The sequence below is a fragment of the Taudactylus pleione genome, unplaced genomic scaffold (genome assembly GCF_031769625.1).
Source record: "Taudactylus pleione unplaced genomic scaffold, aTauple2 ptg000303l, whole genome shotgun sequence".
Taxonomy (NCBI): domain Eukaryota; kingdom Metazoa; phylum Chordata; class Amphibia; order Anura; family Myobatrachidae; genus Taudactylus; species Taudactylus pleione.
In genome coordinates, this window is record NW_028284704.1 from 113,894 (window position 1) to 185,982 (window position 72,089).

Here is a 72,089-nt window from a genome sequence, read left to right on the forward strand (position 1 = left end):
CACCTTCGTCCTGACTGGCCCCTGCCCCCACCTTCCTCACTCTGTTCCTACTCTTGCTGCCGCTAAGGTGACTTGGCATATGCCCGCTGCCCCAGCCAGTGCTCCTCCGCAGGGGAAAGCAATGGGCCTAGCATGAGCAAACAGCAGCCAGAGACAGAGCTGCCGCTGCCATAGGACTATAAGTGCAGAAGGCTGGACCCTCACCGGCGCATGCACAGTAGCTGGATCCTAGGTCTCAGATGTGGTATTTTGCGAACCCCACTGATCTGTTGCTTTGCTGAGGAAGCTGAACATTGTGGGACACCATAAGATAGGTACTAGTGAATCACTCGGCAACTTCAAGATATATATTGCATCGATATGATGCGATCTGTCTTGAAAGTTACCATGGTCCATGACTCACTTCACAATCTTCGTAAATAGACCCAAAGGTCATTCATATAAATGTGTCCTTAACTCCTTATACACCTAGCATCTATACGCCATACAGCATGAGACAACCGGCACAACTGAGTTGCACCAGGAGGAGTAGCTTATCTAACTAGTCTTTATATTTTGCATCTTATACACATATTGCAGAACAGAACATTATCAGAACAGTAATTGGTATTACACACGTACAAAGTCACAGATTGAGCACAACGGAACTTGGCGTGTGGAAAAGCCAAGGCCGCTCACAGCAGAGCTCTTTTTATATAGATTCAGACTCGGGACCCCATTTAGCAACGATGCATAACCCCATTAGCTCTCACTACAGGGGTTATGTCACCCTTTCTGTATTTAACAAACAGCGGTAATCTAAGATTACAGCTGTTTGTCGCTCCATTGCTGTCACCATTTTTTTATGGCAAGAGTGATACAGACTTACAGTTCCCATTGCCGGCAATGGGGACTCGGCACCAGCCTTTCCAGCTTCAGCTAAGCCTTCCAGGCACTGCCGGATCCCCACCGGCTGAAACAGTCATACACAGACTGACCGTTGTGCATGCACATGACAGAGTAGCCCGTCACTGACAGCCATAAGCTCCTCTGATAAGAGCTGTCCCTTGTAAAGTTCTGACTTCTGGGTTTATGACCTGGGAGTCCTATTGCCCATAGTTTGTGTATAAAGAAGCCCATAGACTCTCGTGCAGAAGCTTCGGGAAGTTTTGCTTTCTGGAGCCTGCTGCATACTTGCAAATCACAGCCCCTTACAATTCTGTGCCAGCGGTCCACAGCGAATATCTCCAATATCTGCTGCAGACCATTTCAATACAAATGGGGAACCATATGTATTGCGGTAAACTTCCAAAAACAGCAGTTTTCAGAGGTTTTACGACATTTGTTTGATTGATACATCCTGCCCTCCTCTACAGCTCTTTAGTGCTCTCTGTAAATAGTTCTTCTTACTGGTAAATTAACTCGGCATATGCATGGTCACCTCGGTCCGCCCCTTTCCATCTCTCACTCCATCCTGCCCTCACTTCTTACCCCTTCCCTGCATAGAGTGGTCCTCCATCCTGGTCTGTCCTGCCGCTCGCTGCAGTTGGAGCCATTGGAGTGGGTGGGGCACTTTCGGCAAGCGCCTCAGCTCTGACTGTGTATGCTGGAGATGGGGCAGATATAGTGGATTATTATATAAATGATAATGATGAATAAGTTTTCTGGCTGACAATATTATGTTTAGAGACAACAATGGTTTTGTTTGTCCTGATTCTTCTGGTGTATGCTAGACATTAGAGGACTGAGGTAAAATAGGGGATCCCCAAACCCTCTGGATCACAGCTGTAAATGTTAAGATATTATATCCTCCTCTCTATTTGAAGTATCATATATCACTTGGTACTTCCCATCTGCCGATTACCTAAAGTTTCTGAGCTACAGCAATAGATTGATAAAAGCCTGCTATAGCTATTCCCACCCAAACCACGATATAAAGCAGAATTAATTGGCTGTGATCACTTGAGCTCTAAGCATACACTCAGGGCCGCCCAGTGCCGTAGAGAGCCTGGCCGGGCCCAGGTAAAGGAGGGGGCGTGGCTTAATTGTGGGAGGCGTGGCCAGGCCCCCTTTTACAAAAATAAATAAATAACTTTTTCAGTGCCGCGTAGCGGCGCTTCAAGCTGGGGAGGGGGCCGCTGTAGGAGCCATAGGAGACTGCTCCGGCTGCTGCAGCAGCCACGAGAGTCTCGTACTGAAGCCCAGCACAAGCTGTGTGCTGAGCTGCTGTGATTGAGGGGGGGGGCGACGCCAGACCCGGGCCCCTTTAGCAAGCCCGGGTAAACTGTACCCGCTCCCCCCCTCTCAGCGCCCATGGGCCCACCATCATAAATTGTGGGGCCTGGTACTGACAAAATAGTTAGGGCCCCACTCCGCTATGCTGCAGAGGTGGGCTAAGCTGTTGAAAATGTGGATTGAGCTATTTTGGGGGTGGGGCATCAATTGGTGCATAAACCAGTTTAAAAATTCTCAGTTTGGGCTGTGGAGGTAGTTGTTAGGGAAGGCTGGTTGGTCTAGAGGGGGCAAAGAGCAGGGAAGGCCGGCTGGACTGGGCGAGGGGCAGGGCAGGCAAGCTGGCTGGACTAGTGTGGCGCAGGGAAGGCTGGCTGAACTGGGGCAGGGCAGGGAAGCCAGGCTGGCTGGACTAGAGGTAGGGTGCAGGGAAAGCTGGCTGGCTAGACTGGGGGGGGGCGCAGGGAAGAGTGTCTGTACTGGGGGAGGGGCAGGGAAGGCTGGCTTGCTGTACTAGAAGGCTGGCTGGACTGGGGGGTTTTGGCAGGAGAAGGCTGGATGGCTGAGCTGGGGATGGGGTACAGAAAAGGCTGGATGGACTAGAGGGCGGGCACAGGACAGGGTCAGCATAACTGTTTTTTATTAAAAACAAACACAGGCTCTGAGGTGGCAGCGCCGAGAAATACACAGGCGGCAGAGACTGGGAGGGAGGAGCATCGGCGCAGCGCGGCAGTGTCATTTGAAATATGGTTCTAGCCGTGAGCTGATTGGCTGGCTCCAAATTTTGCGGCCGGCTCCATATTTCATATGCCGCTGCGCCCAGTGCGCTAATGCTCCTACTCCCTGGCAGTGCCTGCTGCCTGAGTATTCCTCAGAGGGGGGGGGGAAAGGAGGTATTTGCGGGGGGGATAGAAGGGGCGGGCGGCAGCCGGGAGGATTGCCTGCCTTCCTGGGAGGTCGGGAGCAGCACCCGATTTTCGGCAGGCTCCCCGACCAAATTGGGAGGGTAGGCAAGTATGCCCATCTCATGCATTGATTTTACGCCAACTGCTGCAATCATCGTCATAATATCTGCACTTGCATCAGCCCAGTACTAGGTGCAAGAGATCTGTCAGAAACAGTCTTCACTTCCCCATATGCATGACTCAGAATAGCACAGAGCTGTAGATACACGCCCATGACATGCCCACAAGTCAGGACAGTTACGTGCAGTCGCATTGCCACCGACCAGTTCCCACCCTGAAACTTCCTATTTCACAGAAAGACAGATCCATCCGGGTTCCGTCCAACTGCAAAAAAGTGTAAACATGCACCTGCGCATGGACTGTAGGCCAAAGCTCGCCACTTGCGCCCTTGAACAGAGGTGTGACCGAATCAGAATAAGTCCCAATATAAGTGACAAGCCTCTGTGTGTGACATTTGCGTTAAATAAACAGCATAAATGAATGATCTTTTGTCTTAGTTATGCTTTTTTAATTATCCGGATAATGTGTTTCCAGTCAACAGATTACAGTACGTAACTGTATGTTTGTTTCATTTTCTTTCCAGATATTGTTTTGCATTACATTTGAACACGCATTTTACTGCTCCAGGAGGAATGTTCCCTCATAGATTTCTTTGATACTTGTTTTACTTTTTAAGCAATTCACATTTGGGGGTAGATTTACTAAAGCTTCTAAAATAGATAAGTGGTGATGTTGCCCATAGCAACCAATCAGATTCTGGCTACCATTTTCTAGTATTCAATAGCGAAATGTTGGCTCAAATCTCTTTGGTTGCTATGGACAACACCACCACTTGTCTGTTTTAGAACTTTAGTAAATCTACCTCCAGGTGCACAATAAAACGTGAAAGAGTAGGTGAAGTTAACATATGTGACATACTTTATTTAATAAGAAAATATGATTTTTTTATTTCATCAATAGCCAAGAACATCTCTTGTACCATCATAAACATGAACATTGGCTTATACTTTGGAGGAAAAAATTTAAACATCAGATGACTTTCCTCTTAAACTATTCACATATGGGGACTTCTTTTCCAACAATATGGATGTATAAAAAAGAGAATAATTCAAATTTTGGACATCACTTTACAGCAATCATTAAAATAATTACAGTATGCAGAAGTATTTTTTTTGCCAGTGCTTCTCTGAGATACAGTTCTTGAAACAGAACATCATGATTTTGCACAAAATAAAAATAAGCACTAAATCAGCTCCTGCCGCTGTATACACTTAAATTTACAAAAAGATGTAGCTCATTTTACAAAAATAGATACATAGGAATGTACCCCCATGGGCTTTTTAACTAACGTTGCTCAAATGTCCTCTGAAACATTGAGTTTACGTTCATTAAACAGCTATTTGAGAACTGCAAATACGGGTGCAATAAATTTCTATTTACACTATAATGGTAAATTGGCCGCTACTCACTTAACAAGACCATGCCCACGGCATGCGGTAGTTTCATGGAGCTTTCCAGCACTCTCTAAAGACTATACCAGCCTAATGGACTCTACCCACATCAGGGGCAAATGAAGGATCACAGTAAGCCGTTAGATGTAGCAGTAGGACCAGGACACCTGAGCTGAATGTTTTTTTCTAGATATGGGCACCATACCCCAACCCAAGTCCCCAGCTCTGCAAAGCATTGCAGCACGTCAGGGAGTCTGTGGGAGCAGCAGAAGAACCTAGCACTGGCCCTGGTCATATATGAACACATTGGTCTCATTATACAGTGGATTTGTGAGTATTAATAATTAAACTATAGTTTAAAAAACAAATGTTCTGTATCAAACTTATAGCGCTAGTGAAATCGCATTATATACTACTGCTACTCTAGTCTTGATTTGAGACACTGCCCAGGGTAACGGGGGTTTCTGGTTAACTGAAATCCCCCCTGCGTTTACCAATGCACTTTCCTAGTGAAATGTGCGGTTCAGGAGCTTGGTGGTGGGGTTTGCCGCAAGTTGCATCATCATATGCCTACAAATTGCAGCATTGCAAAGCAAGTGTGGGGTTGCTTGATGCAATTTGTGGGACCACACCACCCTGCACTTCCAATGGCCACCTTCTGTCAGGGATCAACCAGAGGGGAGGATGTAAAAGCAGGTAAATATGGTATACACCTTAGCTCCATTTGCACCACATCCGAGGAGTCGGAAAATCCAGTCCATTTGTAGGGTGAAAATAACGCTACAGCCTCCCACTATACAGGGAACATCTTCTAAATGTGCCACTTCTTAATTAGCATTTAGATTCTTATATTGTACCTCAGAAAATAAGAAGCACTGTTTGTACGTGGGTGAATAATCTCATTCTTTCTTGCACTTAAGTCTCACACGTCTATAGAATAAATGCACTTTGCACATTTGCGCAAAAAGAAGCTCAACTAGCATTTGGACTTCTGCCTATTTTGTGCTTTAGTATGTGGCACGTAATTAGGGGTATATTTATCAAAAAATATCGTAGGCGATAAAAAATTATACTTATCGGGACTAATGCACAGTAATTAATAAATACGATCCTTAATGGCTAACCTGCACTAGACAGATAGGATAGATAGGTGGTGTCTTCATAGAAAATGGCTACTAAAAATAAAGGTTACTTGTTAGGCTCAGAAGGTAATATCACATTATATAAAGACTTTCTATGAAAATACATTTTGTATTACAGTATAACCAACAATAACCATGTAAGTCCTTTTTTGTTTCTAATGAAATAAGTTAATTGTTAGATGTGTTTCCCAAAGGCGACAAGCACTATTCATTGCCTGTGAGTCTCTGCATGTATAACTGTTTACTGGCCCCCTCCCCACTTGTGTAACATGACAACTTTTAAAGTTTCAAACAGGCAACTTGTTGCTGTCCGTATTTTAGGTTGGATCCCTAAATGTTTCATTAATTTTATTAAAACCAAGACGTCTCTTTGTATTTTGCCTGATGTTGGATACCTAGAAAATAAAAACAGTGTTTTAATACAAATGTTATGTAATATAACTATTAATACATGATATTGTGAAGGAATTATAAATCTGGCCCTTGGGTTTTGGAAGGCTCATTAATTTGCTTTCGAACTAGTAATAAATAAATTTCCAATAGATTAACTTTCAACTTGTAATTAACCTAATATTTTAAACATTTTAAATAAGATGAAATAGATGGTTTGAAATAAGTGGATTTTCAGTACGGACAAAGGGCCTGATTCAGAGCCGGACGCTATTTGCGCTCGCTCGTTCAGAAAAAGGGGACGGCTATTTAAATTGAGCGCTCGCTCTTTGCGGTCTGTTGACGCCTCTGTGTCTGAGCGAGCGAACGAAACATGCGCTCGCTATTTTGTAAAGACGCCCCCTGGCCGCTCGCATCCTACGTCATCTCCGCTATTTATTTGATTAATCGAGTACATCGAAAGGCGTCTGAACTGCTCGCAGTGCTTGTGGTAGGATTTTCCTACCGCAATCATGCGAACAGTTCAGGCTAAGAAACAACCAAGTGACGTGGTCAATGATGCTGCTTTGTTAATTATGCACACCCTTAAAACGCCCGTTTTGACCGTTTGGCACGCCTGCGTTCGGATCTCCACTCCCCGTTTTCAAGTACCTTCCCCTGTTACCACCCACAAATGCCTCATCCTGTCACTCAAATTAGCAGGAACTCGCAATTTTGCGAACACACGTTTTCCGACCGCACTGACTGGTTGGTGCATGCGCATTACGACCCAGACGCAAGCGCAGATGTGTGAACATCGCTCGGAGCGAACGAGCAGCGGCTTACGAGCGGCTCTGAATCAGGCCCAAAGTTTCAGATTGTAGGGGAAAAATGGCAAAAAGACGATGTTTGAGAGTTTTTTTTTTTTTTTTTACAGAAATGGAGATAGATCTCGAGAATATAGTCTCCCAGCAGTTGTGGCAGAGTCTCAAACAGTAAAAGAGTTCAAGAATTTAAGGGGCAAACAAGTCTATTGTTAAGGCTTAGATCTTAAGTATCCCATACAACAAAAATTAAACATGAAAAAGAAACAAAAGAAGAACAATTACCACGGTGCATTTTATATAGACTTTTTGTTAAATTATGTTTTTTTACGTTGCTATTAAGCAAAAAATAAAAAATTGAAATTTGGCTTTAAGTGTTCTCAGTCCTACCATAGCCATGAGCTGTCATCCTACCCCAACCATCAACTGACCTTCACAATTCCAAGTAAATTCAAAGACTACAGTATATTGTATATCATGCAAAATGCAGATAAGCATATATAATATGGAATGGAAACATAACACAGGAACTTGAAGCTAGCCATGGTGAGCTGTGTTCTACCTCCCACATCCCTGTAAGTCTTGACAAGCAAGTAGTCTCTCAGGATGGTGGGACAATGCTCTCAAATTGGGATTGTTTTGCAAAAAATCAGGACAGTAGGGATGTATGACAAAGGTATGTTAAAGAATATGTTACAGCCACATAAATGGGAACACATGCTTGGGGCTTTATTTACGAACCTGCTGCTTCCTGGCAGACAGGAGGTAAAAATTGAAAACGGCACTTGCAGTCAGTGTAAAGCAAGCTGGACTTAGAAAAGGCGCCTTTTTGAAAATAAATCCATTAATGTTTAATTTAACCTAGATGGATTAATATTTACCTAATATTTGTAAAGTACACGACAACAAATGATTTCTGGAATCTAAATTTTTCTGCATTTCAGAAATTATACAAAAATATACTTTACAAGAACACAAAGCACTGTAGAAGGAAAATTCAATCATTATTCAAAAATGTACAGATGATGATTGTAAATTATTATTATTTAATATTTAATGATAACAATTAGCAAGTACCCTAATTATCTCTGAACAAGACTTAAGTAATTTCCAAAGCACAAAAAGGTTTTCTGCGCAATACAAAACCAGCCTTAGACCCACCATGCACCGTGATTGGGTGCACCAAGATTTTCTCCAAGATACGTGGGTTCACACTGCAGGATATTGGTGGGGAATCAGCTCACTGCCACATCCAGTCCACGACAGGAATTACATTTCATGCAGTTCAGAGTTGGCAGTTTTGGTTCTTGTTCTACGCTAATCTGACACATTTTTTGCATCCAGGTGTAATTTCAGCAGATAATGTAAGTGCGTTTGCAAGAGCGCTCAGGACAAGGTAATAAAATGCTTCATACACACAAAATAGACACATTTAATAAAGCAAGTCCTCATATTGCTTACATTATTACCTAAGCCGTAAATGAGCCTAAACCAAGCAGTATTTATATAGGAAAACTTTATTTAATTGAAGTGGATGGCGCTAAAGTGATAGAAGTATATAATACTTACACTTTTCCGCAGTGGTCCTTTATGGATTCTTACGCCTGCTATGCCACCCAGGTGCAGGGCACTAGCAGGGCGCATATACCCCCTGGACCTCCACCCCTCTCCCTACCTTGTCACCATGACATCACAGAACAAGTGTCTGGATCAGGAAGATTGGTGCGGGACGTGTCCAAAGGACACATAAACCCCGCAAGATGAAAACAGCACACCTCTGCTTAAGACTTTGTGTAGGTGAACCTTTAAATCATGTAGGTGCCTTTTGAGAGTGCAGAGGTGAGAAAGTAAGATGCTTGGCGCTGTACAGCAGGCAGGCTGTGTAAATCACCTCTCATCTCAGCTAATTGTTTTTAGAAATAGTGTAATAATTGAATAATTATTAGTATAAAATTATATTAGCAAATATAAAAAATAAACAAGCAACTCAACCCACAAAGCAGTTATCCAAAAGGGCTTACAGAATAAGCTGCATTATTAAACCCAGAGAGTTATTTTATTTTATTTATTATTTATTTATTACTAGTTATTTATATAGCGCACACATATTCCGCAGCGCTTTACAGAGAATATTTGGCCATTCACATCAGTCCCTGCCCCAGTGGAGCTTACAATCCATATTCCCTATCTCAAGCTCACACACTAGGGTTAATTTTGTTGGGAGCCAAATAACATATCAGTATATTTTTGGATTGTGGGAGGAAACCGGAGCACCCGGAAGAAATCCACGCAATCACAGGGAGAATATACAAACTCCACACAGTTAGGGCCGTAGTGGGAATCGAACCCACGACCTCAGTGCTGTGAGGCAGTAACGCTAATGATTACACCTTCTGTGCAGTTAACTCATTCCTTTCTGGCTGAATACTCTAATTTGAGGGCTTACTTCATGCCCATTCTGTGTTTTGATGTTTTGCCTATGTACAAGCTTTGTGCAACCCTTTGTAAGCTTATTAGGTTTATTATGCGGCAAATGAAAAAAAGATATGTCAAAACACTGTGTATATAATTATTGGGGATCAACCTTAATTTATTACAACTGTTCTTTTTGTTCCTTAAAATTCATGAAGCTTTTTTATAGACTATGGCCCTGATTCAGAGCCGGACACTCTGACAAAGCGCTCGCTCTGAATCAGGGTGACCACCCACAGCTATAGCGAGCGGCCAGGAAGATGGTCGCAATGGTCAAGACTATCACGACCATCGGGCTTGCGACAAGACCCTTGTGGTAGGGTCTCGTTGCCGCAAGCCCCAGAGAGATTTCGGTTCTAACAGAGCCGAAATCTCTCCCACTGACATCACTCGTTATGTCAGTGGGGCCGCCCCCAAACGGAGGCGTTCACATGGGAACGCCTCCGTTTGGGCAGCCACTCCCCCGGCCCACCCACCAAAGGGGGCGTGCTGTCACTCAACATCGACAGCACGCCCCATTTGGTACGAGACCCGGAGCGACTGATTGGCTCCATCGTGCGCATGTGCTCTGGGCCACCATCGACCCGTTTGTGAGCGCTCAGGGATTGCAACCGGGTCTGAATCAGGCCCTATGTTCATGTGCCCTATTTGCACACTGGAATGTTTTAACAGTTTTATATATGTATACACTTGTGTATAAAATGTTTAAAGATGGAAGGTAATGGCCAGCACCCAGGAACTGCCACATATGAGGTTCTGTAATAATTAGGGCTTTGATCTTAGACCCCACCTATCTTGAATTAGGTGCGACAGTCTTGATTCATGGATCCTGCTAAGAGCGGGGCTTCCACTAAAGTGGGTGGAGCTGCACCAAAAGTGGTCTTAATTGGGTTAAGAGAGGCAGAATGTGTAGATTTTGGGCTGAACAGGTGCAGGGCATTGTCCTTATTTATCCTTAAAATGTAGGTAGGTATTCAAATGCATCTATCTATCTATCTGTCTATATATCAATCGATCAATCAATCGATAATTAGTTGTATATATACTGTATATATATATATATATATATATAGAGAGAGAGAGAGAGAGAGAGAGATGTATACATGGCTTCACACAGACCCGTTACTAGGGCTGTGCCATCGCTGGCCTGTTGGCACTGCCATTTGGCTTGCAGGGATCCTTTCCATGTAGCCTGGAGATCCGTTTGAGAGCTGCTGGCGTATCCTTAGTTTCTTGGTCCCAGCTTCTCTTCTCGGCATCACATGTGCAAGGGGGCAGGGCCTGCCAAGGGTGCAACATCGCCCTGCTTCAGTACTGGCGTCACAAGTCATATCATATGTGCATATCCACAATTTTCCACATTCATTAACAACATTTTGAGTATCTAAAATGTCAGTATGGATTTGTCTAAATGATTTTCAGAAGAACATTCCACCTGTGTGAGCTGTATAGTAGAAGACATTTTTCTTTTTAAAGTCCACAAAAGTATTTTATATCTATAACCTTTTTAGCAATAACTAGCTGTGTAGTAGATATTAAAGATTTATGCAAAGGTTCTGGAAAAGATAAGTAAAAAGTCTTCCTGAAAGGTCTGAAATATTTTATACGTTAATTTCATTGCTTTGTATAGCTCGTGTGCTTCATTGTTTTTTTTCTTTTGATTAACATATATTTTATGATATTGGCAAGGGGAACAGACATTTATGCATTTTTTGGGGAGTTTTGCATAGGAATAAATAAGGTCGGGTTATTTTAAGATTTTTGTTGGGCTCTACACCTCTTTGCAAAACCTGAAGCAACAGTAAGTCACCCATTTGTTTTATTATTCCCTTTTGTTAACTTAACTTAATCCTAAACCTAGAAATAAACACACTGACACATGTATATGGAATTCAAAGAGGTCACAGCCAGAATTTATTGATCAAATTGAAATTCTAGAATAGGTGGCAAGAAGAAAGCAGTGCTCCAAGGCCACAGCCCAGTGGATATCAATACAAATAAAAAGGGGCGGATCCCCGCCCTGCACAGACTGACCTGGGGCAGTACCATCCTTCCCTAATTGGCACAGCATTGGTCCCTCCCTTGGAACAATGACCATGTCCCCCCTTTTAGGCGGTGACAAACTGGCCGCTCTCAAAGGAAGAATGCTACCACAGGCACTCCTGCGCTAATAATAGGCCGCCCATGAGCACTGCTTCCCGCCAAAGCCCGGTTCGCAGAACCAGGCCCGCCACCAAAACTGTGACCTTCTTAATGAAATTGAAAACTGCAGAGGTCATCGGTCAACGCTCTAGCCGCGCGCTCGTGAGATGTACCCCGTCGGGCCTATGCAAGCTCTCTGCCCCGTGACATAAACTTGGGTATTGTATGACGCGTCCACCAAACGCTAAATGACAAGCGTGCAATGGCCATATCCGTTCAATACCCACGAGCGCGACCAAATCATTGCCTACCAAGTCTGGCCCCAAACTTCTCCTCTGCTGCCCATGGGGCATCTAGCAGGCACTTACAGTGCATTTCTCGTAATCCTAAGCAATGCCACTTACGCACTCACAACCAAAATTGGGCATGTAACTCCAAAGGGTGCTGGCTAGCCCAGTAAATATAGGAATTTTCCCACACCCGACAGTTAGCACTCACGGACAACCCTGTCCGAAAGTTCACCTAGACAGAATTGGCATTTATACAGACAGATATTGGTATTTAATACAAACAGAAATTGCTATGTATAATAACAATAATAATCTAACCACAAGGAAAGGGAAACAAATAGTTGGGTGACCCATCTGAAGATGAAAAACAGCAAAACCTCCTTGAGGGCAAAAGCTGAAAATCCTTTCAGAATCCCTAGTGGCAGTAGGCATAAGGCCCCTGGGTTTCCCAACAAACTCGCAAGGAGCGCAACTACTTAATGCTACTTGTTTCAAATACGACTTCCACTGCCCTAGCTATAATATAATTCTGAAACACCCTCGTAAAGTACGACCTGGACAAAAGGGAGTTAGATTAACATGGATAACCACTGCCCGCCACCTGGAGGGCAAACCCTATTAAAGTACCCCAAAGAGCAACTGGCCAAATCACTGGATCTGCATGCATCTGAATAGAAATCCTTCGCTCCCTGCCGGTTAATCTGTCTTAGACCCATCTATTCAGCACAAGCTCAATACCGGTTTGATAACCACCTTATTTTAACATTAAACCTGATAGCGCAGAAATCTTAGTAGCAGCAACTAGCTCGCCCATTCTAAAAGCCCTAAAGTAAGCTAATGAAAATGCTAATCAAAAAGGGGGGGGGGAAGGCGCTTAGCACTTGACCGAAGCCACTCCTTTACTGGCCCAATCAAATCTTGTAATAGGGCTGCGTTGATGGGGCTCCGCGCAACGCCTTTGTTAGGACACTCCCTTGCCCACCCTATTAAATACCTTTGTTAATACTCTCTTGCCCACCCTATTAAATGCCTTGTTTAATACAAATAATTTGTCAGGATCCGCCAAACGTGCAACTTGGAAAATTATACTGGGTAACACTGGAGACAAGCCGCCTTGGAACGACCCCTGTCATAGCAGCTACAGACAAACTCTGCCATACAATCATTAACCACCTGAAACCGCCCGCTCTTGAAAGCTAAACACCTTGCCAATCGCACAAAACTAGCGTGTAGGTCTTAATGTACTTGGTGCCCATGACTTCCGTGCTAGCCCCTGGATGCCGGCGTGACGATCCGCCAGGCATGGAAGGGGAAGGAGGAACCATGTAAATTAGCAGGAGGCGCGAGCGAATGAAACATGTCCTACTGAACGATATAAGATGTCCACTATCTTGGTAGCAACGCCCGAAACATGCCGTGCCCTAAACTCAATATTCCTTAAACACATAGATGCCTAACCACTGCGAGGCCGGATCCAAGTCCGTCCTAGATTAGAGCCTTCTTATACCACACCTAAGTTATCACCAAACAGGATTTGCCTAATGCAAGGCTTGCTGGACCGCAGTTCGACCGCCACTACAATTGAAAAATTCTCAAGAATAAGGATGTTCCTGTCTAGGCCCTGAACCCCACTGGAAACCGGCCAAGGCTCCCTGCCACACTCCCCTTCAAATGCACCACTTAACAGGATGCATACGTAATGGTCTAAGTTCGGACTTGGCTATGGGTGACGTGTGCAGAACTGTACTCCGTTGAATTTGCGCAGAAAAAAAAAAAAACAAACAAATGCGCAGCATGTCCACTCCGCTCCAGAGGGACACATATGAGGTGACGAGGCTTCCTAACCCCTGCTGTGGCTCCTTCTAGCCGTCTACTGAAAAACCGACCCCTATGTATGACTCTAAATGCCAAACTGAGGGGGCCCGATAGCGACTGCAACTGTACTAGCAAAACTTTTTTTTTTTTTTTTTTCAAAAATGAAACGCTACTAGCAACTCCCCAAAACGCCACGCCTTCGCCCTAGGCAAGCGGCATAATCCTATCAAGGTATTGATTTCTATCCGCAAATAAGATAATGCGCATAACTGAACCTTCTTACCTGTCACGAGCCATCGGGGCTCCCATAACGACTAAACTAAGGAAATTAAATGAATACTGGCAAACTCTGGTATCTACTAGTCCCATAACATGAAAACATCCAGGTAGCGGGACACAACAGTATGTCCCAATACCCGCATGGACAACTACTGCAAAAAGTAACTAAAACCTTCAACTAAAGTACACGAAATGAAAAAGCCAATCGGCCGGCATGTAAAAACAGTCATCTTAACCACAAGGCCATAAGGGCTTTCCCTCTGTGTAATGTAATTGAGCCCTGCAACTCCAAACCCCAAATATTTAAAGGACTCGGGGTGAAATGGGCAGCAGTCAAAAAGCAGATGCGATATCTGCCTTAGCTAGTAGAGCCCTACCCCCGTTTGTTAAACGGCGCAGTGATCTGACAGATATTTTGTGTGATTGCCGAACCCTTCCATTTATGTAAGAGACTCTGTAACAACCCCGATTTACCCAATTCCTTCTACGACACCCCCTTGAAGGCGGTGCACCTAAACCCTACCAAAAGTGGGTGGAGCAAAAGGGGCCACGCATGGGCCCCCACCCGACTTCCGCTTTCAGATTCCTCTCAGAAACCAAGGATATTCCTGTGTCAAAGATAAATGCAAACCCACGCCAAAACCCCCCAAATTAATCAATGACGGTGCTTTTCTGAACACCTCTGCGCTGCTGCTGCAATATTCTCCTTGACCCTGTGCGGCAGACCAACGCGCACACCTTGGCTGGATGAATGCTCCCACAGAGCATGCAGATATGACTGTATCCACAGCCTGCCCCATATGACCCTGCGTGTTATTACACGCATAGCACTACCAGCGGCTGATGCCCACAGATCTGGGCAGGCCAGAAAGGGCTGCTTCCGACCAACCGAGGATTCCGCAGGCAAGCTAGGCAGTTGGTCGAGCAAGCCAAACCTCAACATCCTTGAAACCTAATTGAAAACACTGCCTGTCCCTCCTGTTGTGTCTGGACTCAAGGTAGCACGCCGCAAAAAACATAACATACCCGAAGGCCCCCGCCATTACTCCTGCTGACTTAGCCTGAACTAAACCTACGTGCGTCAGCCGTAATCACAAACATATCCACAAATTTACTCTTCACTAACCGCTCCCTACTTTAAAACTTCAAATCTTTAAGGATAGCCGTATTCGCTCAGTGAACCATAACCCGCACTTCATCCGGTACCTCAATTGCTGACACTGTGTTAAATCTCTAAGGGCACCCTTGCTACCCATTAAATTTGCACTAAGTAACGCCTAAGCTTGCGCGGATTTACAAATGAACTGGAAGAATCGCTAGAATCATCAGTGGAAGGGGAATGTGTGCTGCGCAAATGGGTTAACACCATGCTCACCTGATCCTGACGTGGAAGGCCCAGCCACTGGCTCCTTTGTGTTCGCCAACAGTCCCTCGCTGCGCGGTGCGCCCACCACGACTTGATTCGACATCAGCACCATCTGTCCGCTGGACTTCGACAATGGTCCTAGACGCTCAAAAAACTGTGACCTGGGGGCTCGAAAAAATATCCGGTGAAACCCACGCAACAAAGTCCCTCCGCAGAAGAAAGAGCAGGAGATGCTGTAGCCAGCAGGGGTACGGGATCAGGTTTTGGGGGGGGGGGGTGTGAGGAGGGGGTGGAAACATGTATGGGTTCAGGAAAACAGCTATAGTGGCATGCGGCTGGATGGGCATAGCTATTGCGCCTTGTAGTGAGGCACCAATCCCTGGGAAAAAAGGGGGGGGCCGCGTTAGCAGTGGAGGGGGCGAACTGGAGGAGAGTGGGGGGCAGTGGCTGGCAGTGCATAAGCGGGGCGGATGATAAGGGGCTGAAAAATGCATTGGGCTTATGTGCAGCATCCCGGTGGCAGGGAAATAAGGGGGGGGGCAGCCCGGCGGCGCGTCATTGTAGGCTTGAATGGGGCAGGATTATTGTGCTGTGCACCAGCCGCCCCTAAATGCAAGGGGGGTGTAACCCCCACCCCAGGGTGCGGGGGGGGGAAAGGGGACAAGTTGGTGGGTGGCGCGCTAGGGGACACCGCACCAAGGGGGTCTCTGGTGCTGGCAGAGCAGGGGGGGGGCTGTGCAGGGAGGTGTCCCCCTGTTCTTAAGTAGTGGGGGCATGGGGGGGTCGGAGGGGTGCAGCAGAGCACCATGCGGCGCCTGGCTGCACAAGATGGCCGCCGCAACCCTGTGGGTGGAGCTAGCCACCGGTGCAGGGAGCGGGATGGCCGCGCTTAGCGTGAGGGGAGACGGGGAGTGGGGGCCGTCTAGCTAATATTGCTGCCGCTTGAGAGCAGACGGCCGCGGGGAAGGGGTGGTCGATGTGGGGGGGCGGCAATCGAGAGCCGGCAGCGGGTGTGCAGGCAGGTGGAGCCTTGCGCCTGAGCGGACCATGGCCCTCGCCTGGCTGGGGAAGCAGCCACGGAGGTGAGAGGCCTGGCAGCCGGGGGCGGGGGGGACGCGGGGCCTGTGTATCTGGAAATGACAGGGAGGGAGGGCACTGGCAGGTAACAGGGACTATATGGAAACACAAGCGGGGGAAGGGGGAGGAAAAGTATGGAACATGTGCAGAAAGGAAAGGAAGGGGGGAAATTAGAAAAAGGAAAGTAGTAAAAGATAAAATTAACAGGAGACAGAGAGGGTGATAGACCAGGGGAAATAAATGGGGTGTGAAATGTGAAAGAAGAAGAGAAAGACAGACATATAAAATACAATACATATGTCACTTAGCCAGCCTGGTTGAAATAAACTGGAAAGAGGAAGATGGCTCCCCTCACCAAGGCTATTTATATGGAACCTCTAAGCCCTCCCTTAAATCCTACCATAGGCTTATACTCCTCAAGTGACGAATACTAACCACATCCCCCTCCAGCTTTTAACCCTTAACTTACCTAACAAAATTACATATCAAACAGGGTGCTTATCTATCCTCAAACTTATTCAAGTATTCGGATGCATTTTTCTAATTTTATCTAGGAGAACGTAGGATCGCCTTGGTCCTGAAGCTTCACTCAAAAGAGAAATCTCCTCCCTTTGAAATGCAGGGAATCCCAGATCACCAGGGGATTGATATAAATGCTCTTTTATAATTGTCCCTATCAAGGGTCCACTGTCCTCAAGGTGACAGCACAAATATCTCTTTCGCCTCTTTTTATATAATTGCTCTGATTATCCTTTTTTGAAAGTTTAATTCCAAATTAGAATTCTGTTGCGTTCTAAAATATGTGGGAAAATGTTTTATTTGATGGTTTTAGGAATGTATATACTCAATGACATTTATTCTTTCTCACTAGGCTAGCACAGCCATCTGTTAACCTCTTTGTTAAACTGATACAGCATGTATAAATTCTGACTTAATAATATGCGTTTTCCTGTTGAGAGACATCTTGCAGAGTGTAATTGTTACAGAATGTGAGTTTCACGAGGTGCTAAAACTTAAATGCAGGGCTCAGCAAATCTTCGTATTAACTGGGTAACCTGACTACACCACAATACTGTGGAGATTTATTTCTGTTAACTTTGCTTATTTTGGAAATCGTTTTCATGTTTTTACACTATGCCATGAGTATTATGTTCTAAGCCTTTCAATGGTTAGTTACATATGGGCGGGAATTGAAAGGAAAATAAATCCAGAGCTTAATTCATGATCTGTGCAGTATGAAGCCTCCCGATTTTCGGGTGACGCTCCCGCCCCCCCGGAAAGGCAGGCAAGCCTCCCGGTAGCCGGCAACCCTCCCGACCTCACCCCAGAAAAAACTAGAAACCCCCGCAGCGGGGGGGGGCGGTGTCGCGATTCGCGGCTGATTCGCGTCAACGTGGCCCCGCACCCTGCTTCACAATGCCGAAAATAACAGCATTGTGAAGAGGGGGCGAGGCCACGTTGATGCAATTTCATGGTCTAGCCCCCGGCTCCGCCCACAATGTGCCGTCACTGGCCAGCTCTGCCCTCAATGTGATGTCAATGGCCGGCCCCGCCCCCCGCTGTAAGCCGACAATCAGCTCCCTCCCGAAAGGCTGGAGCTGATTGTCAGCAAGTATGACACAATGTAACGTGGAAATGGTCAATTTAGAGACGAGTGAGGCTGCAATGAAATTTCATGCAAATTGAAAATTGCATTGGAACAGTCATAGGCGCAAAATTCCAGAAATACAGTCTTCAAATTCTGATTTGGCGGCAGAATGTTCCTTTCACACCGTATTATTATAGATTCTGGTAAGGTTTGCTCTATTTACTGTTTATAAATACTGCTGGGACAAACAAGGCCAATGCATATGCTGTATGGAGTAGTTTGGGCTAGGACCGGCAACATTTAAGGCCAAATTCTGCATAATTTCGCAGTCGAATGCAAGTTATGAAAATGTTGCTCATCTCTTGACAGTTGCTTTTTTATATGTGCAGTGTGTAAATGACATAATAAGTCCAGTTTACTAACACTTTAGTATTAACCCTTCATTCTTTGAGGGAGAAATTCATCAAACCTTCAAAAGAGGACAAATGGAGATGTTACTCATAGTAACCAATCCGATTGAAGCTATAATTTTATATAATGTACTAAATAAATGGAAGTGATAATCTAATTGGTTGCTATGGGCAACACCTGCACTTGACCTCTACAGGTTTGACAAAATATTTCCTTAAACTTTTTCAGTTTTTATCCTAAAATGCAGCTAGGTTAGGCCTCATACATATCTTAAGTTAATCATGAGGCAGGTGACACCAGGACTGACATTATTAATACGTCACTTTTGTTTATTTGTTTTTTGAAAGTTTGTATTACGTTAGTGGATGTGAACATAGAAATGTACAAATTGTGTCCTATTATAAGCATCAAAATCAGACCTTATCTTCAGAAGCTGAAGATAAGTAATTTTTCACCCCATTAATGAGCCCTCTGCAACCCTTAATAAATAGGAAATAATCCTTTCTTGCAAAATTAAGTCTTAAGCTGCATACACACACAACGATTTTTTGAACGATTATCGTTAAACGATATCGTTTAACGATAATGTTTTGAAAAAATCGTTCACTTTCTGAGTCAAATGATGAACGATTATCGTTCATGCGCGTTCACGTTTGTAATTTGTAGTTTGTAGTTCAGTCCGACTTGTCAACTCGATTTTCATTAAGTTATTATGCAAAAATCGTTTGTAGTTCAAAAAAATTGTTCAGTACACTTTAAAAATCTGACAGATAATCTGCCAGATAATCGTTCATAAAATCGTCCATAAAATCGTTGGTAACAAAATCGTTGGGGTGTATGCAGCTTTAAGCTGCATACACCCACAAGCAACGATTTTATGAACCATTTTATGAACGATTTTCTGTCAGATTATCTGTCAAATTATTTGTTAGATTTTTTAAAGTGTAATGAACGATTTTTTTGAACTACAAACGATTTTTGCATATTCCCTTAATGAAAATCGTTGAGTTGGTCAGTCTGACCGAACTACAAACTACAAACGTGAACACGCATGAACAATAATCGTTCATCGTTTGACTCAGAAAGTGAACGATTTTTTCAAACGATTATCGTTAAACGATATCGTTTAACGATAATTGTTAAAAAAAATCGTTGTGTGTGTATGCAGCTTTAAAGCTGAAATTCAATGCAAAATAGGCTTGTGCGCCTGTTACACATTTATCAATGAACACCCATCTCCGTCGACCATTGACAATTTTACACCCTCGCACCCTTGATCTACAAATTCATGGTCACTTGTGCATATGAAAGCGGCCATTTTCCGGCTTTTTTGTGTTCGCTAATGACCACTAACGGTTCTTATTTAGTAACATGGAGCAATGGGCTATGTATGTTTTGCAGTAACCTGTAGCCACCAGTCAGATGTTAGTTTAAGCAGTTTAGTGGAGCCAAACTATTGAAAGCAAATAGACAATTGGTTGCTATGGGTTACAGCACATCATTATTTTATTTGCACTATTCGATTAAACAAGCCCCTTTTTACTTTACCTCCAAAAAGCCGATGACTACATACCCCTGTTCTCTTGAAAGACACTTTGGGGTATATTTACTAAATGTCAATTTTAATCGATTTGATCGACTTAAAATCGACCAACATTGATTTTGTGTTTTTTGGGGCTAAATCACATATATTTACTAACAGACAATTTTTTATTTGGATTTTTAAATATTAGTAAATATGTAATTTAGCCCCAGACACACAACATTGATGTTAAATTGACCTTTAGTAAATATACCCCTACTTTAAATCTATAAGTCTAGGTTTTACCAGCATAGTTTAAGTTGTATATTTTTATCATTTAAAAAAAAATCTATGTATAGCCTTTACTGCACTTAGTTACATATTACAGTATAATATATTATATTATAGTATTTTATGGTTGTTTAGACAAGCATTGTCATGCACTTGGAGTATGTAATCCCACATGTGGTTTATTAAGTATATAACGTTATTGAACTAGTTCCATTTCAGGAAATCCCCGCCGTTTTGTTTATTTTACAATAATAAGTAATGAAGAAACTGCTAATTGAATGCCATGTAACAATGAAAAACTGCAATATGTCTGCTCTCTATATGCGCTGGCGTGCCCTTTTCCAATACAGATATATTCCTAGTGCGCTAGCCATACAGAGACCATTAACAACAAATCAGTGGGCTTTGCAAAAATTGCCTCACCTGTTCTCTTACCCATATAGTCGAGCAAATTATTTTTTATGTTCCACCAAAGTAATCTGGTTTCGATCACGTAATCTGATGTAAACTTAACTTATATATGGACCACACACAAGAAAATAAATAGAAACAAGATGATGAAAACAGATTAATAAGTCATTAATTTTTAATATAAAACCGGTCTATGTTTTTCAATAATTCACGGAATGCTTTGGTCAGAAGCCAACAGGCGACAGATGAAATACAACTCTGGTGTGGAAAATGTGTAAAGCATTTTGTTTTTGTTTTTTTTTTGTTTTTTTTTAGAAAAATACAAAATCACATTGTCCTTTCAGATATATGAAGCGGGATTCTCTTCCAGATTCGGGTGTGTTAGTGTCCTGTACACACCTCCAGCTCACACTGATTTCCTGTCCTACAGTGATACACACTTCGAGACATGAATATTTAGGCAGAAAAGCCGTTACCTGTCTCAAAGCCAAAACTTGGTACAATGTCCACGGTGCCATGGAATGCCCCGGCCCAGGCAGTCGTAGCCATTGTGGGTGTTGTGGCTTCTGTTTTAATGACATCGCACTGCGGCGCAGGAATCCTGGCTGTGCGGACTGAGGGCATAAGGAGGGGTCCATATCGTGGATCTAGGTGGGAGCTGGGGTGACGACGATGATGGTGATGATGGTGATGCATGTGCGGGTGGGCATGGTGGTGATACATGTAAACGTCATGCATATGCGTATACGGTGAACTTGCAGATGAGGCCAAGGGATAGTGCCAGGGTTCTGACGCCACCGGCGGAGGATGAGAGACGGTCTGGTGCACGTTATCTCCAGGCCAGCTGCTATGGTCTGTAGTTGAGAAAGTACCAGGGGATGTTGCTGGAAAGTCTTGATGGACTCCACTCAGGCAAGTTGGAGTGGGTGACTGATATGAGTTCGTCCACAGTGATGGGGGTAAACTAGTCCTTTGGCATGATACTGATGAATTCTCTAAAAATCAAATCAAACATACATTAACCTTTACCACATGGGGGAACATGTTCAATGAAAATGATCAGACTTGTCATAAAAAGGGCATTTTTCACTCTGTATTTTTGATACATGACATACGGATATTACTTGCATTATATGGGGTCATAAACATAATTATCCAACTGTTCTTATCTTTTTCCCCAGGGCCAACAGAGACTCTGTAGTGCAGCAGTAGATTACTTGTGGCTGTCCAGCTTTTGTGGAGGTACATTACCCAGCATGCACTGCCAGTGCAACATACCCACACGCATTCCCAAATCGCCACGTATAAAATCGATATGGGACAGTCGATTTTTATGGGGTAATTTTGCATTTTTTTAAAAAAAAGGTCTCAGAAAGGACCTCAGAGCTGGCATATTTATCAAGCCTGTTTTAGTGCAGAAATTACAGTTTTTGCATAAATTATATATCCCCGCTATGTACTAATGGCCAAATGCAGGAGATTTCTCAGAAAACTCCTGTAAAAGACTTATTAGCACTGTAGACCGCAGTCCACATTGGGCCTGATTCAGAGCCACTCGTAAGCGGCAGCTCGTTCGCTCCGAGCGATGTTTGCCCAACTGCGCATGCATACGGATCGTTATACGCATGCGTGAACCAGTCAGTGCGGCCGAAATTCATGTGCTCGCAAAATAGCGAATTCCTGATAATTTGAGTGACAGGATGAGGCTTATGTAGGTGGTAACAGGGGAAGGTGCTTGAAAACGGGGAGTGGAGATCAGAACGCAGGCGTGCTTAAAGGTCAAAACGGGCGTTTTATGGGTGTGCATATTTGAAACAGCAGCGTCATTGACCACGTCACTGGGTTTTTTTTTTAGCCAGAACTGCTCGCAAAATTGTGGTAGCAAAAACCAACCACAAGAATATCGAGCAGCTCATACCATGTTCGATGTACTCGATTAATCTAATAAATAGCGGACATGACGTAGTATGCGAGCGGCCAGGGGGCGTAGTTTCCCAAAAAACGACCGCAAGTTTTGTTCGCTCGTTCAGACCTAGAGGCGTGAACAGACCGCAAACAGCGAACGGTTCATTTGAATAGCCACCCCTATTTTCAGGACGAGCGAGCGCTAATTGCGTCCGGCTCTGAATCAGGCCCATTATTCTCAATGGGGACTACAGTCTGACTCCTATGTACCAAACTCCAAAAATCATAGCTTTTCATAATTTGGCCCCGTTGGTTAATGCTGCCCTATTCTTGCAGGAGAGGCATCTTACGATCTCTCTCCCACAGCCCCCAGCCAGCTCTGGATGCTGTGGTAAATTTCCCCCGGAATAGTCTTTTGAATATGTGAAAGACTCCTCCAATGTGGCAGGGATGTAACTCGCAGGGACATTGGACAACGGCGGTCCCTGCGAGTGAATTTTTTATCAATAGTAGCGATAGTTTTGTTAACAATGAAAAAGTCTGTTGAGATACAGACTGATAATAATCGTGGCACTGCCACGTTTATTAATAAATAGGCCCTTAAATAGTTCAGGCTTAGACAGTGGCACTGTAGCTGTCTAGAAACTACGGGCCTGATTCAGCTTGGATCGCAGTTGCTAATACGCACGCAATCGGCCGATTGTTGCGTTCTGCGCATGCTTATGCATCGCAGTGCACGTGTGCGGACCAGCCACTGCGATCGGAACTGCGATTACAGTGACTACGCAGACCCATCGCAGAGTGATTGACAGGAAGTGTCGTTCGTGGGTGGTGATGGGGGGTGGTCGGCCAAATGCGAGTGTGCCACTGCGTTCGCACGCCGTTTTAGGGGCGTGCATAATTTAGCCACTGCGAAGCCATATGCAGCCTAAGGTCTCATAGAGTGTGTAGCTGTTTGCAATTTCTGAGTAAGGTCAGGGCTAGTGCAAGTGTGCGTATGGGTCCGATGGTACTCGATTGTACCGATGGTTTCGCTATTCTGCTAAACATTACAGATGTGCATATGGTAAGTGGGCATCCTTATGTAGTGCTGAGTTTGCATTGCGATCGCAGTGGTTTGGCATACTATCGCAGTTTAACTGCGTGCGTACGCAATATTGCGATCTGTAGTGAATCAGGCTCTACACGTCCTAGCAAATTTCTGCAGCCCGTAGGACCGCCATAGCTCATGAGATACAGGTATATGCAACATGTTTCCTAATGCTGGTGTAGTGATTGTGCCAGGAGCGTGCCAGAAAAGTGGAGCATGGATAGCCTACGTTATTATTGCTCTACTTCAGTACAAGCCATTAGGCAATTTCCAAGCCAGGGGGAGACGGAAGTCATACTGTATTTTCTTTTTAGATCACAAATTGTCACCCTCACCACTTGACCTGAAAGCTCTATCAAATGTCCTGCAGATTTGCCACAATATAATGATGCTATGCCACAGTATAATATTGCCTGGTTTCCATCTACTTGTGTACATACATATAAAGTATTATAAGCCACATATAACATAATTATGCAGGCTTTAGCAGACTCGTCGCCCTGTGACTAGCTTGTTGTAATTAAATCACTGAATTCATGAGATAGTAAAAAAAATGCCTTTTATAGTCATGACAGAAAATGGGAAGTAACATATTCAAGAATGGATACATTTGTCTATGGAATAATAGTTAGCTTGCTGGAGCATTTTCCTTGTTCGGGGATAAGCTCTCTCATTTTTCTAATTATAAGTAAAATGTCAGCTATTTTAGGAAGGAACATCCCATGGGAACAGTATCCGATGCCTGCTTTAGATTTTGCTGTGCGTGTCTAACAGGGAGGGTATTAAAATTGACAAAGTTACGTGTTATTGTCTATGCTTTTAGGCCATCTATTTTTTAAAGGACCTTTTCCGTGCTAAAGGCCAAGAATGTCAAAAAGTTTGTGCCAAACAACCCCAAGTTAAATTATATATATATATATAATATATATATATATATATATATATATATATATATATATATATATATATATATATATATATATGAATATGATATAACTGGGGAATATATTATAACATGTGATTATGCATCAGAGTTATGGAGGGAATGGGTGAGTCAGGTCAGGTGAGGTCAGCTGGGAGGATGCGTTGGATCATGCTACATTAACTCCGCCCACTACTTTTCTTTTTACCATGGTAGTGTGCCATGAGTAGACTGCTCAGAGATCAATTGCCCCATTTGTCTAAAATACTACTGCACTATGCAATAATTATAAAGACATAATAAAACTACTGTGGCTGAGTACATGTAATGGCTCATTTAAAGTGAAAACATTACAAGGAAAGAATTCACAATACTTTATATTGTATTCATATACACAACTTTCTCCCAAAACAATTTCACAGCTTTAATAATGCTGCTGGTCTGTATTGTAACGTTTATCAGCTTAGTGAAAGTGTAATGAGAGAAAGCAAATAACCAGTTGCCATGGACCACAAAATATTATTAGTTAATCCTCAATAAAATTAATTTTACTCTCAAGCGTGCACAAGATCAGTTTACTGCACAGAACAATTAAAGTGATTGTTCAAACTCAGATTACGTTCTTCACTTCGCTTCCTAAACTCTTAGTAAATACATTGCTTTATCCTCCAGCCGTGGTTCTGTGCTTGTCAGTTACACCATTATTTTATTTTTCATAGAGTATGTAGGCAGCATGTCGGCGGTCATAATGTGGACACCAGAATGTCAAATTGGATAAAATGTCTACGCTAACATGTCGACATGTGGAAGATGTCAACATGGACAAAATGTCAACATGTGGCATGTCAACATAGTGAAAATTTTGACGTTATCATGAAGGTTAGTGTTAAGTTTAGGGGTTAGTGATAGGGGTAAGGAACACCATACAAATTCATTGTCGACATGCTAAATGTTGACATGGTGAGTGGCGAAATGATGAACATGTCAGCATGTTGTCTGCCAACATCACCATGTCGGCATTTTTGTGTCGACATCATGTATGTCGACATGGTCAACGTTTATATAATATACTGAACCCAGGCACAGTTGTTTCATTGAATCCCCTGTAGATATGAACAAAATATACTTTTTTGTATACAACTGTATTTAATGCAGAAAGCACAACAGGGGGCTTATGTAATAGGGTGCAATCTGGTCCTGGTGCCACTGCGGGAACTCCTGCGAGTCTTCCTGTATTTTTAAAGTGGCAATCATTTTAAAGGCAAAACCAGCTTGGTTTTGCCTTTAAATTGATTGTCGCTTTAAAAATATGGGAAGACTCGTAGGAGTTCCTGCAGCGGCAGCAGATAGCACCCTATTACATTAGCCCCCAGGGATGTGTCCTACATATTGGGCATGGGCAATAATCAAATATGTCTTATGACACATATATATGAATAGCACAGAAGAAAATCACAGCGATAATGCAATGTCTTTAGGGAAGCACGTGTATAAAGCAATAAATAAAAGTTACCTGAATGTGGAAACACCTTTAAAATGATGGCCCTCATTCAGACCCACTCGCGGCTGACTAGTGATGTCAGTGGGAGTGATTTTGGCTCTGATAGAGCCAAAATCATTCCTGGCCTTGCGGTTGAAAAACTCAACCGCAGGCTTTTGCTCGCAGTTTCGATGGTCGCGATGGTCAAGACCATCGCGACCATCATCCTGCACGCTCGTATATGCTGTGGGTGGTGACCCACAGCTATACGAGCGTCCAGGAGGACGTTCCATATTAATGGAGGTGGGCCCTGATTCAGAGCGAGCGCTCTGGTCAGAGCGTCCGGCTCTGAATCAGGGCCGATATATGAACCCATTGGAGAACAGATATTTTAACATCAAATAAAAAACCTTTACCAGAGCCAGAATAAAGGCTCTGGTAAATGAAGCAGATGGAGCTACGGCTCCAGGCCTCTTCTTAAAAAGATGATGACCAGCTGCGGAGTTGATCCCACAGTCGGCCATGAGTCATTAGTATTAAAAATTTATTTTTAATTTTCTTTCAAAATTATGCAAATTTATATTTTTACAGTGGGGCTGATAGTGTAGGGGATGCACACACCCACCTGGCTCTGGCCACACCCACTCAGCACTACCCCTTCTCAGTATAGGCCCTTGAGCATTTTCAGCCCCAGGCCCATGAGGCCCTTAATTCGGCCATTACCGTTACAATAGTAAATATAACTCCCAGTGTTTGACCACCATTTGGATGGATTCATGGTATGTATTATTTATATAGAAACAAGCTATAACTTTCATATATCCTTATTATTTATGTACAGACACACTTTGGCTAATGGTGGAGAATAAGTTGTGATTTGTCTTTACCTCGATTTGTTACTATTTTGCTCTTTGTGGCTGTGTTCTCCGGATTGAAGGTGCTTATTTGACTTAAGGCTCTAGAGAAATGTTCGTCCACCACTGCCTCAATGTCTCCATGAAAGTAAGTCAAGAGGACACAACGAGAATTTAAATATTCCATTTCAGCAGGTTGGTCTTTCTCATCTTCTTCTTGCTTGGTTGGGAATGCCATCTCTAATGCTTCCTGCATCTTATTGTAAGCCGCAATCTTCTTCTGTAAGAAAGCCACAAATCCACATTGTCATAATTATCCAGGTTCTCATTACGTTTCTACTTGTCCCAAAATAAGATCATATTTGAATTATTCATAACCAACAAACTAGGCCCAGGAAGTGAGCCAGACAGGCAATTGCTTCCTAGGCCTACGTTGTTTTCACACAATGGGGAGATGAAATAAGCTCTGGAAAGTGATACATTGGAAAGTTATAACCAGCCACTCAGTTCCTAACTGCGATGTCACAGGCTGTGTCTGAAAATTGACAGTTAGGAGCTGATTGGTTGGTAGTTTATCACTCTCCAATTTATCACTTTTCAGAGCTTAGTACATCTGCCCTGACAAACACCAAATAGTGCACACAACCATGGTTACCATGGTTATTCACAAGTCGGATTGCTCATGATGATATTGCCAGCCCTGGCAATAATAAACTAATACCTCCAGAGGATCATGATTCTAGAGGAATGGTGATTGAATCACAATTGAAATAAATCAATAACTCTGCATCAGCCCAAATATTGGTCAAAAACCCAACTATAATGATCACACCAATCTATACCATGTGCTAATAAGAACATGAAAAGTCCATTGAAAATAGGTCATACAAGAGACAGCGGTGCGGCTTCAACAATCGCGTTCTAAAATGTTAATGACAAATGTAAGTAAATGGCATTACGTATTTCTCCTGTGAACACTACCAGTACAACAGGCTGTATGCATGCATCACTAAAATGTGTCTAAAGTGCGCAGAAGTTTTAATGTACTTTGCCTTTTACCCATTATCTCAGCTCATGTTTGTGAATAAGCCCCTTGTCCTTTTTTTTCTCCCTGCAGTAGAGTCAGTGATTTGGGTTATGTTACTGTCAGAGCCTAGACTGAAATATTTCCAACACTTTCAAGGATTAAGATACTGAAATGCTGAATGAAAGGGTAAATGCTATTGTATGTAATAACATAATATATCAGAGGAAGTGCATTTTCTTTCTGCTCTTTATATTTAGCTCACCATTCAGTGCTCTCCTCAGCAGTGACTAAGGGCCTAATTCAGACTATGCAAACCCGATGGGTAGTGTTCAAGTCCGATGGTGAGCGGACTGCGCATGTGCCAAATGGGTCCTGCGAGATCGCTCGCAGTGCCCCCTATGCAGCAGCCTGAGTGACATTCTGAAACCGTTTGGGAGTGGGGCCGGCCAGAAAACAGGGAAATGTCATCCCCGTTCCCTGGGAGTGCTGAGGCCAGGATGTGCAGATTTCCTTGTCTTGGCTACGGTTCTGAGACAACCTTCTGAGTAACCTGAGGGTTACACAGATGGCCTCGCAAGTGATCCAAAGACTGCGTCCTCGGATGCAGCTACATAGCACACAAGCATGCAGGAGGCTCCTACTTACACCAGATGCCTCCTGCTCCAAGGACGCAGCGGTGATGCTAACAGCGTACAACTATGCATCAGGCTCTATGAGTGCTCACTAGATGAGTGTTTTCTCACTGCTGGGGAGATATAACAGAACAGAGCTTAATCATCATACCATCCCACAGAAATGATGTACACACTGTCTACTGTCAGCAAATGATGTAACTACAATTCAACAAAACTTCTGTCTTGAATATTGATAATACATTTAAAAGTATTACTGACTAGTTAAAATGTTCAAATCAACAAGTAAAGCAGAAGAAAGGATACAGTACAGTGTAGAAGAGGCCAAACATTACAACATAAAATAAAGTGCACAGATAAGGGACTGGAGAATGTAGTACATGGTGAGATTAGGGACTGGAGAATACAGTACATGGTGACATTAGGGACTGGAGAATATAGTACATGGTGACATTAGGGACTGGAGAATATAGTACATGCTGAGATTAGGGACTGGAGAATATAGTACATGGTGACATTAGGGACTGGAGAATATAGTACATGCTGAGATTAGGGACTGGAGAATATAGTACATGCTGAGAATAGGGACGGAGGAATATAGTACATGCTGAGATTAGGGACTGGAGAATATAGTACATGCTGAGAATAGGGACTGGAGAATATAGTACATGCTGAGATTAGGGACTGGAGAATATAGTACATGCTGAGATTGGGGACTGGAGAATATAGTACATGCTGAGATTAGGGACTGGAGAATATAGTACATGCTGAGATTAGGTACTGGAGAATATAGTACAGTACATGCTGAGATTAGGGACTGGAGAATATAGTACATGCTGAGATTAGGGACTGGAGAATATAGTACATGCTGAGTTTTCCCATGCCTCTGTTACTCACTTTGGGAGATCACTGTGGTTTTCCATAGATCAACACTATGGGCCTGTATTCAGATTTGCCCAGAGCTATGTCATGACTATCAGCACGGATTTGCACAAGTCCTTTCCGGATCTTTGCATATGTGTATGCTGCACAAACCGCAATTCCGTCTACACACTCATGGTAAATGTATGGTAAATGTGCATGCCCCGATATTGCCCAGTAAGACCCATTTGTCCACAAGTAGAGATTGGGCTGTTTTACGTGCTAACCTGAATAGCCCCTTATAGCTGGGGATGGCCATCGACTATCGATGATTCATAATCATCGATGGTTTATGGTCAATGTAGAATGCTTTTACCATCGATGGGGGAGAACCAGATGGTTTCTCTCCATCGATGGTACAGCAAAACCAAATGTTTTTTTATCCTTTACATTTTTACAAGGTGCCAGGACATGGAGTATAGCTCCTCCCAACACCTGCAAAGCCCTGCCCCAGGTTCTGATTGCCCACGTGCCAGTCAGTCAAAGAGCAGGGATGACCATCAGTTGGTGAAACCATCGGTGGTCGACCATTGCATAGTTGGTAACTATCGATGGCCACACGATATATAACCATCGATGGTAACCACACCGATGGCCATCCCTACTCATGGCCGTCCAGATAAATAAGTGCACCTCGATCGGCTTTGTGAGCATGCAGAGATCTATTGATCACGGATGCATCCGTTTTGCGCCCAACACTAAATCAGACCCTATATATCCCTTCCCTATTCACCTGTCCTATAGTGGAACATATTAAAAGATACTGTGGTGCACAAGACCGTAATCTGCAGCTATTTATCATATCATGTCTGCTACAGTGCAGAATTGCTTCCTAACAGAGCTTTGCAAAATGCAAAGAATAGCCAAATACAGGACGGGCCAGCCACCCAACAGAAGCTATCAACATTCAGTTAATTAAGAAAAATAATTCAGAACGCACAAAATTACCTTTACAAAAGTACAATAAATAAACACAATCATTGATCTGATAACTTAGGGCCTGATTCAGACCCACTCGCGAGCGGCTGTCCGCTCGTAAGTGGGTCGATGTTATGCACTGAGCATGCGCACGACGGAGGGAGCTCCGTCGTGCGCATGCGCCAGACGCGACGAGCGAAGGAAAGTCCTTCGCTCGTTGTGTCCGATCAAAGGGGGCATGCTGTCAATGTTGATTGACAGCACGCCCCCTTTGGTGGGCGTGCCGGGGGCGTGCCTCCCTGACGGGGACGTTCCCACGGGAACGCCTCCCGTCAGAAGCCGGCCCACTGACATCACTAGTGATGTCAGTGGGAGTGATTTTGGCTCTGATAGAGCCAAAATCACTCCGGAGCTTGCGGTTGAAAACCTCAACCGCAGGCTCCGGCTCGCAAATTCGATGGTCGCGATGGTCTCGACCATCGCGGCCATCACAAAGCACGCTCGTATAGCCTGTGGGTGGTGACCCACAGCTATACGAGCGTCCAGGAGGACGCTCCATGAAAATGGAGCCCGGCCCTCATTCAGAGCGTGCGCTCTGCTCAGAGCGTACGGCTCTGAATGAGGGCCTTAGTTTCATGTATATATCAATCAAAACGTGCACTGTCTTTTAAAAAAAATCAAACCGTTTTAACTGATTTAACCAATTTCCTAGTACACTTTCATTCAAAATTTGACTTATCTACTAAGTGCTGCCAGCTCGCTTGCTGTGTCTTGCCAGACCCAGCATCCAGAAAGATGACTGCTGTCTGATAGTTACAGTGAGGAAAAGCCATGTGAGCACAAATACATTGTATTATTTCCAGATTGATACAGAAAACACTATATGAAGTCCATAAGAGAATATTTGGATTACTGGAAAGGTTTTGAGGAAGATAAGACATATTTGTCAGGACATCCCTTAAAAGGCTTTTTTTTGTGTATCGCGGAAAGACAAGAGTTATACTGACGAAGAATCCTAGCGCTCCAAAATATTATAAATAAGTAACAGCAGTTGCAGACATCCTGCAGCACTTTGGCAGAGGTTCCTAACAAAATAGTTTCAATTCCATTCTAGCACATCAGACTGAAGGCCTTGTTATATGTGTGTGTGATTCTACATAAGATATTTTTGAATCCTTCCATCTTCTACCCCCAGGCAAATCTGATGATCCCCTTAAACAAGCGGACACGATATATGCCATTGGGGTCGGTTACCTAACAAATTATTCCAAACTGCAGACAAGACAAAGAAAATGTTTATTTTCTTCATAATCTCCCAGGCTGATCCTTATCCTGATTTTTTATTATTATTATTTTTATGAATGATTATGAGGTGACTTCTACTCAGTAAAGTCTGCAATAGTGTAGAACAGCACAGTAAGCCTACATCAATTTACAAATTCAACTAACCTTGTTCTCTACAGCTTAAAAGTATTGCAATCATTTGATGGTGACGAATAGTACATTGATTTCCATGTGTATTACATAACATAAATCGATTCACACTTATCTATTTTATACCGGGTTTGAAAATGCACTTTCCATGAATCTCATATGTCTAGCTGTTGGCAAGTTCTGTGTATGCAAAATACATGTTGCCCATTCGGCTGTGTGTGGCCTAAAACAGACAAAACAAGTGTGGACATAAGCTGTAATGATTGGGAAATCCTGATGCCAGTCATTCTATCTACTACTGGCTTTTTGTTGACGTAGCTGACTGTGTGGCTGGATTCATTCAAGGATCATTTCAGATCTGTTTATTAAATCAAATAATAATATATTATTTTTGTGTATGAGTACACAAGGGAAGTGTAACAAACATTCTAAAAAGTGGAAAAGAAGACAGCTGGGCAAATTACACATAGCAACCAATCAGCTTATATCTAGCATTTATCAAGCACTGTGCATTCTACAAAATGAAAGATAGAAGCGGATTGGTTGCTATGTGCAACTTGGTTGCTGATTGCTTGCTATGTGCAACTTGTCCACTTCTCCACTCTACATATTTTGTTAACTGTTGATTCTCTCCCTAACTCTCAATGGTCTAGACATATTAGTAGATGAATGTCCTGTACTTTCCACCAAGGTGCCAATCTTACATCACATTTAATTGAATTGCCCCCATTATGTCATCATTAGTTATTTAGGGGATAGAAAGACAGTCATTTTGGAGGTATACATTGTAAATCCAACAGAGATGTTCGACACTACATATATGTTGCCTGTATTGTATATTAGTTACCGTGATCAGTAAACTGCTCTTTGTATTGAACCAATGGCTGCAATGCTCTTTGTTTGGAATAGTAATGTGTATAGTATATTCGTCACTAAGGTGCCCTTTGTATTGTATAGCTGACTCTAGAATGTTCTATTTTTGCAAAGTGGACAACAGAACTGTCTCTATATGGTACAGGTGGGGCTAAACTGCTATGTGTTTTATATAACTGTCACTAGAGTGCTCTCTGTATTGTATGTGACTAGAATGCTTTCTGTATTGTATAGCTGGTACTAAAATAGTCTCTGCATTGAATACTGGTCATATTGAGCTGTGTTATCTCTTTAAATAACAATTTTACGATGTGACTGTGTAAAACAATGATTATATTGGACATATTGGACAAACCTGACAATAGGATTTTGGCAAAACCCATTTTCCTGTTTGTGTTTGCCCCCAAAGCCAAAAAATGCCAGCCCTGCCCTATTTACAGCAGTAGCACAAATTACATCTTTAAACGAAAAACGTTCTTTTAGTTACATTTTTGTCTTCTATTATATTCACTCCAACAAAACTGGGGACCAAAGTTTCATCTGGGAATGTTAAAATATAAAATTGGCTCCATTGCTGCACATACTATGAATGCTAAATATGCCTCGCGGACAAAAGCTACAACACAATACAGAAAAGTCTGCTTCCTAGACCATCTTACAATAGTGTAAAATGAGGATAATTACAGTAGATTTCACCCATTATCTGTGGTGCTTATAGGACAGGCTGATCTTCCAACTCTTTATTTTTTATACACATGCTTATGTCAGTTATATGCATTTGTGTATTGTTTCATATGAGAAGAATAGAAAAATGTCAGATTTGCAAAGAATATAAGAAATACAACACACATGGGATCTGTCATCTGGAATGGTTTCATTCTAAAGATTTCCAGATTCGAATTTGCAATTTGGTGCACTCTACCTAAAAACAATATACCTAAAATGATAATGGAATCTCCACACAGTGGTGCATGCAGGGGGGTTTGTGAGTGCCTAGTAACCCTCCCTGACAGCCAATTTTTTTCACAGTGGTGGCAACCCGCGATCGGAGACCTGCGATTCGTGGGTCATTGCAGATGTGGATGGGCCAAAAAGAGAGGATTCCATTAGCATCAAATTATTTTGTCCCCCTCCCGATAGTTCCGCAAGTTGCGGCTCACGCTGAAAAGGACGGGCCTAATTAAGTCAAGTGCCCGGCCCCACCCCTTTCAGCAACTTGCAACTGCTGCAGGATAAATGTATGTGTGTAATATATGTGTTATATGTATTATATGTGTGTGTGTTATACTTTATATGTATACTGTATATATACAGAAACTGCCTTTTTATGTTTTGATGTTATAAAGACAGCGAGAGTCCTAGGGGTCTATGCAGCAATAATCTTGGCAGAGCTGAGATTGTTAACAGTCCGTATCAAGGCATGTTATTATGTTTTCTACTTAAATATCCTCATTATGTACCAATGATACCTTGCAGAGAAAGCAGTCCCTGCTAGTTACACCCTGGCACAAAAGAGGAGTCCTCCTACACACTTTCTGACACTGCAATGACAAAGTGACATTTACCAAAAACTTTGGATGACGGAGGCTGTGGGAGAGAAATTGCAAGAGCTTAGTACATACAGTCAGACTGCACTACCTACTGAGAATACTTTGTGGTTTGCAGCGTTGATTAACCTTTTGCAGGAGGTACTGTATCTGTGAAATCTCCTGCAATAGGATGTTGCTACAGAACCCAGATACTTACAGTAAAATCATGCGGAGCCTGTCATTTCTTCATGATTTAAGCAAAAAAGGGCTTGATACATATGTAGCTATTCCCACTATATTATTCAGAAACTGAGAAAATGTAATATGACACAAATACAGTAGCTTCCATAAAACATAGGCCCTCATTCAGAGCCGTACGCTCTGAGCAGAGCGCACGCTCTGAATGAGGGCCGGGCTCCATTTTCATGGAGCGTCCTCCTGGACGCTTGTATAGCTGTGGGTCACCACCCACAGGCTATACGAGCGTGCATTGTGATGGTCGCGATGGTCGAGACCATCGCGACCATCGAATTTGCGAGCCGGAGCCTGCGGTTGAGGTTTTCAACCGCAAGCTCCGGAGTGATTTTGGCTCTATCAGAGCCAAAATCACTCCCACTGACATCACTAGTGATGTCAGTGGGCCGGCTTCTGACGGTAGGCGTTCCCGTGGGAACGCCCCCGTCAGGGAGGCACGCCCCCGGCACGCCCACAAAAGGGGGCGTGCTGTCAATCAACATTGACAGCACGCCCCCTTTGATCGGACACAACGAGCGAAGGACTTTCCTTCGCTCGTCGCGTCTGGCGCATGCGCACGACGGAGCTCCCTCCGTCGTGCGCATGCTCAGTCCATAACATCGACCCACTTGCGAGCGGACAGCCGCTCGCGAGTGGGTCTGAATCAGGCCCATAGAGCACATTAACATAGAAACATAGAATTTGACGACAGATAAGAACCACATGGCCCATCCAGTCTGCCCTTTAGGGTACATTTAAGCAATCTGCAGCTTCCTGTGTGCTGCTGTGGTACTATAAGTCCCAACATTCCCTGACAGTCTCTTGTTTGCCATATTTGGGATCTGTATAGCCTCAAGATACCCATGCCTTATAAAGTGCAAACACATCCTGTAACTTATAAAAAAACTTTTTCAGAATATAATGTAATTGTATTCAGTGAGCCAAATATTCATTTAAATGCTCACAGTGCCAAAAGGCTTTGAAATGATTCTGCTGTTTCCTCTATTACTGGCAATTTTTTTTTTTTTTGTAAGCACTTCCCATGTAAAGAATGATCTTCATGCTTAATAATGATAAAACTTTATGGAATGCAACAACAGAATCCTGTACTCTCCAATGACTGCTGTGTCTGAGCCAAACCAGTGTTAGCTCCTCCTCACACCCACGCTCTCTGCATGCCTGTAGTCTGCTGTCAGTCTAATAAGAATACTCACATTTATTGAAGCCACTTTCTATTACTATTACATAGAACACCGATTGTATCCTAATTGATAATGTGGCTTGTTGTAATATGAGCTTACTTTGGAAAGCGATTTCCTAGGACATGTTGCTATCATGCAGATTAATCTATGATTACAGGTTGGACTTGGTCATGTCCTGTAAGTATTAATTTTTAAGAAATACAGCATAGAGGATAAGAAAAAATTACTGAACTGTATCAAACATCCAAAACACAGAAAGTATAGTCTTAAAAGGACATGCAATGACCAATAATGCTCCCATTAGACCTAAGCCAGTGAAGAGTTTTTAAATTGGTCACAGATATAGTAAAAATCTATATTAGGGTGTGATATTAGTTTACACAATGTCTATGTATAGATACATGATATAAAATGGTAATTTGTCAGAACATATTTTAGTCATGTAGCTTATACATTGCTGTCCTAATTGCGTTCTAGGGTTTTATTAGCCGTGAATGATTACTTAATAGGCAGAGATACAAGTTCTAACACATAAAAAATCATAGCCAATAAAACACACACATATATATATATATATATATATTTATATATATATATATATATATATATTCCTATGCATAGCTTCAAAATTTACACATTACAGCAACAAAAAGACATCTTATTGATATTTGTGTAACGCATGCATTTTATACTTACTGTTAATTAATTGTATACAGGTTACAGTAACATACTGTAACTCAGTTTTGTCTAACAGATGGGCATAGTAAGTTACAGGAAAGTAAGCGATCCTAGTATACAACTTGAGGAGTTTATATACCATATTTATTGTGCAATTCCCAGGAGCTGTTATGTCTGCTGTACAGTACATTCCATCACTAATGGGGTAACTCACAATGAACAGTCTGAGCCATAGGCTGTGTGTGTTATAGACGCAATTGCTAGTGGACGCTTTTTGCGTAATGCTAAGCAAAGACAGCGCACAACTCCAGCAACTGTCACCGCAAACAGAATCTGTTGCATGTGCTGCTTTATATGTTACAGTAACAGGGTTACTGTAGTTTTCTATTTACATTGAATAATGGCATGTTTAGGGCATTATCAGAAATATAGAACCAGTCTAAACTAAAGAAGCTAACAGGAACAGATACAGTTTAATCAGAAGAGAACTATGTAAGAAATGCAGAATGACATGTTGGGAGATTGGGGTGAGAACTATCTGCTATAGCTTCCCACTTTAACATAACAGCATAATGGTCATCTGCTATTAAAAATTGTTCATTTTAAATGTTATTTCTTGGGTTGGAGCATCTATGACACCCAAGATCAGTTCACATTGTACTGTTATTGGTCAATCATGTTTGTTATCAGTGTATAATTGTGAGATACCAGCACAGATGTGTACAGTATATTCGTCTAAGCTGATGAGCCAGATAAATATATATACTACTGTAATGTTCTATGCATAGACACTAATGTAATCTTCTATGCACATATACTAATGTAATCTCCTATACAGATAACAATGTAATGTTCTACGCACAGACAGATACTAATGTAACCTGCTATGCTATACCAATGTAAGGGTTTATGCACAGATGTTAATGTAATATCCTATGTAATATACATACAGATACCAATGTAATGTCCTATGCACAGACAGATACTAATGTAATGTCCTATACACAGATATTTACTAATGTAATGTCCTATTTACATGCTAACATATGACAATCAGTGTCAGACTCACCTGCTGGCTATGATGATGGTAGTACGCTGTAGGACAAGCTGGTGTACCTGGGAGATACTGGTGCATCCCATACACTTGGTGATGATACATAACATCCAAACAACTCATTGCAGGTCTCCCACGTCCTCTATGCCCAGTCCCTGAATTCCCTGCCAGTCTTATCCTATGAGCCAGTGAGTGGCCCCAGCATAGTCCGTGCTGCTCCTGGCTGCTCCCTCCATATGTCCCTTATACAGGAGCAGGCTGAGGACAGAGCCAGCTGCATTAGCATGCACACAATACACATGCCAGAGCCCGGCCAATCCACTCACAGGCAGGACGGGGGGCTCATCTGGAGGGCTACATGGGGAGGGGGACAGGGGCTGCTCTCTGGGCTGCTCACTGGATGAAAGTTTGACACTGGACTGGACCGTGATTGGCTGATGGGAGGTGGGGGTGTGTCTCATACTTTCACTTGTCGATCAGAGTGAAGTTATGATCTGAAGTTAGAACACTGACGGTGTTTTATTAGTGGGGCTGATACATTGTAGCATATAATGGAATGTTGGGATTCCGTCTGCTTTGTGTATACCCCATGAAGTGGGAGCACAGGCACTTCCAGCTGTCCGAGTCCCCTGCAGCACACAGCATGCTGCACATTGACAGGACCGGAGAGTCTGCAAGGAGTATATTGTGACTTTTACCTACATGCACTCACTATGATTGTAAAATGACCTTCATCTGCAGTGTAAAACAGTCACATATTATTATTTTTACTTTTAAGACAAGACACATTTATTAAACTTCCCATAGCCTTCTGGTTATGAAATTATGAGGTCTCATTTGTATCACATACACACGTTTTGCTCATTGAAGAAAATTCTGTTGCTTAATAAACGGTTTTATGTTCCAGCTGTAATAAGCACCATGTGCTAATGCTTGTGTGCACTTTATAAATGTATATATTTTCATCAAAAAATATTCTGACAATATGTAACACTTTACAACAACTGGTTAATGACAAAGTTCCTACATAACAATTGTAAAATACATTTATTGTTATTTATTAACGGAGATAGATAGATAAGTAGATAGATATGAGTTAGATAGATATATAGATATGAGATAGATAGATAGATAGATAGATAGATAGATAGATAGATAGATAGATAGATAGATCGATCGATATGAGATAGATAGATAGATAGATATGACTTAGATAGATAGATAGATAGATAGATAGATAGATAGATATGGATAGATAGATAGATAGATAGATAGATAGATAGATAGATAGATAGATATGAGATAGATAGATAGATAGATATGAGATAGATAGATATGAGATAGATTGATATATAGATAAATAGATATGAGATATATAGATAGCTAGATATTAGATAGATATATAGAGAGATAGATAGATATAGATATTAGATAGATAGATAGATAGATAGATAGATAGATAGATATGAGATAGATAGATTGATAGATAGATATGAGATAGATAGATAGATAGATAGATATGAGATAGATAGATATGAGATAGATAGATAAATAGATAGATAGCTTGATAGATAGATGAGATATATAGATATATAGATATGAGATAGATAGATATATAGATATGAGATAGATAGATAGATATGAGATAGATAGATAGATAGATAGGAGATAGATATTAGATAGATAGATAGATTAGATAGATATGAGACAGATAGCTAGATAGATATGGGATAGATATGAGATAGATAGATAGATAGATAGATAGATAGATAGATAGATAGATAGATATGAGATATATAGATATATAGATAGATATGAGATAGATAGATAGATAGATAGATAGGAGATAGATATTAGATAGATAGATAGATAGATAGGTAGATATGAGATAGATAGATAGATAGATAGATAGATAGATAGATAGATATGAGATATATAGATAGATAGATAGATAGATAGATAGATAGATATGAGATAGATAGATATGAGATAGATAGAAAGATAGATAGATAGATAGATAGATAGATAGATAGATAGATATGAGACAGATAGATAGATAGATAGATAGATAGATATGAGATAGATAGATAGATAGATAGATAGATAGATAGATATGAGCTAGATATACAGTATATGAGATTGATAGATAGATCAGATATATATTACAGAGCATAATTCAGTCATTCACATCAGTGCCTGACCCCATGGAGCGTACAATCTACAGTCACACACTTTAGGGTTAATGTTTTGTAAGCAGCCAATTAAGCTACCAGAATGTTTTTGAAATGAACAGAACACATAAGTGCACAGAACACGCAGGACACATAGGGCCTGATTCAGAGATGGGTGCTGCTGCATCTGCTCTTGCTCTGTTGCCGGAGTCGTGGCTGCGAGAATACACAAATGCTAGTATCAGCCCTTCCCCTGGTGCACAAGGCTACGTCTGAATGTACAAGCCCTGAGACGCCGTCTTTCAGCTCTGTGGACACTGTAATACCGCAGGTGTATCTTTAGATGCGCAGATTCTTTGTGTGACTCTTGCCTCTCATGTCTGCGACTATGCGTCTGGGAACACGCCTGCGACACTCCCATAACGTGCCTTAAAGCCCCCACAAACTAAGCAATATAGCAGCTGATCCGATGGTTTCGAATGATATCGCCGCTATAGCGTTCCGTGTGTGGGTATGATATTGGCCAGTGTGCGCTCCTGTGGGGTCGTCCGTCACTCCTTCAGATCTTTCTGCATGTTCATTTGATCTGTGGGATCGACTAACGATCCCATGCAGGTGGGTGAGGTGGGTGCCGGCATATCGGGCGGTAGGCCACCGGATCGCTCCGTGTGTGAGGACCGCCCGATATGTCAGCCATCGGATCTGCGTTGCATCGCACGGTGCATATCGCACCATGTATGAGGCCCTATAGAGGGACCATTTTTGCTGCACTTATAGCCACCTCCCATCCAGGAACAAGCAGGATTTTTTCATAGTATGGGGCCCATTTATCAAAGTATATGTGAGGTATAATATAAAACTGGTGTTTTTGGTGGTTTACCTCAAATATTATGTTACAGCTTGACAGTTTCCTGACTGCTGAAATCCTTGTGCTAGTATAAATAGATAAATAATTTAGTTTTCCCACTCACAGCTCCTAATCCAATCAGCCAGTACCAGCTGGCTAGTTCATTCTCAAAACCAAGCTTCACTCTGAAGCGCAATCCCACAATCTTTTGGGTTTACGTCAAATATTAAGTATCCCCTGGATGTATTAAGGAGGGACCGCAGCAGGTTTCTCCGATACCTGGGGGTAAATTTACTAAAGGTCGATTTGGAATTTTGAGTGATTTGAGGTGCGATTTTCATTCGATTTGTATTCAATTTTGCATTTGGGTATTTACTAAAGGTCAAATCGAATGTAAAATCGAATTTCAAATTGAATATTAGTGAAATCGACCTCAAATCGAACAACGGGAAAACATTGGTACTTTTACATAGCCCAACACACAAAACCCTTATGTACTATCATTCAATTTGAAATCGACCTCAAAATCAGACTTCAAATCACCAAATGAATAGACCTGCTTCATGCTTTCGATTTGAGCATGAGCAGGTCGGATTGACACAGATACATGCAGACATTAGTGAGATGCCTGCAAGTATCTGACTGTATAAAGCAAATAAAGAGTTAAATGTTAAAAAAAAATGATGTGAGGTCCACCCACTGGCATCACAAGGAGTGTGCAAGGGGTGCGGGCCACACCCGGGTGTCATCAGCCGAGGGGTGACACCAAAGTGCTAGCTCCCCCTCAATGACAGGAGCCGGGTGCTACATTACATGCAGCACTCGGCTCCTAGCACAGTGAGGGAGCCGGCACTTCACACAGGCTGGTCCCCTGGGACAGCCTGCACCTCCAGCACCCTCGATTTAAAAAAACGGGTTTCGAGCCACGAGGCCACACCCCCACATGGGAGGCCACGCCCACCCACAAAGCCATGCCCCCTTATTTTCCAGTGCGGCTGAACCACGCAGAGTACAGGCTCCTCATCCCTACCCACACCGGGTGCAATGTGAGGTAGGGACGCCACTAGGTACACCCCCAAAACACAACCACCCCCGGACTGTTCAAACCTAGTCCTAGTTGACTAAGTACAGGGAAAAAAATTCAGTAGAGTCTCCCTGTATTTAGTTCAACCAGCATTGGGCTATGGGAACCAGTCCTGGTTCTGGAATTACAGGGAAAAATTTGCGTAGGGTCTCCTGTAATTCACAATACCAGCCCTGGACCCTTTCTAGCGGGGGACTGATGCCACAGCCAGGGGAGCCATATCACCAGGCCCCCCAGCTGCAGCATCAGCCCTGACCACTAGTCAGCCCAGGCCAGGGATCCTTGGAGAGTTGGAGACCCCTCCAATAAAGGGGTTTCCCTCTCCAGGGCACCCCTAGCCTAGGCTGATAGCCGGGGTCTATCCCCGCCACCCCTGGGCAGTGGGTGGCAGGTTGATTGTGTCAATATAGTGTAAAGATAGTAGATAAAAAACACTGGGCCTGATTCAGACCCACTCGCGAGCGGCTGTCCGCTCGCAAGTGGGTCGATGTTATGGACTGAGCATGCGCACGACGGAGGGAGCTCCGTCGTGCGCATGCGCCAGACGCGACGAGCAAAGGAAAGTCCTTCGCTCGTTGTGTCCGATCAAAGGGGGCGTGCTGTCAATGTTTATTGACAGCACGCCCCCTTTGGTGGGCGTGCCGGGGGCGTGCCTCCCTGACGGGGGCGTTCCCACGGGAACGCCTCCCGTCAAAAGCCGGCCCACTGACATCACTAGTGATGTCAGTGGGAGTGATTTTGGCTCTGATAGAGCCAAAATCACTCCGGAGCTTGCGGTTGAAAACCTCAACCGCAGGCTCCGGCTCGCAAATTCGATGGTCGCGATGGTCTCGACCATCGCGACCATCACAATGCACGCTCGTATAGCCTGTGGGTGGTGACCCACAGCTATAGGAGCGTCCAGGAGGACGCTCCATGAAAATGGAGCCCGGCCCTCATTCAGAGCGTGCGCTCTGCTCAGAGCGTATGGCTCTGAATGAGGGCCACTGTCTTTACAGTAGAACTGCAGGTCCCAGCAAGCCTCCCCTGCATGCTGGTACTTGGAGAACCACAAGTACCAGCATGTGGGGCATTAAGGGCCCACTGGGACCTGTAGTTCACCTTTAAATAAATGTTGAAATAAACACACACACACCTTACACAGTATAAGATTAATACATACATACCGGCACTATACTCACACATATACACATACTCACCTATATTACCTCGAGTGGTCCCCTTGTCAAGTAGGCATCCATGGTCTTCTTAAAATAATGAAATAAAAACCGCGACCCTCGCGCTATGCAATAACCATTCTAACCAGGATGATTATTACTTCTCGAATGAAGTGCTCAGACGTGGCTTCCTCCTTTGAAGGTCCGTGTCTGAGCGGCGTTCATTGGCTGAGAGAGGTCAGCCCCCACCTCTCTCAGCCAATAATAAGCAGGGAGCCCAAGGGACATGTGCCATGGTCCTCTCTGTCCCAAGACCCCCACCCTGGAGTCCGGTCCCAGTCTATGCATGGATCTCTAGCAACGAAGCCACACCAATTTACCTAAAAGGGGCAGGGCAGAACCTGGAGTGCATAGCACCTTCCTCAATTGTTGGTTCTTCTCCCTCACACATGTGGGACCTTCTTCCTCTGCTGTTGCTTTGGGAGCAGCAAATATCAAAACTGGAAGACCCTGATCAGCTACAGGTAGTGTTTGTGTGCTGGTGTGTTGGTAGTTAATTGGGGGAGGAGTGTGTGTTTGGATGCTGCTGATAGGATGTTAACAGTGAATACAGGAATGATGGGTGCTGCTAAGGTGTTAGTAGTGAATGCATGGAATGTTAGGGATAAATTTACTAATGTGCAGGATTTTAGAAGTGGAGATGTTGCCCATAGCAACCAATCATAGTCTAGCTATTATCTTCTAGAAGGTACTAAATAAATGTTAAGTAGAATCTGATTGGTTACTAAGGACAACATCTCCACATATAAAAACCTGGACTTTCGTAAATATACCCTTTAGTGTGCCCTGAGGACCGTGGTTGGAAACCCCTGTTCTAGGGTGTTAGTAGTAAATGCACAGTGGAAGTGTGTTTCTAGGTGATGCTGGGGTGTTGGCAGTGAATGCAGGGGGGAGGTTGTGTGTGTTTGGGTGCTGCTGGGATGTTGACAGTGAATGCAGGAAAGAGAGGTTGTTTCTGTATGCTGCTAGGGTTTTGGCAGTGAATGCAGAAAAGGGAGAGAGTGTGTTTCTGGGTGCTGCCAGGGTGTTGGTAGTGAATGCAGGGGGGAGGGTGTGTGTCTGGGTGCTGCTGGATTGCTGGCAGTGAATGCAGGGGTAGTGTGTGGGCTCTGCTGGGGTGTTGCCAGTGAATGCAGGAGGAAAGAGTGTGTGTCTGGGTGCTTTTAGGTTGTTAGTACTGAATGCAAAGGGGGGGGGGGGGGTGTCTGGTTGCTGCTAGAGAGTTAGTAGTGAATGCAGGGGTGAGGTTGTACATCTGGATGCTACTGGGTGTTGGAAGTTAATGCAGGGGGTGGAGAGTGTGTGACTTGATGTTGCTGGAGTGTTGATAGTGAATGTGGTTTAGGGGGATTGTGTGTGTGAGTGCTGCTGGGACTAGAGTCTTGGTAGTTAATGCAAGCAGAGGGGGGGGACAAACAATTATCTCACCCCTGAACTCCTGGTATGAAGTTACACCCCTGGAGTTGGTGGCACGCCTGGCTCTTATGGTGCTGAGGCCATGGGTTCCATTCTATACAAAATACTATCTGTGTGGGATTTGTATGTTCTTCCTCTGTTTGCGTGTGTTTCTCCAGGTGCTGCCAAAGTCATGCTGGGTTAGGTTGTTTTCTGATTGTAGTGTATATGTTTGTGTGGTAGAGAATGTATATCTCCAGGGATGGATGTAAATGAGATTACCTTCCATTGACAGTACAGATTTAGCACTTTTGATAAATGGTGCACTCCAGCACCTCATAGACTGCATAAGATTACATCATACTACCCATATAGCGGATTATAACACCACTTCCAAGGTGATGTTAAAATCAACTTTTTTCATAGGGAGAAATTTCTTTATTCTCTCATTAATAAGGAAACAAATTCAAATTCTTCTTTTGGAGACTACAGTTTTTCTCCATCTCTTTTTACCTGAAATTCATGCAGAAACGGCAGATTCACAGTAAGTACTGTACAGAGACAAGCATATGCTACTGGCAGGATCAACCAGGTAGCTCTCGGTGAGCAGCTGGACCCACACCGTGCGGGGCAGGCATTGAGAAACGGGGCACACATGGGCACACAAGGTGGAGGGGCTCATGAGATAGCTCAGTGCAGAGGCATAGCGGGCAGAGGGCTCTGGTGGAGGGGGCGGCTGACAGAGGAGAAGGTCAGAGCTGCCTGTTCCGAGAGGCTCCTGGCATTATGTGAAAGATGGTGGAAAGGCGTCTGCTTATTTTTCTATCCACCAGAAAACCTGTTTGCTTTAAAACCAGTGCCAGTAGGATAGGCAGCAGGAAAGTTATCTCAGTCCTTTAAACGATCCCCGTCCAGAGGCGAGGCAAGACATCCTGATGCAGTTGGGCTCTGGGGTGTGTCGTGGGCTGAGGGAGGGTCGGGTTCACCTGGAGTCAGATCAGGATCCCTAGTTCCAGCCAAGCGATCATCCCTCCCCACCCTCACCATATCAGTTGGGTTGCGGAAGGCAATGGGCGGAGCTTCAAGCATTAGCCTAGCTAATAGGCCAGATTACAATCCCCATTATTCCAAATTGGCACTGCGAGCCAGACATTATTTATCAAGCTTCGATTTTTCTGAAAATCACTGAGACACCCTCCACTGTGTTCTGCATGAGGGGGAGGAGTTAATGGCACTAGGGAGGGTTAATAGCATTGGGTATGATCTATGGCCACTGGGGGACTTTATTGCCATTGAGGCATTTATTACCACTGGGGGTGGTAGGTAATATGCTACAGTGGAGACATGTGGACTCTGGGGGTGTGGCGGGGGGATTTGAGGGCAATGCTTCATTACATGTCCTCAAGGAGGTACTAGAGACCCCATGCTTGTATTTTTTACCCCTACAATAACTGTATACAATTTAAATTAGATCTTATTGAACTAATCAAATGATTTAAAAAAAATGACAATTTCTGATAACGTTTAAAAAAAAAAAGTCAGTTAAGTGGTTAAAATATAGGCCCATAAGTCTACCACTAGTTCACTGTAATATTCTGCAGATATATCGAATATAGTTTTCACAAATACAGTAAGGCTGCCGACCATTCCATACAAAGGACAAAATTGCTATCAGTAGGAAATCCAGCTCCGCCCTCCATCACAGCAAACAATGCAAATGACTCCATTATGCTGCAAAAGAAAAAATATCCATGTGTGGGAAGTGTGTTACCTAAGCTTTGCTGGAATCAGTAGGGTAACGACTATGCGTGCGCTACATAAATACCAATTAATAAGTACAGTAAGTAATAAGGAAGATAATGTGATAATACATTACAAAACAAAATAAACATTGTGGATGGGATTAATATGACACCCTGCAATGATAAAAGTGCATTTGTTTTATAAAGTCTGTGTTCCTCTTTATGGTCCTGATTCAAAAATGATGCAATACTGATGTTCATTGAAAATGCGATCCATACACACGGTTTCAGATGTAGGCCCCTATTTATTAATATTCGCATTTGCAATACTATCAAGGCATGTCAGTACCGCCCAGGATTGCATTGCAAAATACGATCATATTGTTCGGATGTATCATCAGGGACACAGACTTTGAAAGGAGCGTATCCCTGCAATGTCTCTGGAGAGCTGCCGGCGAGTGCCGGGGCTGCTGCTCATGTGCAGTCCCGGTGACTGGCGGCCATTGCCGGGGGAGGGTTCTGGGGGATCCCTCCCCGGCTAATTATGCGGTGGATACCTATAGGCTACAGTGGCTAAAGCCAACTTCAGATGGCGTTAGCTGCGGGGGCCAATCTCTAACTCCCTAGAACAGGGGTTTCCAACCACGGTCCTCAGGGCACACTAAAGGGTATATTTACGAAAGTCCAGGTTTTTAGATGTGGAGATGTTGTCCTTAGCAACCAATCAGATTCTACTTAACATCTATTTAGTACCTTCTAGAAGATAATAGCTAGACTATGATTGGTTGCTATGGGCAACATCTCCACTTCTAAAATCCTGCACATTAGTAAATTTACCCCTAACATTCCATGCATTCACTACTAACACCTTAGCAGCACCCATCATTCCTGTATTCACTGTTAACATCCTATCAGCAGCATCCAAACACACACTCCTCCCCCAATTAACTACCAACACACCAGCACACAAACACTACCTGTAGCTGATCAGGGTCTTCCAGTTTTGATATTTGCTGCTCCCAAAGCAACAGCAGAGGAAGCAGGTCCCACATGTGTGAGGGAGAAGAACCAACAATTGAGGAAGGTGCTATGCACTCCAGGTTCTGCCCTGCCCCTTTTAGGTACATTGGTGTGGCTTCGTTGCTAGAGATCCATGCATAGACTGGGACCGGACTCCAGGGTTGGGGTCTTGGGAGAGAGAGGACCATGGCACATGTCCCCTGGGCTCCCTGCTTATTCCTGCTCTGGGATGCATAAACAGAACTTGGAGCAATGGAGGAGGTCAGTGTGCCCCTTTCAGTGCTGGCACGCACCTGGCACGCATAGGGGACCACCTTCCACTGTCTCCTGTATTTCCACCCCTGACCAATACCATGTTTGGCAATTTTAACTATTTAAATATTAGCTATAATGCCCAGTGTCACCTTATTTTTTCCTTTTTGTTTCCACTCCTCTTCTATCTGTCTGTCCATCCCCCCCTACTCTCTCTTCTCCATTACGACACTTTCTCCCCACGTCTCCTTTTCCCTCTCCCCACTGTAACTCTCTATCACCACCTCTCACTCCTGTGAATCTCAGACAGTGGTGGGAGGGCTTAAGTCAACTGTCATTGCATTACAATCATTTTTATCAACAGTCAATTTTATCACACAGAGCAAAAAATTGGTTGTATGATAAATCTAGTGCAGCACATTGCCAAACACATTGCTACATTTTGTGTTGTTTAAATGACTCTCAGTGTCATCGATACTCATAGGTGTGCACAGAAACCAGCACAGGGGGTGCCACATTGGGACCTCCTTCTACTCCAGGACATGGACTACCCCATCCCCCCTCCCTTCGGGACATAGACTACTCACCTGGGCCTAGGTGAGTAGTCTATGTTCTGGAGGGAGGGGGGAATGGGATAGACCATGAACCAGCTAAGGGAAGGTCCCGTAGCAGGCTTTGGTTGTCAGGTCTGAGGTAGCCAGAGCTAGGATGAGAGTAAGGACCATCCCAGAGTGTTCAATTGAATCATTGGCCAGATTCTTCTATTTGTCCCAGGGCTTTAGCAGAGTACACACATAGTGAGCTGCGCAGCCATATAGTATCTTTTAAAGTCAGGTATAACCAGCCCACTTCCATTGGAGGAGTGTTGGAGAACTTTAAGCCTCACATGAGGGTGCCTACCCACCCAGATAAAGTGAGAAGTGTGATATGTAGGACTTTAAATACATTGGGGGAGGGAACATAGATTGGAAGGGTTTGAAAAAGATATAGAAGCCAAGGGAGTACATTAATCTTCACCGAATTGACATAGGAAATAAAATTATGAACAATGTAACAAGCACCAACGACCTTTGGATGAGGAGACTAAGGAATTTAACTTGGTAAAGCTGGTGATGTTGGTGAGTTATGTAAACCCCAAGATATTTAAGCTTCTGAGAGTGCCAGTTGAAGGGAAACGTCAGATGACTTAACTTCTCGAGGGATACAGAAGTCCAGGACTTCTCTTTTTTGGGTGTTGATCATACTGTATACCCCAAAAAGTTAGCATATTGGTCAATCTTAGCTAATAGTGGCAGCAATCAATGAGGAGAGTCCACTATCGATAGGAGGTCACCATACAGATTTTTTTGGTCAGAGGGTCCCATCCTGATACAGGAAATTCTTGAATTGCCACGAATTTGCGCTGCTAGAGGTTCTATGGCCAGGATCAATTTACGGGGGGGAGTCAGGGCAACCTTGACATGTACTATTTTTTTAATTGAAAAAAAAGTTGTCTTTAATTGAATAAATATAGAAAAAATACACATAAGACAATACATTCAAGTGCACTGTGTCACAGCACAGCTACACCACAAAACATGAATCATTCATACATAATAGGGCATTACTAACATATAAGATATCCCATACTATACATCATGTACTGCTCTATTCACTCATTTCTCAAACAATATAACAGTCAACAAGATCAATGGGTATGGTAGGGGAAAAGGGTGAGAGAGTGAGTTTCATGCTCAAAGCTTTATTGAAGGACATATACATATAAGGAAGGATGCATAAATAGAAAGAAATTCCTACAAAACATTGAGCAATGTGTAAGGGGTTGTGGGATGGTAGTCACTGGCCCAAGCCCAAGCCTTAGTTGAACAGTCACATGTGGGGAGAAGGGAAGAAGTAGAGGGGTTTAATCCTCTTCTTCCTCAGGACTTTCCATGATGGTGAAGTTTCTTAGCAGACAGTGGATCAGCTTGCAACAGTCCTGTATCTACATTCTCTCTTTTCAGAATGAGGCAGTTCCTGGCAAACCACAAAGCGTCCTTAACACAGTTCATAAGGCGCCAGACCTCCTGGAATGCCTCATAAGTATAGGTGCCAGGAAATAGTCCATAAATTATCGAGTGGTACATAAGGCTGTTCATGAGCACAGTCTCTGAGTTCATGTTCCAGGGAACCCAACAATGCCTGTGCAGAAAAACAGTCCCAAAAGAGGTGCATAGATGTTTACTCATGGTGGGTGCACCATGGGCAATGTATGTACTGCACAGGTTACAGGAGTGCATGAAAGACCTGAGGGGCAGACCCACTCCCCCCTGGATGGCCATCCATGCCAAGTCGTTGTGTCTAATTGGTAGCCTCTTAGAGCCAACATTCTCCAAAACATGCTTTGTCTTTGCAGAAGGGAGCCATGGAGTACACTACATCATTTCCTTAACCCTGATGAGCTTGTGGATTGTTTTTGGTTTCAACAAGTCAGATTTAACCACGCCCAAGTAGAACCAGGAAGTGTCCCTGTTGTGAGGAGTGGAGCTGTCCCACTTGTATCAGCCCAAAAGGGTAGGAGGAAGAAGTGAGACATGGAGTTCCCTGCAGAGCTGTTGTTTTTTTCACAAAGAGTTCTACGGATAGAGTTACAAACAAAGAATGCTTGCAGCATGGTTGGGATGTCCGGAATTCCCTTCCCACCTTTGAGGAGCTCGTTGCACATACAGTCAGGTCCATAAATATTGGGACATTGGCAGAATTTTCATATTTTGTCCTCTATTCACCACCACAATGGCTTTGAAATGAAACAAACAAGATGTGATTTAACTGCAGACTTTCAGATTTAATTTGAGGGTAAGTACATCCAAATCAGGTGAACGGTGTAGGAATGACAACGGTTTCTATATGTGCCTCCCACTTTTTAAGGGGCCAAAAGTAATGGGACAAACTAAACAATAATAAATCTAACTTTCACTTTTTAATACTTTGTTGCAAATCCTTTGCAGGCAATTACAGCCTGAAGTCTGGAACGCATAGACGTCACCAGACGCTGGGTTTCATCACTGGTGATGCTCTGCCAGGCCTCTACTGCAAATGTCTTCAGTTCCTGCCTGTTCTTGGAGCATTTTCCCTTCAGTTTTGTCTTCATCAAGTGAAATGCATGCTCAATCGGATTCAGGTCAGGGGATTGACTTGGCCATTGCATAACATTCCACTTTTTAGCCTTAAAAAACTCTTTGGTTGCTTTTGCAGTATGCTTCGGGTCATTGTCCATCTGCACTGTGAAGCACTGTCCAATGAGTTCTGAAGCATTTGACTGAATATGAGCATATAATATTGCCCGAAACACTTCAGAATTCATTCTGCTGCTTTTGTCAGCAGTCACATCATCAATAAATACAAGGGAACCAGTTCCATTGGCAGCCATACATGCCCACACCATGACACTACCACCACCATGCTTCACTGATGAGGTGGTATGTTTTGGATCATGAGCAGTTCCTTTCCTTCTCTTCTCTTCCCATCACTCTGGATCAAGTTGATCTTTGTCTCATCTGTCAATAGGATGTTGTTCTAGAACTGTAATGGCTTTTTTAAATGTTGTTTGGCAAACTCTAATCTGGTCTTCCTGTTTTTGTGGCTCATCAATGGTTTGCATCTTGTGGTGAACCCTCTATATTCACTCTTGTGAAGTCTTCTCTTGATTGTTGACATTGACACATATACATCTACCTCCTGGAGAGTGTTCCTGATTTGGCCAACTGTTGTGAAGGGGTTTTTCTTCACCAGGGAAATAATTATTTTGTCATCCACCAGAGTTGTTTTCCGTGGTCTTCCGGGTCTTTTGGTGTTGCTGAGCTCTCCGGTGCATTCTTTCTTTTTAAGAATGTTCCAAACAGTTGATTTGGCCACACCTAATGTTTTTGCTATCTCTCTGATGGGTTTGTTTTGATTTTTCAGCCTAATGATGGCTTGCTTCACTGATAGTGACAGCTCTTTGGATCTCATATTGAGAGTTGACAGCAACTGATTCCAAATGCAAATGTCACACCTAGAATCAACTCCAGACCTTTTACCTTCTTAATTGATAATGAAATAACGAGGGAATAGCCCACCCCTGTCCATGAAATAGCTTTTGAGTTGATAGTCCCAAACCTTTTGGCCCCTTAAAAAGTGGGAGGCACATATTGAAACTGTTGTAATTCCTACACCGTTCACCCGATTTGGATGTAATTACCCTCAAATTAAATCTGAAAGTCTGCAGTTAAAGCACATCTTGTTTGTTTCATTTCAAAACCATTGTGGTGGTGAATAGAGGCCAAAATATGAAAATTCTGTCAATGTCCCAATATTTATGGACCAGACTGTAACTGACTGCTTCACTCTGTCCATCTTGGAGCCCCAGATGAAGTGAAACACTGCCTTTGTGATGACCCTGCAGACTGTGACCAGAGGTGGCCACGCCTGTGCCATGTACTACAGAGCAGGAAGGATCTCGTTGCACAACACAAGTGTTTTCCCTTTGATGGTGAAGTCTCTGAGGCTCCACAGTCCAATCTTCTGTAGAACAGTCACAAGTCTCTTGTCCCAACATTTCAGGGCTGCACCCTCTCCACCAAACTAGACTCCCAGGATTTTGATGAAGTCAGGCTTGATAGTGAAGGGAAATGGAGCGGAGGATGACAGATGCCACTGTCTGAAGAGCATCACCTATGACTTACCACAGTTGAACTTTTCTCCTGAAGCTCGGCTGTACATCTCGCAGGTCTGTCGTCAAATGCTGGTCTGCGCAGAAGACAGTGATGTTGTCCATGTAAAGTGAGCACTTAGCCTCTTGTTAATCTGGACCCGATGGGGTGATCCCCCTGATCTCTGGATTTTGTCTGATGCCTACAGCCAGGAGCTCTAAGAAACAAACAAAAAATAGGTGAAAGAGGCCAGCCTAGTCTGACTCCAGATAGGACCAGGAATTGGTCAGTCTCCCAGCCATTCACCAAATCCGAGCTTTGATTGTCAAAGCGGCGCTGGGGTCCCGTCCAGCAAAGTACAGCGGGCGAGAAGTCCCCAGTACCCGCTGTCAGCAGCTCTCTCTGCTCTCCGCCGGAGGCTGCTGCATACAGGTGGCCACGGCTCCCATAGGGGTCCACGCATTGCTGTTTAAGATTTAAAGGGTCAGGCACGTTAATAGGGGAGATCTAGTTGGTGCTAGAATTGATCCTTGACCTATATAAGGAAGTTCCTGGGAGCACTCCAGTGCCAGAGTATACCTTGCTCCAGCGTACCTTGACCTTGTGCTATTGTCTACCTGTTCCTGACCTTGGCTATTCCTTGTGACTTGTTTCCATCTGATGCCCTGGAACTGCATTTGGTGATTTCTGGTTCGACTTCCATGTGACCTGATTCTGCCTTTTCCCTGGTACTTCACTGTCCATTCGGTTGTGACCCAGCTTGTCGACTACGTCTCATACATCCGAGTCCGTACTTCCAGCAGTACTCCCGAGCACGCCAGCACCTGTACGAGGGAACCTGGGCAGAGGGCCATGACCTGCGTGCAAGGCCGCCATCAGGGGAGGACTGCTGGTACTGGAGTCCGGGCCCGCAAACCTGGCAGAAAGCGGGGGGCCAGCTCCTCCCTCCCTTTTGTTTCTAGCATTTTTTTTTTTACAGAGAGCAGCAGCTTTGCTGCTGCTGTCTCTGTCAGATTAGGTTGAGCCGGCGGGCACTAACAGTCTCGGTCTGGCTTTGGCAACATGTGCAGACGCGTCAATGCCCGGGGGCCGGGACTCAGCAGAGGAGAGTGAGACAGCACAGCAGCCGGTAAGTTTAAATGTGCTGTGCTTGTGAAAGTGGGGGAGAGGGGGGCGCTGGCTGGACACACACAGAAGAGGAGGCTGGTTGGATGCATAACGGAGGCTGGTTGGACACATAAGGAGGCCTGGATGGACACATACAGAAGGGGGGCTGGCTGGACACATAAGGGGGGCTGGCTGGACACATAAGGGGGCCTGGCTGGACACATAAGGGGGGCCTGGCTGGACACATAAGGGGGGCTGGCTGGACACATAAGAGGGCCTTCCTGTACACATAGAAGGGGTCCTGGCTGGACACATAAGGGGGCTGGCTGGACACATAAGGGGGCCTGGCTGGACACACACAGAAGAGGGGACTGGTTGGACACATAACAGAGGCTGGTTGGACACATAAGGAGGTCTGGATGGACACATACAGAAGGGGGGCTGACTGGACACATAAGGGGGCCTGGCTGGACACATAAGGGGGGCTGGCTGGACACATAAGGGGGCTGGCTGGACACACACAGAAGAGGGGACTGGTTGGACACATAACGGGGGGCTGGTTGGACAAATAAGGGGACCTGGCTGGACACATCAGGGGGCCTGAATGGACACATACAGAGGGGGAGCTGGTTAAACACATAAGTGGGTCTGGCTGGACACATAAAGGGGCTGGCTGGACACATAAGGGGGCCTGGATGGACATATACAGATGGGGGGCTGGTTGGACACAAAAGGGGGCCTGGCTGGACACATAAGGGGGCCTGGATGGACACACACAGAAGGGGGGCTGGCTGGATGCACACAAGGGGGCCTGGCTGGACATACAGAAGGGGGCTGACTGTATGCACATAAGGGGGAGCTTGGCTGGACACACATAAGGGGGCCTGGCTGGACACATAAGGGGCCTGGCTGGACACACACGGATGGGGGGCTGGCTGGATGCACATAAGGGGGCCTGGCTGGACACATAGAAGGGGGGCTGACTGTATGCACATAAGTGGGGGCCTGGCTGGACACACATAAGGTGGGTCTGGCTGGACGCACATAAGGGGTGCCTGGCTGGACGCACATAAGGGGTGCCTGGCTGGACGCACATAAAGGGGGTCTTGCTTGATGACCATAAGGGGGGTCTTGCAGGATGACCACATGGGGTGCTGGCTGGACACACATAAGGTGGGGTTAGCTGGAGATACATTAGAGGGCAGGATTGATATTTTTTGGGCACATTTTTTTTTGTTGGAATATGATAGTGGGGGAAGGGGGGCCCTGATGATTTTGTCAGTCCCGGGCCCCACAATTTCTGATGCCAGCCCTGCCTGTGTGTTGGGTGCAGCCAAGTCCATACCTCCTTGCGGGGTTCCCTAGTGAATACTACCGGCACGTTAGACTCCATGCCTCTGTCCTGGGTCTTCATCAATCCCAAGTATGGGCCAATATCCATTACCAATCCGTGAGTTGTGACATTGATTCACCAAAACACAGTGTAGGGCAGACAAGCCTTCTAGGAATCTACCAGAGAAGCCCATTGATTTAAGCATATCAAGCATAAAATACGGCGCCAAAAGACCAAGAAATTCAATCAAATGCTGTTCCTGCGTCAAGTGCTAGAATGAGAGACGAAAGATTCTGGTCGTGAATGGAATGGATCAGATCAATGTTCCGTCTGGTATTATCAGGAGCCTGTCTGCCAGGGATAAAGACTGTTTGGTCCAGGTGGAACAAAAGAGGGAGGAGACTCAGGAGACAACTCAACCTGTTGGCTAAAATGTTTGCCTATAATTAGAACAGTGGTGAGGATTTCTGCCAGGCTTTGGGATCACCACAATGTTTGCCAAAGTAGCAACTGAATCGAAGGAGGCTCCCACCAAAATTGTATTAAAAAGAGTTGTGAGATAGGGGGAAAGATCTGCTAAGAACATCTGAATGACCATCAGGGCCTGTGTTGGAAGAAGACAAGCGTTTCTTCCAAATCTATATCTGCATCAACAACTGAGGCAATGTAAGCATTTGCTAGGTAGGAACGTACTTCCTCAAACTCCATGGGGGGGGGGGGGAGGAGTGCAGGGGAGATTTAATAGTAAACTGTAAAAGTCACAAAATTCTTCCACCATTACTTTGGGGTCATATGTAGCAGAGCCATTTGTTTTAATTATGACCCTGTCAATTAAAAGTACTTTAGGGCTCAATTCTGCCTAAGTTTATTGGTTAAAATAGTGTCCATTTTATCAACTTTGTTGAAAAAGCCTGGCAGTGATTCAGTAGTGGGTGGAATTGCAAAGCTGCACGCAAGCAGCTCTGCAATTCCGTCCTTGCAAATGAGGTGTCTGACATCCCCTGCTGCATTTGTGACCCCAGCACTGCGACCAAGGTTGCAGGCTGGGATAACCATATCGACCATCGGTCGCGATGGTGGACAGCGCCTGCACCATTTCCGGGAACGCCACCCGTCCATTCCCCCGCACCACCCCGTAAATGCCTCTGCCTGTCAATCAGGTAGAGGCATACGCTGGAGCCGTTCTGCACTTGTGGAGAACGGGTCCTACGCACACGAAGATTCCCGAATCGGAAATCTGCGTTCAACATTGCACATACATGCAATGCTGAATCAGGCCCTATGTAATGATAGAATAGTGTCACCATCTGTTGGCCACAAGTGGTACTGCAGTAACTACATGTTTTTCTTGTTTGTTTTTAACTTTCCTAGAAATATTTCTTACAGAGAGGCTCCAAAAACATCCTGCCTGTTGCATACCAATAGGGGCTGTAACAGCACTAAATACCATTGGATGTAAGAATGTACTCAAAAACTTGTGTAGGTGCTACCACATATCCAGGGGCTTTCAGGTATGTACAGTCACTATGCATACACAAACTTTATTCCTGAAAATCAGTAAATGTATGTATTTGTCCAAATTATATTAAGTTATTTATATAGCGCACACATATTATGCAGCACTTTACAGAGAATTCTATGTCAGTCACTCACAGTGGCGTCACTAGGGAGGTGCGGGCTGCACTGGGTGGCTCCATCCGAGGGGGGACACCCCTTTGAATGGTGTAGCCGAGCAGAGCCGCAGTGGTGATGGATGACGCGTGCATGCGCTCATCATCCACACTGTGCTGAGGGATGTGCATGCGGTCACGCCCCCAAAATGCAGTGAGATAAATGGCCTAGAAGGCACTGGCTAATATCAGAGCCAGATTTACACATACATATATGAACCTAAGGTTTCATGTGGGCATTATACAAAGGTGCAGCCGTATATAGTGCTGGAAATGTGGTGTGTTTTTATCAGGGATGTGCAGTAAAGGTAGACAGGGGAGGCAGTGCCTCACCTGCCATACACTTTGTACTCCAGAGTTGTGGCTATAAAAATGATTAGAATAATACAATGAAGATATTTATTATTTCTTTACATTTTTCTTATAATTTTTATAGTCAAAACTCTGCAGTTTACCTAAGTATGACAGGAAAGGCTCTGCCTCACCTGACCGCACATAACTGTCAAAATGGTTCCTCAGGGGTGCTTGGCCTCTCAGACACGTGATCAGGCCCCCTATCGCCCTGTGCAGAATAGATGAGTGCTGCACTGTGTCACCAGACTTAGTAATGCATCTGATCACCCACATCAATCCCAGAGCACCTGGATGAGACCCATGCCAACATGGGGAGAACATACAAACTCCACCCAGATAGTTCTTTGTTCAGGAATTGAACTCATGACCTCAGGGCACTGAGGCTGTGATACACTTCAATATGGTAAATTGGCAGTTTAGTAATACATGGAAGGTAAAATCATATTATTAATGATGCTTTACATTACTTTTAGTATTTGTGAAAGAATATTTATTTTCATATTATGTTGAACTGTTTAGAGCACAGACCCATTTTTAACTTGACTAACAGCCTGGGCATAGATTTACCTCTAATTATGGTTTTTGGAAATAAATTATAGTGGCAGATTTAAAATTCTATTGCATTTTGCTGGTTCTAGGGCCTCAAACTGGTTTGTGATATGATTGGGGTTTGACAGCCAAAATTTGATTTGTGGTTCAAAATGTTTATTTCACTGTTGGCAAAGAAAATTGTTACAAATATTTAAATTATAAATATTTAATCTGTTAACCTTGCTTTATCGATTTAAATTTGATCTATTAATCATCTAAAATTCAAGAATATGGGGGGCTAATATATCCACAGCCTACAATTGAAAGAAAACAGAGATGATCGACAGCTTTGACCAATTGATTTAAAGCAGCAATAGAAATGAATGCTAAACCCTGTATCCAAAGTACCTGTAGCAGCTCAAGAATCAGGGAATGGATAAAAGCAACAATAGTTCACTGTGGTTTACTAAAAAATCCAATATTTATTCCTAAATACATATATTTTTAAAATACAATGAAAATAAAACTCAGTCACTAGTTCATTAGTAGGCAAAAAGTAGGTGTGCCATAAAGTAATAAATTTCCGTTTGCAAAGAGAATCCCTTGAACATATATAGAGACAATCCATTCTGTTTGTACCCCTGACAGGGAATTAAATATGATTCTGCAATGGTACCTGTATTAATGTCCAGTCCCAATGTCCTTTCCGCGGCAGGTGCACACTCTAATGTGGGTTATCAGTGTCTCAGCTCAACCTGTGCCGGGGAGCATAGCGTGTGATACAGAGACACTGCCCGATGGTTCCCAGTGGCTGGTGCAGTGGATATTTTTGGGGAGGAAAGGACGATGACCCTGGATGTTGTTGAGTCAGGTAATGACATACATGCCTACTTTCCCGATTTGGTCGGGAGCCTACCGAAAATCAGGTGCCGCTCCCGACCTCCCGGAAAAGTAAGCATGCCTCCCGGCCCCTCAAGTCCCCCCTGCAATACCACCCAAAACACCCGGAGCGGGGGGGCTGGTGATGTGATTCTCGCAGAATCGCGTCATCATGACCCCGCCCCCAGGTCCACAATCTCGGCATTGTGTAGCAGGGGCAGGGCCAAAATTATGTGAATATGTGGCTCCGCCCATAACCCCACCCCCAAACGGCATGTGCCATCCCAGTCACGCCCCCTTTTGCTGGTCCCGCCCCCCTGCTAAGCCGACCTGGCTGCCTCCCTCCCGGAAAAGGCTAAAAGGATATCAGCAAGTATGGGTAATGATGCTTATGCATTGGGGTCTCTGGAAGGTGCTCTTTGTTAGAGAGCATGGGGCAAGCTGCAGCTGTGCAGATTGGAGAGGCACAGAGATAGAATAGTCCGGAGATAGCTACAGCACTGCCCGGTCAGTGAATGAGTACTGATGAAGCCAGTCACCTACGCGTTTCAATGCCTCACTGAAGCCTTTGAACCTCACTTAGGGGTAAATTTACTAAGAATCATGTTGGTCCCGATTTGCATTCTCGGGTGATAATATCACTTTTTTGCAAATCGGGAATTTACTATCATTAAAGTCGGGTGATTTCTTCATCTTTTGGGGTTGAAATCGTGTGGTTTAATGCCACAAATTCATCAGTTTTGAACAATAGAAATTATATCACCATCTGCTCAATTCGGAAGTACTTTTCATTTATTTCTGACTAAATCGGGAATTTACCATTATTCGTTTCGCTAAAGTCGTCCGTTTTACACTCAAATCGGGGACTCGATAGAAGTTTTAAATGCACCACCTCCAGAGCTGCGAGTTTCCATCCAACATACACAAATCAGTGTGATTTTTTGGTATATGTTTATGAATGGAAAGTGTGTTGTAAGGGTTAATTTAAAAAAAAAAATTACATAGGGCCCCCCAAAAAACATAACTAGCCCTGGACTTGTCCGCCAGTCCTGGTTCCTAAAATTACGGGGAACAAAATGAGTAGGGTTCCACCGTATTTAAGAACCAGCACCAGGCTGCAGGGTCAATCCTGGTTTTAAATATAGGGGGGAAAAATTGTGCAGGGGTCCCCCTATATTTAAAACCAGCACTGGACCCAAAACAACCGGGGTGTAATGCCACAGCCAGGAGACCCTATTACCGGGTCTCCAGGCCCAAAGCATTATCACCCTAAGCCACTCAGGCCAAGCCAGAGATCTCAGGGGAGGTGGGGACCTCATAAAAAAGGGATCCCCCCTCTCCAAACCCCAGGCTTGGTCTGAAGCCCGAGGCTCTTCCCCCACCCCTGGAGCGGTGGGTACAGGGGTAATAAAGTGAAGAATAAACTAAAACTATTGTATTTTACAGTGAGACTACAGGTGCCAGCATGCCTGCCCTTTGGCACTTGTGGAACCAGCAGCCGGGACGTCACAGGGTTTCCCACGTCACATCTAGCGGCCTCTCATTGGCCGGGGTACACGTGGGTTCTAGCCAATGAGAGGCCGCTAGATGTGAAGTGGCCTCTGATTGGCTTGCGGAACGTGGTAAACCCCGTGACGTCCCGGCAGCTGGCATTCGCGTAGTATTGGTATGTGTGACAAGACACATACCAATACTAGTCCGTTTGGTATTGGGGAAGCATGTCATTTTTTTGCCAAGACTCCGCGGGATCCTACGGACACCAGCGCGAGAATCAGGTGAGTATACGATCTTTGTTGCAGGTCATTCCTCACAGATTCTACTCGGACAAGTGGACCAACCGGCTAGTATAGGTAAATATGTGTGATTGATGTATGTGTGTAATAAATCTTTACTAGTCATGGTGTGTGTGTTCTGTCTTTATTTAACTATTTATTTTACAGTGGGGGTACGGGTGCCTGACGCCTGCTGGCACTTGTAGTTCCACAAGTGCCAAAGGGCAGGCATGCTGGCACCTGTAGTCCCACTGTAAAATACAATAGTTTTCTACTATTCTTCACTTTATAACCCCCGTACCCACTGCTCTAGGGGTGCGGAGAAAAGCCCCAGGCTTCAGACCAAGCCTGGGGTTTGGTAGAGGGGGGACCCCTTTTTTGCTGGTGTCCCCCTCTCCCCCGAGATCCCCGGCTTGGTCTGACCAACTTGGGGTGAGAAATTTTGGCCCTGGAGATCCGGTAATAGGGTCTCTGGGCTGTGGCATTACACCCCAGTCTTTTTTCGTCCGGTGCTGGTTTTAAATATAGGAGGAACCATACACATTTTTTTCCCCCTATATTTAAACCTGGACTGGCCCTGCAGCCTGGTGATGGTTCCTAAATTACGGTGGAACCCAACTCGTTTTGTTCCCCGTAATTTTTGGAACCAGACCTGGCTAACAAGTCCGGGGCTGGTTATGGTTGGGGGGGACTCCACATCAATTTTTTGTCATAAAATGAACCCTTAAAATATAAAAAAATATACAAGCAGTCTGCACATATTTCACTGATAGGGACATAATGCACCCAAAAAAGGGCCATGGCTTCATGGGGAAGGGCCAGGGAAGAGATAGGGGAGGCCAGGAGATGCTGGGGATGAAATAAGAGGAAGCTACAAGCAAGAATGATAATAAACAGAAATTTGACAGGCCCAAACAGCGCCCCTGACCTGTGGTGCCCTGTGCGATGGCACTGGCCGCACTACCCTAGCTACGGCCCTGTAATGAGCACTATGATAGGTAAATCCTGGATAAATGACATAATGTGTTAGTATTAGGGATTTTAGGGACCCATCTAATGGGGTTCACCTTGAAGTGGTGGATGGGCAAACAAATTTGGCCAAACTTGTACTAAAAAACTCACTTATACTCCATTTTAATTGTAGAGTTTATCAGGATTATTTTGATTATCATTGTTCTTAGTACTCAGAGTGTGCATCGATGTTCTTTGTCCCCTGCATTGTACTACAAGTCTCAGCATGGTAGTACCTCTTATTATGTTTAAAATTACGGTGTGCAGTCCAAGCCCCCTCCCCCTTTCCGCCTTTAAAAAAAAAACCAGGGACGCCCTGATTCAGAGCCAGCGCTCTCAAAGAGCGTCCGGCTCTGAATCAGGCCCTCTGTTACTTGTCATAAAAAGTAGCTTAAAACTTTGTAAACTATAAACACTATATAGAAAAAAAAACATTAAACACACTGTATACAGTTGAATCATGCAAAATATACAGAATGAAATATAGTTTATGAGCAGCAAATGTACGTAATAAAATATTTTGTATAGGCCAAAATTATAAAAAATTTGTAATACATTCTGGATTTTTTAGTAAATCACAGGGAACTATTGTTACTTGTATCCAGAGGCGTCACTTACCACTGTGACACCCGGTGCAGCAGGACTGAAATGCTTGCGCGCCGTTGGCGTGTGCGCTTGAAAGGGGGCGTGGCTTTGCAAAAGGGGGCATGGCTTAACCTGTGAAGCCACGCCCCCTATGTGTGCCGATCTGGGAGGCGTTAATGCCTCCCGTTCTCGGCAGTGCACACAGTGGGCTTCCTCAGCGCTCCTGCAGCTGCTGGGGCAGCCCACAACTCTCCCCTTCCTCTCTCCATGTCACAGTGACACCATCCGATGGGGTGACACCAAAATAGCAGAGCAGCTCTGCTATTTTGGTGTCACCCCCTTAGATGGTGTCACCCAGTGCGGCCCGCACCCCCCTAGTGATGCCAGTGCTTGTATCCATAGCCTGATTCTTGAGCTGCTACTTTATACATTGTGTCTATTTTACTTGAGATTGGCTAACCTATACAGCTCTATTGAAATAGGGTTTGTGTTCTAACACATGCGCCTGGGCTCATTTTCTATTAATGCTAAATCAGCCTGATGTAGCATTTATTTCTGTTATTACTTTAAATCCATCGGTCAAAGCCGCCAATCATCTATGGCTTTGACAAGCCACACAATAGTAAATTTACACATAAAAGTGCTTTGGCACTAATTGTTCATAACAGTTAGGCTTTCTGTCATCCATGGAAAAGAATCACATCGGCGCCCCCCAACCCTCTGCCCCAGAGGATATTTGTCGTTTCCTACCTGTATGACTACCATATAGACAACATCACAATGCCCACAATACAATACACAAAGCACTGCAGTGACCGCAGTATAATACAGAGAACATTGTGCTGACTGCCATATAAAACAGACAGCATCAGTGACTGCCATATAATGCCTTACAATATAATTTTCTGATTAATAAGTAACCCTGTCTTAAAAACTACTAACTACTTCAGCTTCAATTGTAACAGTCCAATTCAATGTAATATAATTAGCCCCATAAAAATAATTACCTACGTAATCCCAGTTATTGATTAGCCCTAACATCATCAAATAATTACATTTATATACATTAACCCCCTAATTACCTTCCTCAGTCTAATAAAAAACCTTCATCTTAATTAACCTCAGTAAAGCATTAACCACTTACCCCCTTTATTCTTACTTTACCTACCATAATCTCTACTACCCCCTCCCCCTCTTATACCCTATCTTACCTGTTGGAGATCTATTCCTTTTCTGTTGCAGCACCTGTGCCCAGGAAGCAGCTGCCTGCCAGACAGGTCACACAGAGGCTGCTGTCAGAGAGGAGGAGGAGGGGCCATGCAGAGTCAGACATGGGTTGTGCAGCCTATTATTGCAGAGCACAGCCCCTGGGAGGGGTTAACAAAATGATGATCGCATCCCACCCTACCCCCTGGACTTCAACTGTGGCAGCTGTAACTCTCTTTTCCTGCTGGCGCCTTCCTCCATCACCCGGGGCATGTGCCCAGTCTGCCGCCCCTTCCGCTTCCCCCCAAGCAGCACCTCTGGTTCAAAATATAATGCAAGCAAATGGATATGATCACACACATTTTCTGATAAGTGCTTGCTTTGCAAAAATGACAACGTTGCCTGGCACGGTCTAAAGTGTTAAGGTGCATACACACGGTCAGATAACCAGGACGATGTAAACGATAACGATATTGTTTATCATTCAATCATTTATTATTATCCATTTTTCATCCCCTTCCAATGACCAAACGACCATCGATGCGCGGGCACGGATGGTCGATATGCATATCGACCATCGCCCATGCCTGCAGGCCAACCTGGTCGATATCGACCAGGTTAGCCTGTTTACTATAGGTACCTGTGATCGTTGATCATGGGTTGTTATAGTAGTTTGGGGGTTGGTGCATGTGCTGGATGTTCGATATCGATTATCCAGCATATGCAGTACAATCAGAAAACGATATCTGATCGTTGTCTGATCGTCCCATGTGTACAGGCCATTAGTGTGTTAGGTACAATAAAATTGAGCTTTATGGAACTTCTTATTATGTCCTCTATGAAGTGAGGACAAAGCATATGGTTTTATCTACACTTTTAATTAGCTTTGTTTTCCAATGCCCATGTGTGTAAGCGTTTTAGATGTGTGTCATGCAACAGTGCACAATTCAGCTGGAAGATATGTCGCTCTGGCTCAAACATGGTAAAGAAGAAGATAGTCACATGATTTAGGTGTCAGGAAACATAGTAATGAAATAAGCCCATAGCATCTTAGAACACCTTTTCTTTGTTAAATGGGCTCCAATAAAATAATGGCTTAGGAGTGGAGATTTGGTAAATTGATGGTATTGCATGTTGCAGCTGTTAACCATATTTTATATATTTTATAAACCATTTATGTGATCAAGAAATAAAGATTTGCTTATAATATATGTCAAAGCAAATATGGAGAAATTGATGGCACATTCCCACTCTTACCTCCATATTGGATCATAGCTGCTTTGTGCTGCGTTCCATGTAGGAGTTTATTGTTTCATAAGTTATTCTCTGTATTATACATCTGCCATCTACTGTAGATACCCTGTGTGTTTGTATCAAGATCAAAAGATGCTCTATACATTGTTTTGAGGTCCCTAGAATGCTCTCACTATTGCATATCAGTCACTGCTGTCTTTGTTGTATAGAGATCCCATGAATGTTCTCCGTATTGTATATTGGACCCTAGGATGCTCTCTGTATTGTACTGAGGTCATTAGAATGCTCTCACTATTGTATAGCAGCCACTGCTGTCTATGTTGTATAGAGATCCCATGAATGTTCTCCGTATTGTAAAATTGGACCCTAAGATGCTCTCTGAAATTTATATAGGTAATTATAATTCCCACTGTATAGTGTTTGTTAAGCTGCTCTTTCTATTGTGGGTTAGCCAATATAATGTTCTCTGTACTGTATATCAGTCAGTATAATTCTGTTGGTATTGCAGTTACTAAAGTGCTCTATGAAAAGTATGGAAATAGAATGCTCTATAGTATATTGGTACAAGAATGCTGCCTGCCTTCTATACAGGTCACTAGGTTGGTCTCTACTGTATAGCTATGTATATCGGCCACTGTAATGTATAGAGGTAACTAGAATAGTCTCTACACTGAATAGTAAGCAGATGTGGCTTGTACTGTAAGTATTTGTTCATAGCTCTTTTGGATGGTAATACTATAAACTGCATAGTTATAATTTTCTCCCATTTTTCCCTTTGTAGCTAGAACAATACATATAGTAACAGCTGCAGTATGGCATGGACCTGCATATATAGTACATTTAACAGATCTAAAGGAGGAAAAACATGTTAACCTCAGATCACTTGCTTAATATGTATTAGATATATAATTAAAAATAAATGTGTTGCTCACTTGTTGCTGCATAGTGTAAACCATAATTCTACTTGCCTCTGTTAATTTTTCTGTAATAGAAAGGAAAATATGCAGATACAGGTGACATCATTTATAGCTGGTTAGTTGTAATTACTGGCAAACAACTAGATATGGGTAATTTGCTGAGCAGCCCACTCAGATGAGGTCCCAAAAGGTTTGCAAATGAGTCTGATGTAAAGAACGAGCAAAGTTAAATTGTACAAATGAGCAAGACTTTTATTTTTTGGGCACTTTTGCTTTTCCATAGAACTGCTAATAAAGAGACATTGAATGAAGAAACCATGTTTTAGCACATTCACTGTTAATATATATTTGTTTCTATTCGGTACACTATAATTATGTCTACTGTTATTGTGATGAAAACCTATGGATATATATTTTTCAGAGATGTTACTGCGGGTCTGGTGCATATGCGCAGCCCACATGGGACGCACGTTCTGCAGACAGAGAGCATTACATACAGTAATCTGTCGTGACCATTTAACATAATTACAACATAATTATATTAAAAGTGAATGTTTTTTAATTACCGCCCTTTAATAAAATGTAAACAGATTTATTTTTTTATCTGGAACCCCTTGTATCCATACACATAGAAAACCAGAAACAATACAAAGTTCACATTTGCTCCTCTTAGTGAGAGTGTGATATTATATAGACGTGATCATTTGTGCCATATGCTACTAACGATACTGGATAAGAACCTCTATACACTCCTTCTTATACCTTCTAATATCCTGCCTATACCTTCTAAGGATGACGCTAATTTGCGTACGCAGTCATACAGTAAATAAAGACTTAAGACCTGGAATCTGTGGTTCCAAAGCACAGTCAGTTACACGCTATTGATCCAGACACAATTCGGCGCAAAGGAATTATACAGACCCAAGTACAGTATACATACGCAGCACTTCCGGACCAGATGTTAGGTATCAGCAAGAAACCCCTCGTCTATCAGTATTCAGCACGAAGACTAAAGACCCAGTGTTGGAGCACACATATTTATACCCCCCAAGAATAGACAACACAATAGAGAAGCTTGTTGCTGATGCTATTGGTTCCCAAGGGGGAAACATCTGTTACAGAGCATTTAACAGGCTGATTCAAATAGACACAACCCAGCCTCCAACAACTGAGGGTCCCTAGATTCCCACCACATGCAACATCCTAACAGTTATTCATATCATATACATTTTGTTGCTTGAAGTCTCTGCGGTCCATAAGTTGAGAATGCATGATGCGATCTCCCCACTGATAATACCGGAATACTGTGGAAAGAGTACGCATCAGTACAAAACCAAACACGGCTTACTTATCATGTATAAAACCTTAGTTACCAAACAATCTTTATTTCATAGCATTTATACTTAATGAACAAGTTTAAATCTTATACCTTAGAGCTTATGAAACCTTGTATGTGAATATGTAATGTGTGAGTATGCGGGGTTTGATGTAAAGACGCTAGTTAACTGGGGACAGATGCGAGCGCATTTAGCTACTAAACGGTGTTTTCATATAGGATCTTATGCATTCGCTAATGTACAACTAGTTAACAGCGCAATTGTGCGTATTACTGTGTATATGAGAAATGATGAAAGATGCAATCGCATGGTGCTAATAGTAATCTCACCATATGTACTTAGGGCCTGATGCAGACCCACTCGCAAGCGGCTGTCCGCTCGCAAGTGGGTCGATGGTGTGGACTGCGCATGCGCACGACGGCGGGAGCTCCGTCGTGCGCATGCGCAAGATGCGATGAGCGAAGGACTTTCCTTCGCTCGTTGTGTCTGATCAAAGGGGGCGTGCTGTCGATGTTGATTTACAGCACGCCCCCTTTGGTGGGCGTGCCAGGGGCGTGCCTCCCAGACGGGGGCGTTCCCAAGGGAACGCCTACCGTCAGAAGCCGGCCCACTGACATCACTAGTGATGTCAGTGGGAGTGATTTTGGCTCTGATAGAGCCAAAATCACTCCGGGCCTTGTGGTTGAGAAACTCAACCGCAGGCTCCGGCTCGCAGTGGCAATGGTCGGGATGGTCAAGAATATCGCGGCCATCAACCTGCACGCTCGTATAGGCTGTGGGTGGTGACCCACAGCTATACGAGCGTCCAGGAGGACGCTCCATAATTATGGAGGACGGCCCTCATTCAGAGCGTGCGCTCTGCTCAGAGCGTCCGGCTCTGAATGAGGGCCTTAATTGCGAGTTTATCTAAAATGGTGCTGGGGCGGCCATTCGCAAAATGGCGTCTTGCGATTTCATTTCCAAGATGGAGTCTTGCGGCCAGTTGCAAGATGGCATCGCCGCGATTCAATTTTAAACTGATCTTGTCTCAGCCAATTATCCAGCTTCGACAGTCCACCCTTTGATAGCAAACAACATGCTATCACAATCTACTCTTTGAATTGAATTTAGGCTTACATTTACATATTATTTAGTGTTATTGTGGGATGGCACAAGGTGGTTCTTAATCCATCAAAAATGTGTCTCTGGGTGGGGACATAAAACTACTATTATACACACACCGCGGATCTTGAAAGAACATGTGAAAAGTGTGGGAATGCACCAGTCTTATAAAAGCAGTCTTGAAGGGGAATTGAGACTTTACATTATCTGAGGTGTTCTAAAAATAACATTTCAATAATACATTCTATGCACATCTAAATATAATACATCAAATGATGGTATTTCCTAGATTAGGGTTGTAATGCAGTTCTATACATACCTCGGTATTCATATTGTCATTACTGACCACCATCATAGTTTCGTTCTTGCGTTTTACTCTATTTTTTACATTTTCCACACTTCAACACAATAGGAACACAATGGATGCATATGCCAATTATTATGATGACAATTAGTATAAGGATCAAGAATTTGCCTATGCTAGTGATCACTTCCTGGACCCATTCCCCTAGACCTGAGAACCATTTTACTAGGTTCAGCCATGAAACCCATCCTTCTATCTATTCCCGTACTTCAGCCATTGAAGCGTTATGGTTCTTACGAAACTCCCATTTTAGCTGCAGAATTTCATCCATCTTTCGGTCTATCACCTCCTTGGGGTCACTGGTATCATTGGTGACATAGGTGAAACATTTTACTCCGAACTGGGTGGCTAACGTTACGCAATACCCTCCAGTAACAGCAGTTAAATTATTCAACACTAGCCTGTGTTGCACCAGTTCTTTCTTGTACGCTTGCAATTCTTTCCCTGTATACCTGAATTTGTCATCGTACATCTCAGTGATATTATCTATCAATTTCGCAAGTTCCTGAATATATCTAAAATTTAATGTACCCCGAGCAATCCTGGTGGGATCCAGTGCAACTAAAACTTGAAAGCCAGTTGTCTCACTGATTAACTGAGTGGCTTTATGCACGTCACCAGGTATCATATTTCTTTTGCCTCTGTGTTCATATTGTGTGTGAAGATATGGTGACAGTGTGTTTTTATGTATACCAAGCATTTCAACATGTGTGAGGGTCAAAACTTCTGGGACTACTCTTCCCAGGTAACACAAACCTTCGGAACTCGGGGAGAGCCATTTATACGCTTTTCTTCCACATATGAAATATACATTATCAGGGAGAACATAAGGAATGGTATGCATCATTATCATTAAGCACATTTCCCTTGCAAACAATCCTATTTCTGGGTCTTCCATCTGGTACATGCAAGTTTCTGGCTGTATTATTTTAGCACAATAACCATTTGGCACCTTACCAATAATTTCTTTGGTGGAACTCAATGTATACCGATACCTAAAATGTTTCCCACCAGATTTAATTGAGCGTAACAGATCATGGTTTATGGGCTCATTATCAGCTCTTTGTGAGAAGGTCATCATCTGATTATTCCCCGTCACTTCCCAACTCCCGGGTTTATTGGGGTTGGTTATGTTTAAACACAAAAGTGATCTATCTACTTGGAATTGATAGAGTTTGAAATGAGGTGGTTTGGATGAGAGGAACTTTACATCCAATGTTTTCCCTTTCTGTAATTCTAAAATTTCCGTGATATTCAGCGGAAATGGCACACCCAGCAATCAGTTTGATTTAACACTTTGCCTACCATGCTATGCTAATCCTCTAAAGGATACCCACCCCAGTACGGGTTATATTTAGGTTGGCACCGTTGGATACAGTTCTCATCAACTAGGGACCCACATAGCTCACAAATACAGGAATCTTCAGACGATAAACCTCCACACCGTCCCCGACAATCCGGAATGACAGCGCTCTTAACAATAACAGTACTAAGATTGGTCAGACACTCCCCTGATTGGCATTGCACTCCTCCTGACTCCACTCCATCAGCACTGCCATCAGCTCCCATTTCCTCGATTTGTCTCCCATCACAGAAACTGGATATTCCCGAACCGACCAAGATGGTGAACATTCTAAAAGAGAATATGAAAATGAACACAGCAGGCCCGTCCATTGTCACAACAAAACCTGCAAGTTTCTTTTAGTTCAGGTATCTCACTACAACCTTTTCAATCCTCTGGGAACAAGCTCGCGAGCGACAGGTCCACACTATCAGCCTTGTCTCCGACTTGTTTCTCCACTGGTTGATTGACTATTTTGCAGTGAGTGGAATGGACCCAGGTATCTCTCTCGGCCACCTTCAAAGATGTAGTACTTGTCAGCAGCACCTGGTACGGACCTTCCCACCGATCAGTCAAACAACTTGAACGCAAGAAATTTCTGATCAACATCATGACAGTTAGTTTCAGGCATATCATTAGACAACAATTTCAGTTTCTGCTGCTGTTGCTTTAACTGCTTACTCATTGATATAAGATACTTTACAGTTACCTCATTGTTACCCTTCAGGTCTTCCTGTGGACTTATAATCAAATGAGGTTGTCTACCGAACAGTATTTCAAATGGGGACAGATTTAGAGGGGGTCTAGGAGTGGTCCTTATGCTATATAGGACCAAATGCACCGCTTCTGGCCATCCTAGTCCAGTCTCTTCCATGCTTTTACTTAACTTATTTATAATAGTCCCATTTCATCTTCTCTACCTTGGCACTGGCTTGCGGTCGGTAGGGGGTATGAAGTCAACTATTAATACCCATCAGCTTACACATATTTAGAAAAACATCACCTGTGAAATGAGTACCCCTGTCACTCTCAATGATTTTAGGGATACCGTACCTGCATACAAATTCCTGAACTATTTTCTTGGCAGTAAACGCAGCAGTATTAGTGGCCATTGGGTAGGCCTCAACCCAGTTAGAAAATACGTCAGTGCACACTAATACATACTTAAGGTTCCTGCAGGGTGGCAATTGGATGAAATCAATTTGTATCACCTGGAAAGGTCCATCAGTCGGTGGAATGTGGGACGGTTCGGTAGGGATCGCTTTCCCTATGTTCTTCCTCAAGCAGGTCAGACAGGACATTGCTATCTTTTCTGCTTGTGAAGAAAAACCTGGTGCGCACCAGTATTCTCTCACCAACTTGCACATACCTTGTTTGCCCAGATGAGTCAGACCATGTGCTGCCTCAGCCAGGCTGGGGTAATAAACCTTGGGAGCTACTGGCTTACCATATCCGTCCCTCCAGACTCTTGCCCCTTGGACCTCCAAATGGATCTTTCCTGAATTGAACACAAATTTTGCATCTCAATTAATTTCAGCATATCAATTGTTTGGAAAGACATAATTTTTTCAGTTGGAGAAAACATTTTTAACCCTGCTGCCTATTTTGCAGCTTCATCGGCTCTGTTGTTGCCCAGTGACACCGGATCATCCTCACATGTATGGGCTTTACATTTAATTACTGCCACCGCTTTGGGCAGTTGGATTGCTTCTAAAAGATGTTTTATGTGTCGGGAATGTGCAACTGGTGTACCTGCTGCTGTCATAAAATTTCTCAGACGCCATAGAGCCCCAAAATCGTGCACCACCCCGAACGCATACCTCGAGTCAGTGTAAATGTTAGCAGATTTGCCTGCTGCCAGTTCACACGCTCTAGTTAGTGCTACTAACTCTGCCACCTGGGCTGAGTGAGAAGGACCAAGAGGCTTAGCTTCTATGATGTCTGTGTCATTTACAAAAGCATAACCTGTACATAATTCACCTGTGTCTGTTTGTCTATGACAACTCCCATCCGTATAAAAAGTCACATCCACATTCTCTAAAGGTGTGTCATGTATGTCAGGTCTAGTAGTAAAGGTCTGATTCAGATATGTCATACAATCGTGCGTATCATTATGTCTGCTGAACTCACCTCCCGCCAGCAACTCCTCTCCTTCCACCCTTTGTACATCATGTTGTACATATGGTAAATACGTTGCTGGATTCAGCGTGCTGCAATGTTTAACAGTAATGTTTGCGGGTGCGATTAGTGCTAGTTCCCATTTGGTAAACCTAGCTGAAGAGACGTGTCTGGTTTGAGCTGAGTTCAACAGAGCAGATACAGCATGGGGAGTGTAGACAATCATATCATGACCCAATACTACCTCCTCACTTTTACTCACCAATAGAGCGGTAGCTGCTACACTTCTCAAACAGGTGGGGAGTGATCTTGCCACAGTGTCCAATTGGGCACTGTAGTATGCTACGGGCCTACTGGCATCACCATGTTTTGTGTAAGGACACCTGCAGCACAACCATCGGCTTCCGTACAATACAAATCAAAAGATTTTTCATAATCAGGTATTCCCAATGCAGGAGCTTTTGTCAGACTATCCTTAAGATTAAGGAAAGCCTGCTCTGATTCCTCTGTGTGTACGACACGATCGGGCTTTGAGGAAGAGTCTAATTCCTGTAAAGGTAAGGCCAAAATAGAAAAACCTGGGATCCACATTCTACAGTATCCACACATTCCCAAGAAGGTACGAATTTGCTGTTGATTCTGTGGCAGTGTCATGTTTTGTATGGACTGGATTCTATCCATTGTAAGATGTCGTAAACCCTGGGTTAGGCAGTGTCCCAAATATTTTACTCTGGATTGGCACGGCTGCAGTTTGTCCTTAGCCACTTTGTGTCCTGTATGCGAGAGATGAAGTAACAAAAGTTTAGTATCATTTAAACATGACATAAATGAGTCAGGACATAGCAATAAATCGTCCACATATTGAATTAGAACAGATCCATTGGCAGGTTGAAAAGATTGTAAACAGTCGTGCAATGCCTGGGAGAAGATACTGGGGCTGTCTATGAAACTTTGGGGTAACCGTGTCCATGTGTATTGTAAACCTCTGTATGTAAATGCGAATAGATACTGACAGTCAGGGTGGAGAGGCACAGAGAAGAAGGCAGAACAGAGGTCAATGACAGTGAAATGGGTTGCTTTGGTGGGATCTGCATCAGAATGACAGCTGGATTTGGCACTACAGGGAATTGGCTCTCTACCACCTTATTAACACCTGTAAGGTCTTGTACCAGCCTATAACCCCTCCCACCACTCTTTTTCACTGGAAAAATGGGACTGTTGGCTGTACGAACTAAAATTCCCTGTTGCAATAATCGCTCAATTATTGGAAAAACCCGTAATTCTACCTCCTGTTTTAGTGGGTACTGGGGAATTTTTGGAGCTTACCTACCGCCTTTTAAATTTACCATTACAGGGCTTATGTTTGCCATTAATCCAGTGTCCTGTCCATCCTTAGTCCAAAGGGAATCTGGAATTTGGGACAACATTTCA

At 43.7% G+C, this 72,089-nt stretch overlaps 1 protein-coding gene and 1 pseudogene across 1 annotated transcript; both read right to left on the bottom strand.

The window, feature by feature from the left end:
* Nucleotides 1-20,783: 20,783 nt before the first annotated feature.
* On the bottom strand, nt 20,784-37,720 carry VGLL3 (vestigial like family member 3). The gene is made up of 3 exons (XM_088442036.1): nt 37,395-37,720; nt 26,911-27,157; nt 20,784-21,621 (listed from the first exon to the last, which is right to left on the bottom strand). Exons 1-3 carry the CDS (start codon nt 37,500-37,502, stop codon nt 21,083-21,085), a joined length of 894 nt encoding a protein of 297 aa, XP_088298162.1. The 5' UTR covers nt 37,503-37,720; the 3' UTR covers nt 20,784-21,082.
* Nucleotides 37,721-49,331: 11,611 nt separating this feature from the next.
* Nucleotides 49,332-51,796, bottom strand: LOC148511589 (uncharacterized; annotated as a pseudogene).
* Nucleotides 51,797-72,089: the final 20,293 nt, after the last annotated feature.

What these genes read in the sequence shown, in the direction of transcription:
- VGLL3 (XM_088442036.1), bottom strand. Translation starts at nt 37,502, where the DNA reads ATGAGTTGTTTGGATGTTATGTATCATCACCAAGTGTATGGGATGCAC. An exon ending in ACCATCATCATAGCCAGCAG is followed by an intron (nt 27,158 to 37,394) that starts GTGAGTCTGACA and finishes GCTTTCTTACAG; the next exon opens with AAGAAGATTGCGGCTTACAA. An exon ending in CAAAATAGTAACAAATCGAG is followed by an intron (nt 21,622 to 26,910) that starts GTAAAGACAAAT and finishes TTTGATTTTTAG; the next exon opens with AGAATTCATCAGTATCATGC.